This window comes from Xenopus tropicalis, chromosome 3, assembly GCF_000004195.4.
Source record: "Xenopus tropicalis strain Nigerian chromosome 3, UCB_Xtro_10.0, whole genome shotgun sequence".
NCBI lineage: Eukaryota > Metazoa > Chordata > Amphibia > Anura > Pipidae > Xenopus > Xenopus tropicalis.
Genome location: NC_030679.2, coordinates 105,607,111 through 105,678,106, shown reverse-complemented (window position 1 = coordinate 105,678,106; position 70,996 = coordinate 105,607,111). Strand labels below are relative to the sequence as shown.

The window sequence follows — 70,996 nt, the reverse complement described above, 5'->3', positions numbered from 1 at the left end:
GTGGCACAATGCTAGTGCAAAGAGCGCAATAGCACAAGATTTCCTTACGGGAGGGGATGGCGCATAATAATTACACCACTGATATTAACAATGTAAAACTGGCAAATATGAAATTGAAAAATTAAATAATAAGTGCTTAAAGGCCACTATGAGCAATTTTACATCATTTGGTATATGTCCCCTTTAATACCACAGTTTCAATTCACATTGGGATTTGCTGTTTCCTTTGCTGTTTTTATTTAAGGATGCTTTTTTCCTTAGAAATGAGAATTAACTTATCTCATGTTGTTACTTTATAAAAAAAACTCTTATTAATTAAAATAATAAACATTTTAAGCAAACTTAACCCACAAAGTGGAAAGAATTTTCCTGGCCCTCCAGACCTTGTAAATTGTGTGGCCTGCGTTTTGGCACGAGAGGAGAGATGTTGGGATGGAATGCACGAGAGTGAGAGTGGTGCGTCATTAGCTAGTGATAACACACGCTCGTGACACAATTAGCTATGGATGACATGTATCAGGCCTTCATTTTTGGTTAAAGAATCATTTGTTACAGTCAGTCATTATTAACAGTTGGGACCTAGCTAAAAATGCAGCTGCTTTATCAAATAGCATGTGGTAGCTCCAGTATCTGTAAAAAACTGCTTTGCAAATGTGTCCGGCTTTATAAACAATATAGGGCTCAGTAACAATGCCTCATACAGTGTTCAAAGTGCAGAAACAGATCACTATCAGCCATTTTTAATGCACTTTACCCACTGCATACTCAGTTGTGCAAATACCCACAGTCAGAGCTGTATTAGTAAGGGGTGGGGAGAGATTTTTGAATATAATAGGGCCAAATATACCCTATTCCATTTGCAGTTTTTAGGGTGCAATTATTGAGAGATTCTATTCATGTGGGGGACAGGTGGAATAAAGTGATCAGCTGCATGAAATAGATACGTGTGCCAATGTCTATAGAATGTGCTGCACCCCAGTCATAAGTTATTAAAACTCTATTGGTTTAAATGACAAAAATGATTGATGTTTTACACTCACATAGAGAAAATATTTGTATTATACACACCTCTAAGCCCCTGCATTGTTCACACTTATAAGTCCCTATATTGTTCGCACATGTAAGCCCCTGCATTGTTTACACCTTTAAGACCTTAGGCTCAGATTGTAGGCTCCCACTTTGTTCACCTGTTCACACCTCAGACTGTAGGAGCAGTGCTGGCATTGTGTCACTGAATGTACTGCAGTACAAACTGTTCATCTTAGAGCAGTCAAGAACAGTTACATAGACATGATAGGCTTTCCTGTCTTCTTCCCTACTCTGCCTATTCCATTCCACCCTGCCTGTGTGTGCCATATTCTGCCTGCCCTACCCTTCCTGTGTGTGCCATACTCTTCCTGCCCTACCCTGCCTGTGTGTGCCATACTCTGCCTGCCCTACCCTTCCTGTGTATGCCATACTCTTCCTGCCCTACCCTGCCTGTGTGTGCCATACTCTGCCTGCCCTACCCTGCCTGTGTGTGCCATCGGCACCCCTAGGCCACCCCTGTTGGTCGCCCCCCCGTGCGCGCATGCGCGAACGCGGAACCACCCCCCCTCGTGTGCGCATGCGTGAACGCGGAACCAACCCCCCCCCCCCCCACGTCTGTGAGCGGCTTCCATTATCGGCCCTCCACCATGTAGGCCAGAAAAATGTTGGCCTTCTGTACCACAGAAGTTAGATAGCACTGATGTAAATAATGAGATTCCAAATTGGCTGCTTATTTTAGTAATGATAGTAAGCCAGTCTGAACCTGGCAAAAGCTTTTCTTGATGAAAATTCCACTGCAAAGTTAATTCTCCAAAACTTGTTGAATTCTCCTTTTAGTAAATTGATGTTGAGGGGAATCTTCAGTTTGGTGAAACTGCTTCAAATTTTTGCTTCCACCCAAATGAAAAATGAGCTTCTCGTGGGTTCATATTGCCTTGAGGCAGAGTTTTACTATTATTATTATTACTATTATTTTTATTAACATGTATTTATAAAGTGCTGACATATTCTGCAGAGATGTACAATAAATGGGTTTAACATACAAAAATACTACCGATACAAAAAGTAAAGAGGGCCCTGCCCAGAAAAGCTGGCACTACTTTAATGTATACACAAGAAATGCAAATTTAGTGTACAGACAAACATATGCAGATAAATCTGTAGTGAAATACATACTGCCAAATAGTAAAAATTCTTTGCTGCTGAGAAAACTGCACAGACTGCAATTGATCCTATCCAATTTCCGCTTACAGATAAACAATGTGCACTTATAGCCTTCTCTGACAGGCAAAAGGGGCGCACAGTTGGAAATAGTCTAACAGTTGTGCAACAACAGGGCTCTAGATGCAGTGTGGAGTACAAGTGTTTGGCCCCGTGCCATCAGCTGAATGAGAACATCTACTTGTGGCCCTGTCTGTAGCTGTGGCCAAAGTAACAGTCCTGGCTTGATAGGGGGCTGGATATCACCAGTGACATTGCTTGCATTTCCCTCTCTGCCAGATAACTACTGTGCTTTCTTAGAGAATGGAACTTTTAAAGGACACCATTCAAACGATTTATGCCTGTACAATCCAAATATAGAGGAGAGCACCATAAAGCAGAATTTCAGACCAAAAAACACAACATGTTTCGGGCAATGTGACGCCCTTCATCAAGTTGCTCTCCTCTATATTTAGATTGTATTGTATGGCTCAGCGGTGTGCCTTGTGAGGATTGATGCATCAAGCCTGATCTAAGGGCTGTGCGGTTGAATACCTATTTGTTGATTTATGCCTGTAATATCTAAATACAGGTATGGAATCTAATTTGCTTGGGGCCAGTGGGGTTCATGATAAGTGTCAAGAAGTTCCATTCCCAAGGGTAGTAAAAACAACTAAATAAAATTATCCAAAAAAATTAAATATTAATATGACACAGTTGGAATGTTTTGCAAACAACATGGATTTGTGCACTTATTTACCATCAAGTATAAAGTACTTTTTTTATTATTACAGTGAATTAGGAAAATATGCTAAAATAAGAGGACTCTATTGAAATTTGCATTCCTGTATATTGGACATTTCTGCATAACAGGTTTCTGTGTTAGGGTTGGCTCTAGGTTGTTTTCCACCTGATGCAGCTGATCTAGTGCCTCCAAGATACATATTACTCCTGCCATCTCATTGATTTATTGACGCAATTGTGCTGCGTCCGATTTGCCAAAATACATACAACTGCCTGTGCACTTTATTGCAAATGTGGCCTATTCATTTGGTGCAACTGCACAGCAGAGAATAACATGAGGTGTGAAAGGAACAGTGGAGCTCCCGGCTGGCCTGGAGGTGGTGGTTACTCAAGGGTTACTCAGGTGCAGCAGCACCAGATTCAGAATATAAGGCAGGAAGGACTGTTATGCACAACTATATGGAATAAAATATATATAACAATATAATCTTTCATTGTAATCTGTTCCTTCAAAAAGTATGAATAAATACCATTTTAATATGCTGAAATCCAGCTGCAAAACAGTTCTTTTTCTGCATCATTTGAAATCCTGGCAGGGGAGGAGGGACTAAAACATTTGATGTTACAAATTGTAACAACTTCTCCACTACATAACGCACAATGCATTGCACTGTGATGTTCTTTTTCTTACTGACATCATGTAGGCTGGGAATTGTGGGATATTATTACATTATAAATCATGAAAAGGCTGCATATCTTTTAAATGATGTATATTGCAAAGTTGCTAAAAATTATGTTTACTTTTTAAAAAGTTAAGTTGTGTTTGGGTGAAGTTCCCCTTTAATAAAGTTATACATGCATACAAGCTAATTATTGGGTGGATACAGCGGCTTACTGCATGTGATTTTTCCCTTAGTCTTGGACAAAAAAAAGTATGGCACTTTACATTTTTTTAAGTTGTAACAACTGTTTTATTTCCAAGAACAATCCCTCTGCCTGGAAGCAGAAAAAGGTCAATATAATCAATCCAATGCTATTCTTCCACAGTACATGTTCATTTCAGTTACAAAGAAGCGTTTTTACTTTTTTTGTTTTGATTACATCATCCCTTTATTTGTCCACATCAATAACTTCAGACAAGGTTACGACTTAGTTGTATGCACACAGATTCTATAAATATAATAAAGTAATTTGGAAACCCAGATTATAAATAATTTGCAACAAACCAAGGTTGCCAAATCATTCCCATAGCCTTGTGCCCTGACTTTACATCAGTTTCTATTTTCAGATTGTTACTACTAACAGCTGACATCTTTTTTTTACCATAAACATTAACTCTTTCAGGTTTATCTTTCAGTTTCAGTACAATGCGAAATTTTGCAGTACACGTACATCTGCATACCGGGGTGAAAGATCGCCCCTTAGTGGAAACAAAAACAAGTGCTCTATTCTAAAATCCTTACTGTACCTGGTGTTCAGGAAATTATATATGTAATACCAGAATGCATGAAAATATATTTTGAATCTCTTCTTAGCTTTGGCTTGTTCCCTTTAGTTTCTGGCAGCAAAGCAGGCCAACTGCCCATGTGGTTTAGCACCTCTACACCCACACTTAAATATGTATTGATCTTTGAGATCAATTTATGTTAATGTTAGGATGCTATAGACCCTCTCATGTAACTTCTGTTGCAAATAGAAAAGGCTGCGATTCACTTTATTGCGGGTGGGAAGGCATTTCAGGGAGACTAGTTGCCCATGGTAGCGAGATTTAATTGTGGGGGAATAATCTCCCCATGAGATAGGAATGTAGAAGAAAGCATTTAATATATACAAGTTTGAGGGTTCAAGACCTATATTTATAATTACTACAAGTGAAACTGAGTAACTTATTGCATCCCAAGCAAAGGCTAACAATATTTTTTTAAGCATATCAAGCAAAATGTTAGGCACCCCCAAGTGACTTTAACCGCCTACCTTTTACCCCGGGCTGGTGCCCCTGTTCGGAGAGAACAGCACCAGCCCGGGGTAGCTGCAGCGCTTCCTCCTTTGTGATTCGCTGCGCGCAGTAGAGTGAAAAGCCGAACTTAAACATTAAAGTCGGCTTTTTCACTCTACTGTGCATGCCCGGCCACCGGCATTTTAGAAAGCGGAAGCCGGAAGGAGGAAGCGCTCCGCTCCAGGTGCCCCGGGCTGGTGCTGTTTTCTCCGAACAGGGGCACCAGCCCGGGGTACGAGGTAAGCGATTAAAGTTACTTGGGGGTGCCTAACATTTTGGCACCCCCAAGTGACTTTGCCTTTCCTTGCCCTTTAAATGTTTAAGCAAAGTTAATGTGAAGAAGGGCCCCCGTCCTGATTGAATACATCCTAGGGAGCTTAGAGAACTTAGTTTAGCTTTAGCCAGGTCACTTTTTCTGATTTTCTCCAATATTTCAAAATGGATTACAATCTCAGCCTGCCAATTACAGACCAGTAAGTCTGACATCTGTTGTTGTCAGTAATAATCAGCATGGCTTTATAAAGTATAGAAAATGTCAAACAAAATGTAAAAGATTTTTATAATGAGGTAAGTAGGAACTTAGACAGTGGTGTTGCAGTAGATCTGGACAAACTAGTAGACTGTGCACTGAAGTGGCAGATAAGATTTAATGTTGATGAATGTAATGTTATGCATTTAGGATACAAAAATATGCAAGTCACTTATACACTAATGGTAGGTTAGACACAACCTTGATGAAGAACGATCTAGGGATTCTTGTAGATAATAAATTTAGCTGTAGCAAGCAATGCCAGGAAGCAACAAGAAGGACCACCAAGTTATTATCCTGCATTAAAGGGGGTATTCATTCATGAGAACAGAGGCACTCCCTCTTTACAAAGCATTGCTAAGGCCCCATCTAGACTACTCAATTCAGTGTTGGTCTCCAAACCCTAGAAAAGATATTAATGAAATACAGAATCCAAAGAAGGGCTAATAAGCTGATTAAAGCCATGGAAGGTTATGAAAAAAGACTGACTAGGTTGGGGTTGTCTACACTGGAGAAGATGCACTTATATGATATGATAACTTTGTATCAATACACAAGGGGACCACATAATAAACTCTTGGACACTTTATTCCCCTTTAAATCCTTTCAGAAATCCCTGTAATGTGTGAATCCTAGTACTTTCATAATAGTTTTCTTTCCAGACTTAATGGCAATCTACAGCTTTCTTGTTATCAATCCTCCATTGGATTTAGACTGAAGCCCTTTGTATTATGTGGCTATAAGGGATCTGCAATATTTGCCTTGAGAGCTTTGCTGTTGTGTATGTTTTTATGGTAAAGGTTAAGGTCCTTTTTAATAGATTTATTATTTATTATTTTTTTTAGATTTATGGAAAATGGTTTTAAGAACTGCAGTTTTGTGCTACATAAAACATTGAGCTCATAGTGTCCCATGTACCATTTCTCTAAACCCATGAGCCACATTAAAATCTAAAAAAAGTGGAGAGCAAAACAAGCATAAAACGTGTACCTGGTGGTACCAAATAAAGGCCTGTGATTGGTTATTTGATAGCCCAATGTAGACTGGAAGACTACAGATGACTCTGTGTGGCAGTACACCTGGTTTTTATGCAAACAAAGCTTGCCCCTAAGCAAGAAATTAAAAAATGAGCGCCTTTTTTTGGCCACTAAGATGCAACATGTTGCTCCTGAGCCACTGGTTAGGACCACTGCTAAACCCAATAGTGGGGGTGGGAGAGGTTTGTTTCACTTTCTTTCCTCTCCCACCTAACCTTAACAAAACATGTTCCCTGGGTCCTCCAGGACTTTGTCTCTTACTTGCCCTGTCTCAATAATAACAGTGGATAACAAAACATTGAGTATGGACATTGGAAAGGTTTTCCTTGCTTTGCACACAGGTGATGGGCATGCTGCAATACAGAGAAGCTATGTACTGCTGCTTTTATATAATTTATAGTGCTGGTCAGTCGTCCTGGAAAAATGATTGGGTTTGGGGGTTTACAAAAATGTTGTTGTTGGCAACAGTGGTGTAAAATGTCATTTGGCTCTTACAAATGGTCTAATGCCACATTCACAAATATGTTAACACCATTTTAAAATAACTTATGCCTTATGCTGTAACAATTTTTTTTTTCTATTCCAAAAAAGTTGGCATTCTTGTGTTAATGACATTTTTCTAAATTCACTGTTCTTAACACATGGAAAAATGTGTTCCTTATGCCAGAATTGTTACACCACATCCAACTTGTCATTATTTGTTCTAGACGAAAGTTAAATACACCACCTTCCTGTTAGTCTCCTAATTTCTTACAGGGCTTTCTTGAGGGAAAAAGAAGTCTGTGGCATTTTTGTTTCCATATATATTAATGTGTCTGTAATTGTTGGACTGGTTTTATATATGCACAGCTTCAGTCTGTTTGGAGATGAAAACCTGTTTTTTGCATCTGGTGTCATTAGCAAGCAACAAGGTTAAATTATCACCATGAAATACATTAACATGTAAGTCTTCATCCCCCGTATAGTTGAATGCAAATGTTTGGGCACCCCTTGCTAAATGGCTTATTTATTTAATAAAGAGTAGTAAACAACTACTGCAGAGTCAGTGTGGTAAAAACAACAAAAACAACATATTGGCAAACATTAATGCAAATTTTATTTCACAAACTTAAAAACTGAGGAACAAAGAAAATAGTAATTGCAACATGTGCAAAAGTCTGGACCCTTCCATTTGTTCCGTGATAGACACTGTTTTTACAAGATCACTGTCCCTAATTACCTCATTGGGGGTGATGTAATAAAAGGCACTAAGTTTGTCCAGGTGCAGTAACCTATAGCAACCAATTAGCAGATAGAATTTACTGGTCACCTGTTTAGAAGCAAATATCTTATTGGTTGCTATAGGCTACTGCACCTGGGCAAACTTAGTACAATTTATTACATATGGTGGTTTAGGTCTTTATAGCTATTGGGAGTTGTCACTTGCTGCCAGGGTCAGAACTCCACGTCCAGACTGAAAAATAAACAAGTTGCTGGCAATCCAAGTACATAGAGGCCCAAACAGCACCCACAGGCCCAACAGATATCAACGGTCTATGACATCTTACAGCAGGCCCTCTGACATTTACCAACATGTATATATTGCCAGTGCGAAGCTTAATAGAATCTCTGACATCTCAAGCTTTGGGCTGTCACACACCAACCATGGGCAACTCTAAGCAACTGACGGATTATCTAAAAATGAACTGATACCTACAAAGCATGGGAAGGTTTTAAAGGAGAAGTCACTTTGGCATTTTACTGCCAATAGATTTGCAACATTAGTGCAATCTAGAATGCTCAATTTATTCTGCATACCTGAGTAAACAGCCCTAGATGCTCCCTCTGTTTGTTTAAGATTGCGGCTGCCATTTTAGCTTGGTCTCCTTAGCTTCCTGCTGCAGCTCTAGCCGTTGGTAGCATAGATCACACATTCTGACGGGAGGGAGATGAATTCTTATGGGAGGGGGGGAGCAGGAGAAGGGAGAGAGGAGAAAGCTGTGTAGACTCTGGCCCAGGAATGAAGGATTTTTCTCAAAGAGGAAGTCAGATACTAAAGTACATGATATACACAAAAGACAAGAAATCCTGTGCTTCTTTTGATAGAGGACTCAGTGCAGCTTTTCTGTGAGTGTTTATGGCTGTATTTACATAGACCTTTCCGATAAACTTACTTAGTTTTTACCTTTCCTTTTCCATTAAACAGAGTGCTTCTAGGGCTGTTTACTCAGGTACGGTAAAGCATTCTACAGAATAAATTTAGTGTTCTAGATTGCCCTTTGTGGCTAATCTATTGGGAAGGAACAACATCTGTAGCTTTTCTTTTCCTTTAACTCATTGATTTCTGTAGTAGTTGCTTTCTACCTTTTACTTACCAAATGAATTAAATATTAATTTGGCATTGGGTGCCCAGACTTGCATTCACTTGTATTCCCGTATTACAAGTTCCCACCCCGAGGCAGTAGTCCAAAACAATTTTCTTCTCCCACTATGTATGCAACTTAAATATGAAAAACTTATGAAACTATATGAAAAAGGCCTTAGGATGCAAGGCGAATAAATTATGAGGAGAATCTTTCAACCATGCGTCCCCTTTAAAATTGCAGTCATATGCACAGAAGACAGCATAGGCATTAAAAAACACTGGCTGAAAGCAGAGCCAAATGTACACCCTATATTCCTATATGTACACCCTATATTCCTATATGTACATCCTATTATTGCATTTAGAAAAATGGCAAGTTATTCTAAGGCTTGCCCAGTGTGATTACCATTGGTGTTAAAGGAGACATATCCTATAAAAATTAAGCATGTACCAGTGAATTATACTCCTCTAGATATAGAAGGAATGTTCTTAAAAAATTGTGTTTCTGACTGATTTATTGAGAAATTCCACCAAAACCCCACTAGTCCCGCCCATCTGTTCACTTCCTGCTGGCTGAATTCTCTGGATGAGCTGGGGAGCCAGCACACTGCACTGTAGGATAGGAACCAATCGGCAGCTAGGCTGACCTGATAGGAAACTGAAGCCTGTCTGTGTTTCTCTGCCTGCAGGGCTGTGATTGGCTCTCCCCCTCCTACTGTGCTTCAGGCAGGGACCGTTAGGACACGCCCACTCTTCATTTCTCACTGGGTGAGAAGTGAGAGGATCTATAGGGAGCTCCAATAAAGGGGCCATTGTTACAGAAAATATAATTTTTTATCCCAAAGGGAAACCAGCACCGTATATTATTCATAATTTCCTACAAAACTAGTGTTTTCCCCATTTATCCAATATGTCTCCTTTAAACACTTTTCTGACAAAGTCTGTTTAAATGGCAAATAGATATGTGTTTGTTTTTTTTCTTAAAATTTTATTTTTTAAAATGAGACATTATTATGATTACAATCTAAGACCCAACCACTCAGATTGTAAGCTCTACGGGACAGGGACCTCCTTCCCACTGTGTCTCATACCACATGGCACTTATTCCCTGTGCATTTATTTATATTTATTTATTATAACACTTGTCCTCCCTGTGTGTAATTTTGTATTCTGTAAGATTGTACAGCGCTGCGTACCCTTGTGGCGCTTTATAAATAAAGTTATACATACATACATAATACAAGCAGGGTCCTAGTATAGACTCTACTGGGCAGGAATGGGTATGGGGAATGTAAGGGTGCCACATTTTCTAGATAAAAATACCAGTACTGTACTTTTTGTTTTTCCCTTATTAATAACATTGGCATCAAGCTAACATATATCAAGGCTACAGAAATAAAGAGTAACAGTAATACTGCAAGTCAAATGTACACTATTCTCTGCTGCAGCGGAACACTATAGGAAATATATATGTGTATTCTCATTTATCAGGCACTACTTGTGCTGTACAGCAGAACAATTAATAGAACAAATAGAGCAAAGTGCAAGTTGACCCCCGGCTATAAGAATAACTGCACAGATATCTGATTAAGTGGCTGGAAGGAAGGGACAAGTATCCCCAGGGAATAACCATTTGTGCAGTGGTGGCAGTCCCGCCCAGAGCCGGGAGTGTGAGGCACCGCTAGCGCTTTATCCGCGGGTTCGCCGGCCCCGGGCCGCAGCGCCGTACGGGTTAAGTATCCTTCCACCTGTTGGTGCCTGACAGGCAGCTCTGTGTAGGGAACGCTCTCCGCCTCCCTCTGTGTAACATTCCCAGACTAGCGGGGGAAATATAAGGGGCTGCGCCTCTTACGCCGGCTTTTGGCCTTTCTACGGGACTCCCAGGGAAACTATGGCCACGTCTACCCCCAGCAGAGCCCGGGAACATGCCTCTGCAGCCCCGTCTCCCGGTAGCCCGACGCGCATCAGTCGGATGCAGGAGAAGGAGGACTTGCGGCACCTCAATGACCGGCTGGCCGCGTACATCGAGCGTGTGCGGTCTCTGGAGGCCGACAAGTCGCTGCTGAAGATCCAGCTGGAGGAGAAAGAAGAGGTTACCAGCCGGGAAGTGACCAACCTCAGGCTGCTCTATGAAACCGAGTTAGCCGATGCCCGCAAGCTGCTGGACCAAACGGCCAACGAGAGGGCACGGCTGCAGGTTGAACTGGGCAAGGTTCGGGAGGACTACCGGCAACTACAGGCCAGGTGTGAGCCGCTTCTCCCCCCACCCCCATAGATGGACTCTTCCGAGGCCTAAGCTTGGAATCCATATCTGTCCTTCCCCCACAAAGAAGTCTTTATTGTTACACCACGTGACCTTACTATAGGCATGGGGTAAAGCTGGGCTGGAGTAGGACCGCTGGGCTGAATGGCTGCCCTGTCTCTCACATTACAGCTATTTGCTGCTAGAAAAACAAAATCTCTGCAATTTAAATGCCATTCATAACTGTGTGTAGTGCGAGCCAATCGCTAGGCGGTGTTGTGCCTATATACCCTCCTCCCCTTCCCATGGCAGCTGTCAGCCCCTGCTGGCTCTGCAGCACTTCAACACTGCATATTGGCACAGTGCTACACTGTTTTGGGGGTGCTGTGCGTTACGCCATGTTCCTTTTGCCAAAGATCTAGTACCATTGTTCAGTGTGACACTGCATGCCTGCTGCCCAATACAAGCATTGCTTTGTGTCACTTGTGCGTTAGACTTCCGCTGTTTTGCCACATAGTGAAGAGCATTTGACTTGAATGACTCTTGTTAAAGAAGATTTTTCATACCTAAAGCAATGTTTGTATTTACATGAGAACAATGTTTTTTTTTTTTTTTTTTAAAAAAAAGGTGGTTACTTTTTCTAGTTGCATAAAGGCGTATACCCGGTATTTATTCTGCATAGCTATTCAAAGGATCCTAGGTCTCTGTATTGAGATAGTTGTGTATAGACAAAATTGAGGCTGTGATTCCTCCTGACATAGACCAAAACCATATTTACAGTAACTTCTGTGATTATACTTTAAAATTGATTTGTAGTAATGGCTGATACATGTTAATATTGATGACTTTTGGTTATTGCGCGCTCACACACACACACGCACACACACACACACACACACACGCACGCACGCACATATAAGACTCCAGGGCCAATTAAAGCAGTGAGAAAGTGTCCAAGTGCCCTACTGAGTTCCCAATGGCTAAAGCCAGATGAGTAACCCATTGAGTCTCTCTATTTCTATTGCACAATCATTAGACATGGTATGGGGCTTGCTTAGAAGCCCCCACCCTTCCCCCCCCCTACAATTACAACTTTTCCCCCTCAACAAATACAACTTTATCCCCCATAATCTCTTCAATGGAGATGTGGTTACACTAGGCTAATTCATCTTATGGCCTCTGCATAAAGTTTGATTGCAGCTCAAGCATGTGTTGTTTTTTTTGTACTATAAATGGATGGTTTTCTATTTGTATAGAATATACAAAGTGACTCTATGTGCTGGGTGTATGTGGCTTGAATAGGGAAACTCCAATCCTCTAGGTTTGTTTCTCCCTGGTTTATTTTAGTTAGGCCTAGGAAAGAAGGCACAAAGGAGCACAATGGGCTAAGTTAGCAAAGATGGGGTTAGCAGTTCACACTGGCAATCAAAACACCCCTGGTTACTTAATCCTTACACTGGGTAACTAAATACTGAGTTTAGCTTTAATTTCTCTTTACAAGTAATCTGGTAATATAGTAAATAGAGGCACAGGTGCAGTTGCTATAGTGTTGGTATCTTCCAAGCTAATACCTTTTACACCTGCTATCATTTATCAGAAGACCTCCAATTTTATAAATGCTGCTTCTTTTCTTTATTGGACTTGCAGCTATAATGTTAATGTATTTTGTGTAGTAGAGTAGATGGTACAAAATTTTAAGTATAAAAGAAAGGGCATATTTATTATGTTGTGTAATTTTTTTACACAGTTTTTCTTCCACTGGAACTTATGGGAAATAACGGCGTAATATCCCACGTTCAGACAGCGATCTTTTCCATTTATTTTACACAGCTTTTAACTCGGTTTTTTCGGCGAATTAGTTTTACAAAGCATAATAAATACGCCCCTAAGTGTGTATTTTATCTTTTGCAGAAATAGCAAAAAGGAAACAGACCTAAGTCTGGCCCAGAATCTGCTCAGGGACTTGGAAAGTAAACTAAACACCAAAGAAGCCGACCTTGCAACTGCATTGAGTGGCAAAAGAGGTTTAGAAGAGCAGCTTCAAGAGCAGAGAGCCCAGATCGCTGGTGTAAGTGCCTTAATCCTCGTCTCTGGTTAACCACTTCCCTGTGAGTGGTCTGTGGTTTATAGCGCATAGATTTGTCCTTAATTGAATTCATCAAGTTTGATTTTGTTTTACAAGCCATAGTTGCTTTAATGGGGAATGTAAATTTTAAGCACACCCTTCAGAGCACCTGACTGCCAAGGGTGATCAACAGTGAGCCAACATTGAATACATTAAAACAAATTAAGATAATGCCAATTTCACAGTTTTACTAATGGTGGTTTGTCACAATTATTCTTTAGCTTGAATCCTCTTTAAGGGATACAACCAAACAGCTTCATGATGAAATGCTATGGAGGGTCGACTTGGAGAATAAAATGCAGACTATTAAAGAACAGCTGGATTTCCAAAGGAATATTCATGAGCAGGTATGTAACAATAATGTGCTGTTGGTTGTTTGGGACACTGCTGATTGTACTGCTTAGTCTTTCCTGTAAAGCAGTTTTGATTGTTGCTATATTAAGGAGTACTCCTAAGCAATTTTCTGTATAATGTTTCCGAAAATCATGTCTGTTAAAACAACGGTTTTCCCATCTCTCTTGGCTGCAGGAGGTTAAAGAGATGAGGAAGCGCCATGATACAAGGATAGTAGAAATAGATTCGGGTCGGAGGATAGAATTTGAAAGCAAGCTAGCAGAGGCTCTTCAGGAACTAAGGAGAGACCACGAGCAGCAAATCTCTGACTACAAGGAACAACTGGAGAGGAATTTCAGTGCAAAGGTAAGACTAGATGTGGCTTTAAACCCACCTTTTGCCATTTTGGAACTGCTTTTCCTTCTTGCGGGGATGCCCTTTTTCTATAACAATAATTTTGCGTATTTTGCTTTGTGGCAACCATCTTAATTTCACCAAAAGAGACTATACTGGTGTTGGAGGTAGGTATAGCTGTATGCTCCATAATCATGTAGAGGCTGAACAAAGTTTTTACAATCTTACATGTTTTTTGTGGTGTGCTGTATACTGTATTTTGGATTCTAACAATGCCACTTGATATAACATAGATCCATCTTATAATGGCAATTTCGTTTTGTGGCATGATTTTGCAGCTTGGAGATATAAACCTTAGCAACATTCTGGAGGCAAATGATTTTCAGAATGTCTAATTTTTAATGCTGTTAATACAAGGAAATCGTATTCATTAAAGGAGACATATTGTGTGAAAACAAAATTGTTCCAAATAATTGTACTCTTCTAAATATAGAAGGAATATGCTTTAAAAAGTAGTTTCAGGCTGATTTATTAATTTTTTTTTTTTCCAAAAACCCCATTAGTTCCACCCATCTGTGCCACTTCCTGCTGCCTCCTTTCCCAGGCTGTGCAGGGGAATCAGTGGCACACCACTGTAGGATAGGAACTGATCAGCAGCTAGGCTGACCTGATAGGGAACTGAAGCTTGTGCTTTTGGCAGGGACCTGGCTATCCCCATCCTACTGTACTTCTGACAGGGACCATTAGAACACGCCCACCCCTCATTTGAATAAGGGACCGAGAGGCTCTATAGAGAGCTCCAATAAAATTGCTTTTTTTTTTTTTTTTTTTTTTTTTTTTTTTTTACAGATTGTATTAGTTTTTAGACCAAAATGAAATAAGCACCTTAGATTTATAATTGCCTACAAGATTGGAGCTTTTTTGTTTATCCTATGTTTCTCCTTTAATGGGTTTGGCAGAACCTTATGCCATCAACCAGTGGATGCAACTGGTTAATAACACTTTGCTTTATTAGAAGCTTTGTTATCTAGCAATCTATCTCCTTTCGACTGTACTATACTTCCAGCATTAGTGTGTTATGTATCATTTTGATCTATTTGAAATGATGGGGATCTCTCATCCATTAGCTCTCATCTGCTATACTTTCCTTCTTTGTCTTGCATCTTTGCTTCTCTGTAATCTCTGCCCTCATCTTTTTGTCCTCTCTTGAGGTTATTAAAGCAGTCAAGTTGTTGTCCTGAAATGGAGCATTTATAGTTCACTGAACTAATTTCTGTGCTACATAAGGGACAAGGAAAGCAACTCCACAATTATCGATTGCATTCATACACCTTAGCTCTCCTTAGTTGCTAACTTATTTGCCCTGCAATGTCGCTCCTTTGCTTTTACTTTTTCCACAGCACTATAATAGCCGCAGGCATTTTTTTAAATACACATTGTCAGTATGGCAAATGCCGCACAAAGTTGGTGCTTACTGAGAGAATGTTATGTGCATGCTACAGTCTCCTGTATGGTTAGATTGCACAGAATTGTGGTCTTGGTCTTGATAAAGACCAAGGCACTATGGGCTATTACTTTTAAAGGTGTCGGCATTTTTTATGGAACCTATTTATGCAGGACCCATATGAATGAGGTTTAAGGTAATTAAAGGGCCCAATACATTGTTTTTAATAGGCATTTCATATTGCATATAAAGTTGATTAAGCTTTACTTGTCCTTTATACCACTGCAACCCATCAGCAGGCTGCATTTACTGGTCTATTGGTTGAAAGCAAACATCTGGTTGTTATGGGTTAAAAGACCTGGAGTCTGTTATGACATAGCTTTTGTATATGTTATTCTCATTTAAGTACTCTGCTTTGTTCTGTTATTGCATTTATTTAGCTTTTTCTGTCTCTGGTTTTTCTTTAGGCAAGTGTGTATACAGGACTCAAGGAAGTAGGGTAATGAGCATGTTGCAGAAGGAACCTGGGTTCTGTGCTGCCTACAGGCTCATTATGCTCATCTGGAAAAAGAGAGAAAAAAAAGTATGACCTACAATGTTGTACCTCCCCCCCCCCTTTTGCCACATTGGAATGAATTCAATTTCTCAATTAAAACTTAACCTTTATTGGAATCCACAAATAAAATTAAAATACAAAGTGTTATGCAGCAAAAAATTAATAAATTGTACTTTAAAATTGATAGTCATCTTGCTGGGAAGAGGGGGAGGAGCAACATTGTAGGTCATATATTTTTTCTCTTTCTTTCTTTTTCCATTTGAGTGATTTGACCTTGCACACCCTCTTTGGGTTTCTCTTTGGTTAATGGTAAGTGCTCCCCATTTTTGCAATATTGTTTTCATGCTCATCTACCTCCTGTTTTTTAAATTTGTTGTAGAAACATTTTTCTTGATAAATACTTTGGAATAGAACTGGTAAACTGAATTCTTAGATATGCAGATCCAAAGTTTCCTGCTATTTATACCTACAGATACATTTTACTATGGAGACAATTGAGGTTTTAGAACAGCAAGGTGAGACTAAAGAACTAAAGAATTTAATAGAGTGTCAGATCCAAGAACAGGTAGATGCAATGGAGGAGCGAGACCAGGTACCAAAATAATGGCTTTGTTTTTAAGATGAAAAGTTTTTTCTAGAATAGTAAATCCCTAGGTTCATAAGTGTATACCAGGTATCCTCTGACTATAGTTGCACTAGGTCTAGCAACCTACAGCAACCAATCTGCAGATAGTACCAGCTGGTCTCCTGTTTGAAAGGATCTGATTGGCCATTATGGGATATTAGAGCTTGTGCTTTGTTTTTCTATAAGATTCTACACCATATTCGCATAGGTTAATCTGAAAAGACATGCCTTATGTCTGCAAATCTTTAATGACTAAATATGTGGGAGCGGCCATTACCCTTATTGAGGTAATATGTCTAAATTGGCCAAAATATCATGCAAATTGCAATAATGTTTGAGTTCATTGCTAATAACTCCTCTCTGATGGGCGAGATGTTCAGCTAACATATAATGTTTTGTGGATACATTATTCAGATATTTATTACTGTGACCAGCATACTGAACTAAAATGAGCATGTCCTAGAAATAAGATTCCCATAAGACTTTGGGAAGATGTCACAGTTTTACATCCCGTTTGCTGTGTTTCAGAGATGTAGGCATTTCATAACCGAGACTTTCAGTCTGTTGAATTTTGATAAAAAGTCTTTCATTTTTTTCTGCAGTTAGAGAATGCACAGCTTGCGGCTGCTAAGAACAGTGATTATGCCAGTGCAACCCGGGAAGAGATTATGGCCACCAAACTAAGGGTGGATACTTTATCATCTCAGCTGAGCCAGTATCAAAAACAGGTATGTTATTACCAGTCATGCACACTCGATTTATAGAGATTGTTCTACAAGTGAAATTGCTCTCTAATCAAACTGTGGGGGTTGCACTTTAGAATTCAGCGCTGGAGGCTAAAGTGCGAGAATTGCAGGACATGCTGGATCGTGCACATGACATGCACAGGAGGCAAATGACCGAAAAGGATCGAGAGGTGACAGAAATAAGGCAAACACTACAGGCCCAGCTGGAAGAATATGAACAGTTGCTGGATGTGAAGCTGGCCTTAGATATGGAGATAAATGCCTACAGGAAGATGCTAGAAGGAGAGGAGCAGAGGTAAGTCTAATCAAGTTCTTTGAAATTACTTTTTAGTGCATATTCAGCATGTTGATACAAATACAGTGCATTCAATAGGGCACTTTTCAGTCACAGATGCGTCATGCAAATGCCAACCGATGTAAACGTTTAAGGTGGCCACACATGTGGCGATTTGCAATCTTTTGTGGGCCATAGGTCGCACCTAAGATCTTTCCAAACCACCACTAACGTTCAGGGCTGAAACGGCAGATAAGCAGGTAGAAACAATAGGATTTCTACCTCCTTCTGCCGATTCAGCCATGAAGGCAGATTTTGCTCAGGCGCCTACTATGGCGCCCGATCAAAATCTTTGAACCTGCCCGATCGGCGAGTCGACCAATATCAGCAGCCTCCTGCAATATTGGTCGACACGCCGACTTGCCATACACGCACCGAATATCTTACGAAACGAGGTTTCGCACAATATTATCGGTGTGTATATGGCCAGCTTTAGTCCAGCACTGTTTCCACCAGAGGGCAGTGCCGGTCAAAATATATATATATTTATCCTATCTAAGTTTTTAACTGTTGTACAGTTATGCCTGCTTTTTTTTTTTTTCTTTTCATTTTTTTAGTAGTTCTCGCTAACTTATATACTTTGACTGTATAGGCTAAAGCTGTCACCAAGCCCATCTCAAAGAAGTACAGTTTCCCGAGCTTCTACAAGTCAATCAAGCCGCCTTTCACGTGGGAAAAAGAGAAAGTTAGAAGAGACTGGCAGATCAGTGACCAAAAGAGCCTACAAGGTTGTTCAGGAGGCCTCCTCCACAGGGCCAGTGTCTGTAGAAGATATTGACCCAGAAGGGAACTATGTCAGGCTGCTGAACAACACAGAAGAGGTAGTGTACTTTTAACAATCTTGCTTGATCCTGGATTTTGTTTTAGGTTATTTCCTGAGGCAGCAGTTTAGGATTTATAAGTCCATTTTACTGATATACAGACTTAAAGGGCACCTGTCACCCTTACATTGTTTCCCCCACCAAAGGTGCTGGCTAATAGAGCCCTCACTCCGGTTGGGGGAGACAATGTTTGTTTTTATTTTTAAAAGAATAACTCTCCCTGCCAGCGCTGGGCTACCTGCACCGGGAGCAGCCATGTTGGTGGGCATGCATAGTAAGCAACCTCCACTCTCTCTTACTATGTGCATGTGCCTGATGTATGAGCTGTGAATGTAAATCACCCTCCTACGTCACACACGTGCACATAATGAGTGAGTTGCGGCACGCTCATTATGTGCATGCGTGTGCACATAATGGCTACTCACACCAGGGCTCCTGGTAGGGGTAGCCCAGTGCTGGCAGGGGCAATTGCAGGGGCAATTTAAAAAAAAAAAAAAAACAAACAAAACCAAACAAACTTATTTTCCCTATCTGGATTGAAGCCCGCACCTCTAATGGGGGAAGCCCTATAGGGGTGATAGGTGCCCTTTAAAATGCTAATGCCTAAAAGAATGCAACTCTATTTTGTTTTTCCAAGATTAAACTGCACACCTTTATTTTAAGGTGCAAATTGAACATTTTGTTTCAGAAGAGCATTTCCCTTTACTAAAAGTCTTTCTGTCTCACTGTAGTAGGTAAGTGTGAGTATGGATGCATAGAGTTTGGCATTAATTAGGTCATCTTGTTTTTTCTCTGAAGGATCATTCTCTGCATGGATGGGTAGTTAGGAGAAAGCATGGAAGCCTTCCAGAAATTGCATATAAACTTCCATGTCGTTTTGTTCTGAAATCCGAACAACGTGTCACTGTAAGTCTTTTGAACAAGCTACATAGTTTGTTGTGATCTATCTATTCGAGCCAAGGTTCAGACTAAACTCTGCAATTATGGCAATTGTGTAGCAGATTTGCCAACAAAAAGGCATACATTTTAATTACATAATATTCTTTCTCGTAATAGGAGGGGTTGTGAGGCCAGGATAGAGATACTAGATAGTCAGCCTGCAGTGCTTTGCTGGGTGTACCTGTGCTTCTGTATAACATTTTTGCCCTTTGACATCACTTCAGATAGAAAAGCTTGTGTTTTTGACATGTTGGGCAGATCTCCAATTTACCCTATGCACTAAGAAATAAACATGCAAAGTTGACCCCAGCCATGTTCTGTCAAGTTAAATTTCCGTTTTCATAAATGCACCAGGTATGGTGCTTGTTTGTCCTAAAGCGTTTTAAAGTGGAAACCAGCTTGGCTTGTGCTGGTGCATCTTTGGGAGATAATAGGGTGCAATTTTGGGTATTATGTGAGCCAGAAAATAGGGCAGAATTCAAAAAAACATTTTGTCTACCCCGTGTGCCAGAGGGCTTAGGATTTGACCTAAGCCAGTATTTCTTATAACTGAGCGCTAAATGGCCTCTTGTGTATCAGCTAAGGAGGAGGGGTACACCTTTGTCCTTATCTTCCCCCCCCCCCCCCCAGCAAGGAAGAGAAGTACATTCATACTGAGATCTTTAACTGAGAGATGGGGCTATGGAAGGAATCATTTAAGGACTAATAAGCACAAGAAAGGAGCTGCAAGTTTAAGATTTGCTTTAAAAGATCGTTGATGCTTTACCTTTTGTTTTTGTGATAGATCTGGGCTGCAGGAGCTGGTGCTGTACACAGTCCTCCCACTGATTTGGTCTGGAAGTCTCATAAGAATTGGGGAACAGGAGATATTAAAATTATTCTCCTTGATTCCAGTGGTGAAGTAAGATGTAAAAGAAATGTGATGCCATTATAAGTGTTGGTTGCAGCTGGAAGGTCTTGTGACCAGTAGCATGCACAAGTTGATGCAAAATTTCCTTGGCTAAAATGCATTCCCTGTGAAGTATCTAGATAAAGCAAAAAATCATCATCCTATGAGATTATTTTCTGTACAGAATGTTTGAGGGTTATATTTACACTTATTACTGTATATTGTATTATAACAGAATTTGCATTCAGTTTTTATAAATTCTGTCATTTGCACCTACTTTCCATTTAAATGTAACCTACGAATGATTCCGCTTACTGGGTGTTAAAGTAACTGTCCCTGGAAACCAAATACAATAGAAAGACCTCTGCTTATCTTCTGATTGGTCATTTGCTGAGAACCAGATAACAGGTTCAATTTAAGTGGAGATATTAGAACAAGCAAACCTTTAATGAACTAAAACAGACTTATCATTTACATCAGCCCTGCAGCAATCAAGCTTGCAGTCTAAGCAGTATATTTATCATGCTGTGTAAAAAGTAGAGTGAAACATTACAGGTGATGTTGCTCATAGCAGCCAATCGGATGCTTAGCTTTGGTTTTCTAACTGTTGAAGTCTAATTGCTGATTGGTTGCCCTGGGCAACATCACCGGTAATGCTTCACTCCACTTTTTACACAGCATGATAAATAAATCCCTCAGTGTAATGTCCCACGGAGCGAGTTAGTCACCTGTGATAGAAATTCCCTTTCGACCAGCAACGATAAGAGTTGTCGGTGGAAAGGCCTACACATCGCTTCGGCTTTCTGAAGTTGCACCAAGTTGCCAGCAGACGTTAGCCTAAAGGTGGCCATACGTAGGCAGATTTAAGCTAATTTAAATCCTTCAGCAGCTTACTTGCAATAGTAGTTACGATAAAATTCGATTTAGTAATACAGTGGTGCAAGAAAGCAGTGCTATCCTCTAAGCCAGTGCTGTCCAACTGGCGGCCCGCGGGCCCCCCGCTGTGTGGCCCCCCACCTGTCTGGCTGCTTTGATGGCTTACCTTTGAGTAAGCATTAAATGGTATCAGTACTGAGATTAACTGGCCCCTGCATGGTTCTCACCTCAGATTCAGGCTGTAATCCCTCTGTATTGTTTAAAAATGTAATCCCCTGTGTTTTTCACACCTTTTAATCTCTGTATTGTCCACCCCCTGCAGTGTTCACACCTCAGGCTCAGACTGTAATCACTCCCATTGTTCACTTCTTCACACCTCAGGTACTGTAGGCAGAGTATGGCACATACAGCCAGCATAGGGCAGGTAGAGTATGGCACACACAGGCAGCATAGGTCAGGGAGGGTATGGCACACACAGGAAGGGTAGGGCAGGCAGAGTATGGCACACACAGGCAGGGTAGGGCAGGCAGAGTATGGCACACAGAGGCAGCATAGGGAAGGCAGAGTATGGCACACACAGGCAGGGTAGGACAGGCAGAGTGCTGCCTGTGTGTGCCATACTCTGCTTGCCCTATGCTGCTTGTGGGAGGTGAACCTAGCAGGGGTTTGTTGTGGGAGTTTGTTAGCAGTTGGAAATAGCCATTAAATGGTCCCTAAGGTGTGTAATTATGTACTGGGGGTTGTTCTGCTATCCACAGGGGAGGAGGAGCCATATGGAATTTAAGGGTATATCTTAATATGACATAATTCTTTCACATATGAATGATGGTTGATATCCCCACAGTAAGGACCAAGCATTTGGGATTTTGCTGTGCTACCACCATTGTGATAAAATAGGTGTGGTTTGAAGTGGGTGTGGTTTCAAAAAGGGGAGTGGTCAAAACTGGCTTCCATTAGCGGCCCTCCACCATGTATGCTAGAGAAATTCCGGCCCTCGGCACCGTAGAAGTTGGACAGCACTGCTCTAAGCCACCAAGCTGTAGATTGTCTTGAAACATCATTGTCTGTATCCTAGGAAAGGTTATCTTAAGAGTGAACATCACCCTACACTTGAGCTAGACATTCTGTGCACACCTTGCATATACAGAGGTTAACCTTAACCATTTCATTTTATAGTGATAAAACAAGTATTAAGTCTTGATTTAAGCTATTCCTGTGTGCTTAGTTAAGTGGATGGAGAATCCTTCTAGTGATAGCAGCCACTTTATTTAAAAGAAGCATTCTAATGTATGTATGTGTTTTAATGTACGATTCTCAGACTGGTTATGCAAGACACTCTTCACTGTCATAGTGAAAACCTTTTCATTAATAGTCGCACAATTCTGAAATCCAGTTTTGAAATGGTTGTTTTTAGGAATGTGCTGAACGAACCATTTATAGAGTCATCGGAGAAGAGGGTGAAACTGATGAAGATTTCGCAGAGGAAGAGGAATTAGAGCGTCAGTTCCGTTCCCAGGTATAACTTGTTGAGCAGTAGGTGTTAAATGAAGAGTTGCTCAGAATTCCTTTTTATTTATCTTTACACTTGTGCCATTTTTCTTTGGGAACTCAGACAAAAAGAAGAAAAAAGAAATGTTGTTCAGTTTCATAATGGCTTACTTGCATCAAAGTGTAGTAAGCTCCCGCAGGTGAGACCCCTGTTTTGGCTTGTGTTGTGCCTGCTACCTTACTAGAGTTTTTTTTTTTTTTTGCTTTTTGTAAACATGCATGGGTCTAACCATCTAATCACTCTATTTTGAACCTTTAATTCATTTAGTATATGCATGAAGTTGATTAAAAAGTGAAGTCCTGCTGGGATCCAATATTCTACAAGCCTGCCCTAACTATAGCAGTTAATGGTTACATCTCCAGTTTTTCCAATGTTAAACCTACATTGAAAAGAAAATTGCTTTTGGCCTTAAATTGCCATAAAGAAATTTGCAGTTGTAGATAATGTTCAATATATAATTCAAACCAAATTATATCGTTTCTAATGATCGATCAGTTGCACACTCATTCAAATATGGACAATTTGGCCAGCCACATTGTGCCGTTTCGAGCATACTTGAAGGGGGCAGCAGCTCTAGAATCTTGGATTATACCTTCTATATTAATCATTACATCTTATTCCCTTTAGATAGTAGGTAGATTTCCTGTGCATCCTTTGTGGTTTTTTTTTGTGCATGTGAGTACATGTATAGGCATAAATGGAAATTACTGCTCGTCAGTGACCAACACAAATATCCAGCGTTAACATTGAACATTTTTCTGCCCCATGTTTGTATATTGATCATCCCCCCCAAAATATTTTTGAAGTCTAGTATTTTCACACTCCTTCCTTTTTTTAAATTTCCCCTTTGTAAAACCCGGTTTCCAAAAAGTTATGTAAAATGTAAATAAAAACAGAATTAAATCATTTGCAAATCATTAAAATCCTATATTTAATTACAAAGACGGCATATCAGATGTTGAAACTGAGAAATGTTAGTTTTCTGAAAATTAGATGCTCATTTTAAATTCGATGCCAGCAAAAATTGGGACGGGTAAAAAGACTGAGAAAGTTGTGTAATGCTAAAAAGAGGAAATCTGTAGAAATCTCAGTACGCTAAAGACAAGGTTGAAACCCAGTATTCAACGGCCGTGTTGTCGGCCCTCGGGCAACATTAAAAACGGACACAATTCTGTAAATTCTGTAGTGGGAATCACTGCATGGGCTCAGTAATACTTCTGAATCCACGGTTTGCAGACACAGTTCCTTCTGCATCCACAAGTGCAAGTTACAACACGACCTTGCAAAGAAGCAACCATATATAAACGTGATCTGCCTTCTCTGAGCCCAAGCTCATTTAAGATAGAGACAAAGTGGAAAACTGTCCTGTGGTCTGACTGATCAAAATTTTAACTTATTTCTGGAAATTATGGATGCCCTGTTCTCCAAGCTTGAGAGGAGAAGAACCAAACCATAGTTGGTGATGCATTAGTGGGAAACATGCCCCTGTGCCAAATTTAAAAGAAAAAAAAAAGTGCTGCTATCATCAAATCCAAAATCCGTTTCAGCATTTGATATGTTGTCTTTGTACTATTTGCATGTAAATGAGTTAAATTATTTGCAAATGCACCCATATTTTACAGCATCTCATCTTTTTTGAAAACTGGGTTGTATTTGTTTAATGGAAGAGATGCAAATATCGAAACACATCCCTTTAAACCTACTGTAGCTCTGACATTTAATTGGACACGTGGCTAGTTTATAGACCACATACAAGGGGAAGCTTACAAATCACTGAATTTTAGCAAATGAACTACACAACCTAGCAGCAGAATGATTCCAACAATCCAAAGCTGCCATTTGTTGGAAATGTCCGCATTAGTTTGCAAACTGAGCAAATTCAGTTTGGATTAATTATGCCAATTTTAATGACAAAGGGGTGATGTTTATAAAGGCGATTGTTCAGTCAACAATTTATCCAATTTATTGTTTCAGAAATAAGAATCAGCAGTGCAAAGAATATAAACCAAACGACAAAATAAGATTGTAATGCTATTTACAAATAACTTTAGAAATGTATATAGGTAGAATGACCTAAAATAACATTTTCTTTTCATTATGCAAGCATCTGTTTTTAGGTGGGAGTTCCCCTGTAGGGTAGACACATGGAGCTAATAGTAGCAGCTACTAAATGCCAGAAAATATTCTGCCATAGACAATACTTAGAATTACCTCTGCTAAAACACACATAGAGACCATTGTCAGTAAATTATCCACTTTGTTTGTTTGTAGCTGCAACTAGTAGCTCTGTGTGTCTTCACCCTAAATAAAAATGGCTGTAGCTTGCAGTGGCAAGGGATTTATCTGGCTAACTTAACTAATGATATTGTTACTAATGATATAGTTAGCTGCTTAATTAGATACTAATAACTGGCATGACACTAGTCTTTTCCTAGAAGACTGATAATTACACAGCAGTTTTAGCTGATATTTTTCCCTTTGCTTCCATAGTCTCACCAATCGGTGGATCCCAGCTGTTCCATCATGTAATTTAGAGCTGGGAAAGTTGAAGGAAAATCTGGTGGAGTTTTTCTAAATCTCCCTATTCTGCTGGAATATTTGGAATGTGTTTGATGTTCTAACGTTTGATCTTCTTGCTGTTCACCTGAGAACATTTTGGTGGGCATTTCTTTCCCTTGGAGCCTGCGGACTTGAGAACTGACAAAGGAAATAACGTGCATTTCATTGCAAGACTGTAGAAACCCGTACAATGTGCACATACTTACAATTAATGTTTCTGTGAAAGCTACTGGCTTGGTGCTTCCCATGTGAATGGGGCAAAGAATATTTGTTTCTAAAACACAATGTAACTTCTGAAAATGCTCCCGCCCTTCATCCTTTTCCAGATATTGAACTACAACTTTCAAAACCCCCAACTGTGTTTAGACTTTGATTGGATGTTGGGAGTTGTAGATCAAGATCTGGCAGGCTGCTGGTTGCCCATGCATTGCTGTAGCTCTCTCTGGCCTTTCGCCTTTATGCAAATTCTCTGACTAGGGCTTATGCATATTAAATACATGCTGTCTGCCACTGTCAGCAGCCATTCAGCATGTGGCCTTAATGTGTGTGCTTGCCAGATGCATAACATGGCAACCCAGCTTCAAGCTTGAACAAGTGAATATTGCTGGTATTTCTACAAGTGTAAGAGCAATGTTTTGCCTGTGATCATGTGCCATGTTTAATACAGTCTTTAATGCAAGAGGGCTAAATGAAAGCTATCTGGACCCCTAACTTGCTATAAATCCTGATCATGTAGTCACATTGCATATTCTGTGAAGGCAAGGAAAGTTTACTGTATAGCTATAGATGTGACAAAGTTCTTTCCTTTAAGAACAGCTTTATTTAAGCTATAGCATACCTTCACCTCTGACACTGTTCAGGGCAGACCGAGCGGTGGCAAATGATCACATTATCAAGGCAACAAGTTTCTGCAGTTCCCAGCCAGGTCACTCAGGTCTGCCCTTAATCAAACTAGACCTGATAATGTCCCACAGCACTTCTGCCATCAGACCAGAGTTGTGCTGTGGTGTCTCTGTCATCCAGCTGTGCAACCCTCATTGTACACTATTTGATTCCATTCTTACACCCCTTGGGGTTAATACAAAGACCCATAGGTTTGCAGCACACTAATTCACTCCTCTCAATGTAAGCTTCTATTTTTAGATACATTTTCTGTTATTAACGATTTAAAAAGGAAAAGTAAACATTTATTTTATATACTTTGTAAGCTTATAAAAAACACACAACTTAATACTTTTGTAAACTACAGAGTGTGTTCCCACAGACTGTTGTGAGTGAGCTCACTGGCAGCTGTTGTTTGCCTTATAGTGTTCATGTAGCATGTGTTTGTGTTGCTGTGATCATTTCATGGTTTTATGTGCACTTAGTAAGAATTATTAGATACAAAAAGGGGCAATTCTAATGCCAGAGCCATGATTTGCATGTTGTGACTGAGCTATTAAATTGCACCCCAAAGCATTCCCTTATGGATATTGACTCTTATTGGTTCCTGAGCGTTGTAGTTTAGCAATAGCTGCAGAGCCAGTTCAAAGGTTAGTGTGAAAAAGTGGTATATTGAAGGAAAATATAGGTGGGTAAAAAGTTACCAATCTTGCGGTTTGTTATAAAAATAGGCATCCTCTTGCGATACCCTGACCTTTTGGTTTGGGTGTGGGGGTGGTACATAGTTGCTATAGTTTCAACCAGTGTTTGCAGTAGGTAAATTTTTTTTTTAGTTCTAAGCTGGAGGCTGTGCCAGTGCTAGAGTGGGAAGGGGGTTCTTATTTACTCCTTGGGGAAAATGGCTCCAATAAACAATTGCTAAGTTCAGTTTCCTTTGCCCCTAGCTGGACTGATTAAAGCTAAAGCCTGTAAGAATGATTGCCTTTTAATGGTTTTTATGGCATTTGTCTACTGTACCGATTCCCACAGCAGTCAGCCCTATGTATCTTAAAGACAGAGCATTCTAAACACCTTTACTTACTGTCCAGCTCAGCTCCTCCTATATTACTGGATTGCAGCTCTTGGGACAGTGCCTGCCCTGAACTACATAGTACTGGTATACTTTTGCTCTGTACATGCTGTGTTCACGGAAAGCACATTAACTGCTTAAAGTCCAGAAGCTGTAGGATGAGGGCCAAAAGCCAAAAAATCTATTACAACATATAAATAATATAATAATAATAAATATAACACAACTATCCAGGTTCCATCCTAACAAATTGCTTTCCCTAGAAGAGCATGGTGCTGGCCATTCCCTGCATGGCTAACCAGCAGTAACCTCTCCTGCGTGTGGTCCCTGTGCTCCAACATTTAGTTAAGGTTCTGTTCACAGGGCTTTTCCCCTCTACTGCAGATATCAACTGAAATCCTGGGGACTAGCCGGCTATAAGAATAATAAGCACATGGAGCACATATAACTGTATTGTTCAGTCATGACTTGGGGGGGTTACCATACAACTAGGATATCTAGCACACAGCCTCCAGCATATGGGTACAATGTCTAGCACAGTAGTAACTGGAAATATTTCTTGGTTCTATGCCCCAAAAAAAGCTGAATATAGTTTGACCATCTCCAGTGTAATGGTAAAATATCATAGGCCAAGCCCATATAAATGTGTTAGAAAAAGTCTTTTATTTATACTGTGAGTCAATGTTCTATATTAAGATGTGCACGGTAGCCACAACAGACCAATGTGAAGCCTATTTTGTTTGTTATTTTATATCTATGAATAAAGAGATTTTCTATAAAATAACCTTGTTTTGATATTGTCTTATAATGTTGAAATTGCAGCTATAATGAGTCCTTTGTTATCCAGCATGTAGCACTGCTAGCATAGACACTGCCACTTGTTTTAGTAAATATAATAGTAATAATAGTAAATATAATATTAATAGGTAATAAAGAGACAGATTCCCCCTTGCTCACTGAAGCAAACTTTCAGACCTTTATATTAGGTTGATATCCCACGGAGAGATTTGGTCACTCGTGATAGATCTCTGCTGCCGTGGGCGACTAACCTCTCCGAAATGCCTTTCCACCGACAACAATACCAGTTGCTGGTGGAAAGGCCTACGCGCCGTTTCGTTTTTTTCAAAGTAGCGTAAAGTTGCCTGCAGGAGGAAACTTCATGTGACTTGGGAAAACCAAAGAGCTGTTTAGGCCTTTCCACCAGCAATTCCCATTGTTGCCGGTTGAATGGCAGGTTGGAGATATTAGTTACCCACAGTAGCATTGATCTATCATGTATATCCTTAAGTGTGCAGTGCTGATGGTTATATTTAAGGAAGGTGCAGATTACATTGTTTTAACCCACTTCACATTTATCAGGTTTTCTTTACCTTCCCCTAAACTTAAGGGGGGAGGAGTTACTTTAGCAAAGATATTGAATTTGGGTCTACAACTGCAAGTGTTCGTTCTGGTAGATATAAAATATTCAGACCTAATTGGTGGCTTTGCTGCTTGGGTCGCCATTGAGTGTTTCTTCTCCCGATATGCCAACCTACAGGTGAGTGATATCTGGATAATTCGATCATCTGGCCCAAGGGCCGGGCCTTTAAACTGCCATTAAAAAGGGGATACATTGAGAAAAATATTCTTATAAATTAACATCCTGTTAACCATAGTTGTAAAAATCTAATATGAAGTAGTAAGAGATTAATGGAGCTGTATTTTGACTGCTGGGCTGCTGTGAAATACTGGTGACCAGCTTCAGATTTTTTGCTAGGCACAAGTTAACCTTTAGGGTTATCCAGAAGATTTGCTATTCACCATATTTGCCCCTGGGGTAGAGGTTAAAAGTTTCTCTTCCAACACAGACAACGGAGGTCTGATATACTGTATATAATGTATACAGTTTTTCCTTCGGCGCCTTCTTTTCAGTTCATCCCTCTAAATGTGTGGCTTGAGGCTCCTCAAGAAAAAAAAAAGCTAACACTCCTGCTTTTCCTTTATAAATCTGGCCACACTCACTCTCACTCTCTCTCTCTCTCTGTACCAATAACATCTTTGTATGATTTCCAGTAGGTGTATGCTGAGCAAACCGTCGTGACCAATAACTTTGAATAGGACAATAGAAGAGTTCCCATATAGTTTACAGCCACTTGTACAGTATTCCTGTGTATGGCCTGCTGGCTGATCAGTGGGATAATGAAGAGTATCTGAAATTGTGTCATCAGAGCTTCCTGCCCATCACTGGCTGAGCACATGCTGTTCTAGCAGAGGCCTTTCCCGATCCCTCTATTAATATCATACCAGCCCCTTTATAAGCATCTCAGGTTCTATTAACAGAAAACATAATAAAAAAAAGTTTTGACAATCAGCTTTTTATATTTATTAGATTTGGTCAGATAAACATAGTATTTTTTAATAAGACAGTTTACAATAACATAGCAACATTGTCTACTCTTGTTAACAAATATTGTGCAACACGTATTAGAATATTCACAGTTAAAAGGCAATAAACTAGCCCCTGCCAAAACTGATCTTTTGTATTTTGTGCTAGCCATGAGAGTAGCCTTCCTTTCACCCTGGGCAGTCTAATACTTTGAGAGGAGTATAAAACCTTGACTTTCAGTAAGGAACTGATACACACAGGATCGTATTACTTCTCAAACAAGGTAAGCAGGAGGTCTCCATAGAACAGTACGAACAAAAATAGATTTGTATTTTGATGTCAATGTATTCATAAAAATAAAATTAATACAAAATAAATACATATAAAAGAGATGACACATACTAAAGATCTGAAGTCACTCCAGTAGCAAGGCGTTCACAGAATGCCACATTCAAAATGTTTGCAAGTCCTTTTGTTTCGTTTTTTACAGGATGAAATTGTCTCTCAGTCCATGGTTCACTATGGAAGCGGAACCACCACTTCAACGTAGTTAATAGGGAAAAATCCTGATTCACCGTTGACCATACCTTCAAACCAGTTCTCATCAATTTGATTGGTTAAAGTAATGATGTCTCCTTCCTTAAATCCAAGTTCTCCTTCATTTTCTGGCTCAAAGTCATACAGTGCTCTGCAGCAAGGCTGGTCCAAGTTTCCAGAGGAACCTATAAAATGTACAGGAAGCAAACAGGCATCGATTAGCTGAAGCCTATTACTTTCGGCAGCAGTGAAGGCGCTACAGGAAGTGTATATGTAGACCAAACCAAAAAATTGGCTCTTTTATTTATTTTTTTATCAAATAACACTAAGGTGTATAGTTATATTCTGAAATTTCAATTTGCCACTGGTTGCCAGAGAAAAAATGTGAAACTCCCATACAAGTGAATAGCAAGCTGTCCATTCACCATTTAAAGAGGACATAAGCTCCCTACAACATGTATAGTTAGTTACATAGGGTTGAAAAAAGAGTCCATCAAGTTCAACCCATCCAAGTAAACCCAGCACACACAGCCTATACTTACCAATCTATACACTCACATACATAAACTATATATACAACCACTAATACTAACTGTAGATATTAGTATCACTGTAGCCTTGGATATTCTGCTTCTTCAAGGCAGGCCCCTCTTAAAGGCATTAACAGAATCTGCCATTACCACATCACTAGGAAGGGCATTCCCCAACCTCACTGCCCTAACCGTGAAAAACCCCCTACGCTGCTTCTAATCTAAAGGGGTGACCTCTGGTGCGTTGATCATTTTTACTGGAAAAAAGAACATCCCCCATCTGCCTATAATCCCCTCTAATGTACTTGTACAGAGTAATCATGTCCCCTGTAAAATTGCTCAAAGTGCTCTTCTGAGCACTTCTACATTATTAATTTGTTTCTTTTTGTATTCATGATATCAGCGCATTTGACAATGCTAATATCATAAATATGTATTACAAGGCCCCCTGCTGTTTTGCAAGTACAAAATGGCAAAAGCTTAAATTACATATGCCAGAAGTGTCTTCTGATTCTACTCGGTTCAGTTGCATCGCTCGTGATTTCCAACCTGGTTTATAGATAAATTTTTCAAAACATTGCAGTGGGTAAACAATATGGATCGAGGGAAACTGCACTTTGTTTTCTGTTGGAGAAGCCAAGACCCTGAAGAACCCGAGGAACTAGCCTAGCTAAACGCAATTTCTTCCACTGCCTATAAAGCTGGGTGTCCCAAAAAAGTTTTTTTTTCCCACTCATTCCAAAAACGACATTGCTCTAAATTATTGGTAAATAGTTGCAAGCTGGTTACACCTTTACCTGATGGCTTGATTGATGAGTTGCTGGGAATCCCATTGTGATGTAGCTTTTCATTTGACTCCAGGGTTGCAATTATTGATTTATGTTGTAATTCCCTCTTTGGTCGGCTGGAGGCTGTATTCATTCTGGGAACAGAACAAAACACTGCTGTCAGCAGCTGAATGCAAACAACAGGATTTCATCTCAAAGGAGCACATTCTCCCCCTGATTCAGTGCTGGCTGAGCTTGTAGTAACAATATTAGGCTGATGCCACACCAGGCGTAGGGCTGATTTTTTCGGCAAGCGTTTTTCCGCTTGCCGAAAAAAGGGCGAGAGAATGCAAAGTCTCGCGTTTTAATGCGTATATCAGCTACATGTGCCTGCACCCGAGCGTATCTCATTCATTCGGGTGCAGGCACAAGTAGCAGGCGTAGGGCTGAATTTTCGGCAAGCGTTTATCCGCTTGCCGAAAAAATCAGCCCTACGCCTGGTGTGACATCAGCCTAAGAGTATGGCCATTACTTAAGGTGCACTAGGTGGCAAATTTCGGTGATTGGGTAGAGTAAGAGGTTGTACGGGAAGCGTGCTTCCCATATGCACCTTGGCACCATGCTGATAACACAAATCTTGCCCAATTGCCTGCTCATGTAGGACCCAGTTAGGAGCTAATGAGGCTAAGATGAGCTAATGAGAAATAAGAGTTAAAGTTTTCATTTGTCATTATTTGTTTATGATTAAAGGGGCTGTTTACCTTAAAATACCTTTCAGTATATTTAGAGAGTGCTATTGTGAAACAATTTGCAATTGGTATTATTTGTTTTATTAGTGTGTTTTTTTAATTATTCAGCTTTTTAATCAGCAGCTATATGGTTGCAATCGTCCAAATTACCCTAGCAACCAGCTTTTGATTGAGAATCTGGAATATGAATAGGGGTGGGTCTGACTAGAAAAAGATAAGTAATAAAAAGTAACAATAATAATGAAACAGTAGCCTGAAAGAGCAATATTTTTTGCTGCCATGGTCAGTGACACCCTTTTCAAAGATGAAAAGAGACAGATCAGGAAATACATTTAAAAAACAATAAAGACCAACAGAAAAATTGCTAAGAACTGGCCATTTTATTACATACTAAAAGTTAACTCAAAAGTGAACTGCCCATTTAAATACTATAAAATATGGATCAAATGATTATTTCTTTGATAGAAACTGACAAATCCTATATAGAGAAGGGTCTGTAGCCTTGGAAGCTAATGCAAATTCCTACTCCAAATTGTGTCAGTTGTGTGCCAGTGCTTGTCAGATATCTGGAACAGTGTAGGGTGCATTTCCAGTATTGCCTCTGCAAGTCAGTGGAGGGCATTTTCAGGCACCTTGGCCCAGCTTTTCTGGGCTATTTAAAAATGGGAGACTCGCAGCAACCAGTAAGGATTTTAGTGTAAATTCGTAACAAAATATCTGATATGGTTAAATCCTCTCTTTCAGTGTGCACAATATTCGATGGCGCCACCATTGCTTAAAACCATTACCTGCCAGTGGCTCACCTATTGTGTAACCTGTTGTGTAGGTCCTCAAGAATCTGAGCAGACTGTCTGTGATAGTCTAAGGCAGCTTCTACAAATACAGACAGTTGGCTTACTTGTTCTATCTGTAATAAGAAGACAGCAGTTATTAGATGAACCTCAAACAAGCCACTCTAAGATGCATTTGTGATATTTTGGGGTAGGTTATATATCCCATACATGACATACTGGGGCTAATCTATAAACATTGGGCAAATTGGCACATGGGCAATAACCCATAGCAATGAATCAGTAAATCAGATGGAATAGGGGCTCCATGCAGACCTGTCGGGAGAGGAAAGCAACCATTTTCCTCCTGATCATATATATATCTTGTTTTGTCCTTATACATGGGCACATAAGCTGCCTACACAGTCAGGACTAATATAGGGGCAGCTTTTTCACAAAGGTGTTCCCCAACTGCACTTGCTTCGCTGTGCTGGGTTTTTCCTTTCATTTAGTTACAACGAGCAGGGTGCTGATCTGTACCACACTGAGCCCTAAAGCAGTTAAACTGGAGAGGCCAGAGTATGCTGGTGGGCTTCTCATTATTATTATTCATGTGGCTTTATTTCCTTTGCATCAAGGTTTACTAATTCTTCCATTCTCATCAGTTGAAGAAAGTACCACATGGCAGTATAGTAAGTGCAAATCAATCTTTTTACTTAAGAACAGTGGTTGCAAATGTCACCAAGATAGCATTAATTAAGCACACAAAACTGGGCAATAACATAATCATAATAGTCAGTTTTTTTCAGTCCCTATTTATCACACTATTGTTGAGCTTTTTTCTCCTGTTCAGACCTGTTGAAAAGATGAAATTTTATAACTAAATGACTATAGTTAATGTGTGGGTTAAGCACTGCATATACCAGTAACGTTATATAAATAAAGAGATATACATATACCTCATACATTTATGAAACAACACTGTAATTGAGAATCTAAGCTGCAGTTCTACATATTCCCACCAGATGGCGTAAAATGTCACAAAATATTCCTGGAACATCCTGATAAACACCATTAATTTTCTTGCATCATCTGCAATACACAGCTTTTTATATCAGCCTGTCCCTCAGAAAGGCATAATCAGCTCATACATTACATTATTTGTGATTTCATAATGCAAGTGGAATTGAAAGAAGAATTTGAATTGGGAAATAGGAGAATAAGGAAAATGAAGTGATGACCCTGCAAGATACATGACCAAGTCTTATACTGCTGCTACACAGTACAAATAAAGCTTTAATAAGATGCAGCTGCTTGGGCACCGCTGTATTTTAGAAAGATAAGTAATTTATTGAAATGCAGAGATTTAATCCCAGGTTGGATGGGTGTGATCTCAAATAACATATAATAATTCAATGAACTGGGATCAGTAAATATCTCTTTCTGACTTAATTATCTGTATTTAATAGTCAGTCCTTAGAAGACAGCTGGATTACTCTGTATACTTTTAGGCTAATGCCACACAAGGCTAATTCTTGGTCTGCTTTTCAGATGGCCCCCTGGCATTCTCTCCTTTTTTTTAGGTGCTGAACCATGTGAGTATGCATTTTTATGCTGAAATACGCTCTGTGTGCCTGCAGCCAGGCTGAAACATTGCCTCTGAGTGTAGACACAGGAGAGAGCGGATGCAAACGGAAGGGCTGTTTCTCGTCAGTGCTTATATGCAGGCTGAGTAACAGACCAATGTGGCACCAGCCTTATTGCTGTTGTTTATAAATATGTAATATACTACTCCTAAAATATTTTAATACCCCCTGTATCCCCCCCAAAATATTTTTAAAGCAGCTACTGAAATAGTAGATCTGCCAACAACCCTTACTGTACCCTCCCTCTGCTCGCGGCCACTGGGTCTGCTGTCTCTATAAGATCTGCTACCTCCCCTGAGGTTGTGTCACTGTTATTTATGTGCTGGGAGAATAATACACTGGCACCATAATTACTTGAGAGAAATGATTTACGGAAAAGAATAAAAGCCTATCATAGATGCAACACTTACCAACTCCATATTACTGGGAAAATGTGCTTGTAGCTGACAAGGTTATAATCATCATAAAATATATATCAATTGTGTTTTTATGTCATATAGAACATAACACTGTGTGAAAGTGTGTCGCCTACACTATTATTTGTTTGCTAGCAGAATCTCTACAGTAGACTTACATCATTTTCCAAGAAGTTAAACATGCTCCTTTCTGCTAGTTCCTTGGACTCTTCAAATTTCTCCACTGCTTGTCTGATTTCCTCATCCGGGATCTTCCCCTGGCGCCTCTTTTTATAGTCATAATCTAAACGACGCCCTTCCAGCCTTTTTAAATGGTACTGTAAAGCAGAAAATATCGAGAATGGCTGAGAGCAATCGTCACTTGTGTTAAATACAGATTTGATCCAGAAAGTAGGTTGGACTACAGGCACACTGGGGAATTCACAGAGAAACAGGAACCTGCTATTATACAGTCCATTCACTTAATCCCCTTGGCTAATACAGTTGCTACTCCACTTACCTCTTGGGCAGAGTCGGCACATCTATAATACATTTACAAGAACATGAACAGGTTGGAGGTAGAGTGGATTAAGAACTAAAAGCATAATGTCTCTAAGCCATCTTTACCCACAACACTTCTTGAAATTGTAACACTGTAGTTCATACATCTCACTGGCACCTACCCCAGGACACAATATTAAAAAATATTATTTTCATATCGAAGAGCCGTTCTTTTTAGCTTTTTGGTAAATACCTGCATTCTTGTCCAACGAATTGATATTACAGTTGGACTAGTTGAGAACCCACAAGAAGCTGTTCCTTATGGGTTGCCAAAGATCCATAAAAGTGTGGTAAATCCACTGTATCTGCCATTAATTTTGCTACTTATCCGCTGTCTCAGTTTATAGATATTCAGCTTAAAGACTTGGTTTATAATTTACCAAGCTATATACAAGACACACAATATTCCCAAGGAAATTTGGGAAGTGATCTTCCACAATCTAGGGGCACAGTTAGGTCTGGTGCCTAGGGTGGCACCGGGCGTAAATTCAGCACTGATAATATATCAGTCTCAGATGCTGAGATGTGGTAGGTTACAATCCATATTGGCTCATTATTTGTTATTCCTTGGGAACTGGGCATAAAAGCTGTCTTTTTTAGCTTTGAAAGACAGAACGGAATGGAGAGCCCTGTTGCACCAATAAATACCAACCTTGTGATTGGTTATATGGAAGAGAACAACATATTCTCTTCAGAGCTGGCATCTTTATGGAACACCATAATTTCTTATCTTAATATATTAGTTCCAAATATGGTGTTCAATATGGAATGTTACATAAAGGTAATGTGGCTTGTTAGAGAAAAGGTTTGGAAAACATTAGGGTTAAATGTCTAAATGACCTTACTGTTTGGAGGGAGGTTGGTGGTTTTATATTGTGCAACTTTGTTTGTATAATTGTGTTCCAAGAAAGGAACTTGTGCAGTTTTGAAATGTCAGCAAAGAAACAAAATGGTTTTTAACAAAAAGTTAAGTGCCCTGGTAAAGAAATCGGTTTCTTTAGAGCTGTTTTTGTCAGGTATCATAATTTATGTAGAGACTTCTCTAATAGGATAAACAATAGATAAGCTCTCTTCTTGTCTTATGTGGTTTATAATAATACTCTGACACAAAGATGCATGTAGAGAGACAGATTGCTGAAGTAATTCAGTACATTTCTTTTAAATATTGCACTTATAAACATCCCCTCCACTGGCACTCTGCAGCCCCCCTCCCCCACCACTGGCCTTCATTATTTTGCAGACATAATCAAACTCTAACATGCAAAACTGTTTCAGCACTGCTTTACTTTACATCACTTACCTTCCTGAAAATTATTGTTAAAAAGAAAATAAATATGAACTGCTTGGAATTGTTTTGGATTCCTCAGTTTGAATCTGAATGAATAAATTCTGAATGAATAAATTAAAGTAAATCTTAGGGATATTTACCAGAATTTCTTTAAGATCCTTGTCTTGTAAGGACTGTAGGGGGTCGATAAAGTTTTGTTTGACATTAATATCAAGTGAGTCCTTCACCTCTGCCATCTGTTTCATGCATTCTCCGGCATCTAGCAATGCACATCCTAGGATAAAGGAAGGAACTGGCTGATAAGCTGTTTGCAAACAATTAAAAGACAAGGCATGCTGTGCTTTAGCTATTGGCAAGATGGAAAATCTGGTATTATGCCTCCAAAATATCTCCACTACTGGGGAATAAAGATCCTTTATCTAGATTATTATCCATTAGTTATACATTGCTAACATATACATGGAAGGTATTGACCATGGTAATTCAACCAGTCAGTTTAGAAAAGCAGGGGTGAATAACTCATTATCGGTACACGGTCACATGAGAAGGGGTGACTAAGATACCTGTAATCAAAGATTGAGTTGAGGCCCTAGGTATTCCAGCACTTAAAATACATTAAATCAATATTCAAACTTTGGGTAGGTATTAGCATGTCCCTTTTACTTTAACAGGCCTTGGAGTTCTCCCACAATCCCCTCTGTTTGTGAATTTTAGTTACTCTACAGGTAGGCCAAATCTATGTGTGGCTAAAGCATCCCCAAACCTGCTATTTTAATGGTCATTTTATAAATTTAAATGTGTGTGTTTGTTTTGGAGATCCCTCGTAGAGCCCTCACTTCCACGCAATTCACAATTTGTGCCTTCCCATTAGGGTGGGTGCTGGGGAGCTCAGGGGAACGTATGCATTTGTTTTGATTATGAAATAAGAAACTTTCGAAGTAAAAATGCTCTCTCACCAAATTCTGATTCATCCCCTAATTCTCTCCCATGGCGAAGCATGCAGTCCCCCAGTAATCCTTCTGTCTGTGGGTACCCTGTAGTTTTGACTTGTCCTCGGATTTTGGACATGGTGTTCAACATTCCCAGCCGGGCTCTGTATGCTGAAAATATAAAATTCTTGCATCAACGTATTTGCATTGTGTCATTTCCAAAGCAGAGATTTTAGTGGAGCCAGAAATGCTGTTATTGTGTGATGTAAATCAAGTTAGTTGCATGGTAGATGCCACGTGTAAAGGGACCTTTGAAGTAACTTTGTGGCAACTCCAGAGCTCCCTTGTGCATGTTTGCTCTGTACTCTACCCTCATTTACCAAACATCAAATAACCAGTGTTAGGCTATAATATTATGAAAATATATTATATAAAGTGCAATATATATATTTTATTTATTTGCTTTTTTATTACTTGGTCATGCCCTGTACATGAATGTACATGTAATGAAAAAGGAAATAAAGAACATATTTACATAACCAACTACTTAAATGGATGGGCTTTGATAATTTAGGATTAGAGCAAAGAATTGTGACCAATCACCAGATTACTCACCGGATAATATATAATTAATATTTGCTTGAGCCTACAGTAATGCCATTTTTGTTATATATTAACCAATATTTTAAAAAGGTTAGCATCACTTAGCACATACCGTAATAGAGTCACCTTAATAATTATGGGCTAAAGTCAATAACAATAGTCACTGTATGGCAATGTCTAGTACCTTGGACCTATCCACTCTTCTCTGGCAGTTGTGACCAGGGACACACTACTTCTAAGTGAAACACTGCTCATATTAACTGCCCTACACATGTCAAACACTCCTATTATGGGCTAGCCTTACACAATCTAGTCTAGTCTAGGGTCACGTGTGACTTCCATTGTGGGGTTCTCCTTACCTTTTTTTTACAGAATTTTTCTGCCTATGTCTTCCTGCAATCTTCTACCCCCTCCAAGGAGGGCTAAAACCAATATGTCTTTCTTTTTATACACAAGAACTATTCATAATTTCCCAAAGAGACTTTAAGAAGATTAACCTTACTGTCCTACAGTACAATGCTTTGCTATGTGTGCCTTTATATTACCTGGGTTGGGCTGCAGGTACTCTGTAGTTTTTGAGAGAAGCTCTGCAACAACTTTGTTAGTGATGTCAATTTTCTAAAAGAGAAAAAGACACGGGGAAACAAATATACAGTATTGGTCTGTAATCACAACATAGTGTGAAACTGCACAGAAAAGCATATTCATCTGGCAGGAATATAAATGGATTTTCTCTTACTCTTTCCATCTCCTGAAAGTCATCATCGAGTTTTGTTCCTTCTGCTCCACTGATTTTTTCACTGAACAGCTGCAAGAAAACAAAAAGTGATGTTAATAATTGCTTGCAGCCGTGTGAGGAACTATAGGTGTAACCAACTATACAACAGCACCCCAGGGCCCTTTGGAATCACAACATTCCAGAATTACATAATTCTGTCCTTAAAGGGCTAAACAAAAGCTCAAGTTTTCTTACTTTGCAATATAGGCTATTTCTACACGGAATACATTGCTAAGTTCTGGGGCTGCCAACTCCCCATCCCAGGGGCTCAAAGCAATGGAGGACAAACATATACATAACATAAACATATAGATTAAAGTCAATATTCAAGCTATACACTGAAAATTAAAATATGGTTCATTAATAAGGGTTATTTCTCGGCTGAAGTTGTATCAAAAGGGCATTTGAGAACCTCCTTCCTGTTTTTTACATAAAAGCTAATGGCCCTCATTTCCTAACAGCAGGATCAGCAGTAGCCTAATGTCAAAATGTAAAAATTTGGGTGTGCAAAATTGTCATACATAACAGCATCTGCACTCTTGCACCCAGTACCAATTAGTACTTAACGTGACTGAGGTGCATGCATGTACAATGGTGACCTGTACTTTATACTTGCCATTAACCAGGAGGTAAGTACATCATGTCCAACTGTGCGCAGTTGCAGGGAAATTACGTATTGTTTAAAAAGGTGCACTTTTTAATTCCCATATTGAACCAAAGCTTGTGCCTAGAACCGCGTTTTAATCTGGGAATTGTATTGTAGAGCAAAAAGCATGCAAAACTGAAATGATTTTCTGTACTGTGCATTTAGCACCAGTAGTAAATGGCACCCTATCCATAATATGTAATAAACAGTTAAGATGCTTAACCACCAGTGGAGAAAGGATTGTGTCTTGTTGTTTACTGCTATTGTGCAGTGAATATAATAAAACATCTTGCTGAAAACGCAGTTATTTTGTAACAAAAAAAACATGCCACTTTAGCAGGTACTAAAAATGCACAATGCTCAATTGAAATTTGCAATGCAACAGTGTCACCAATTGTGTCTTAAAAAAACATCAATATCAAGTTGGCTGCACCGGCACAATCGCTGCATGTAGTCAGGGTGGCAGCCGGGTACATGAGAGATCACTTGTGTGCCACACTGAAGCACAAGAGCCAAGTACACTTTGGGCACGGGACCTTTGTGTGATAGTCCCTGCTTGTGTTGACATCACATTTCTCCCTATAAAAGACTCAGACTTGCAGTGATTTAGATTTTCAGTTGAACAGAAGCATCATGCACATAATGCATGCTCTTTGTTTATATGTCCACTATTGCTCATAAAAATACATTACTGCCATTATTTCTCATATAAAAAAGATACTAAAATGGGAAAGAATGCCAACTAAAAGGGATGATTAAGTCATAGCCTTTTTTCCCCACTAATTTCACTAAGTGACTATAGCTTGATTATGTGCCTAATCATTTAGCAGCTCAATTACAAAAATTATAGCTTTCAGATATCCCCGCTCACCTTCATGGTGTCCTATGCTCCTGTCCCCTGCATTCTGGGGCAACTAGTGGATTAGGTTGCCATAAAGCAGTGGTGACCAGATTATTCAGATAAGGGGTCAATGTTTAATGATGCAATCCCATCAAGATCTTCCACTGACTGCTACAGTATTGTAAGGTGCTCAGTTAATGATTCTTGGGCACTTCATTGCATTTATTAGCAGACCTTAGCAGACCTTAGTACCAAGGGTGGTGAGTGAGGGGCATTAGTGGAACTTTAGTCTGATACATCAGGCCGGCATTCTGCCTGCTGTCATAACAGCATATCTATATAAACAGCAGTTTTAGTTTATTTGATGTCTCTGCAATACATGCCTAACATCCAAAGTAGTGACCTTAAATCAGTGATTCTGGGAACCCACAACCAATATCTGATACAGGTATCGGACCCCTTATCCGGAAACCCGTTATCCAGAAAGCTCTGAATTACGGAAAGCCCATCTCCCATAGACTCCATTGTAATCAAATAATTCAGAATTTTAAAACTGATTTCCTTTTTCTCTGTAATAATAAAACAGTACCTTGTACTTGATCCCAACTAAGATATAAATAATCCTTATTGGATGCAAAACAATCCTATTGGGTTTAAGTAATGTTTTATTGTTTTTTTAGTAGACTTAAGGAATTGAGATCCAAATTACGGAAAGACCCCTTATCCGGAATAACCTTGGTCCCGAGCATTCTGGATAATGGGTCCTATACCTGTATAACTCTTTTTGGCCTAGGGCAAGCCACATGTCTGTGAGCCGCAGGGTACAAACTCAGAATGTAAGTGGTAATTGGAAAGGCATAAATGTCTTGTGTTGTAATTAAGAATACAATACCATGAATACAATTCATGATGAGAGCTATATATATATACATATATGAACAAACCTGAGGGGAAAACCAACACAAGCATGTTTTAATCTTACCGGTTGTGTCTGACCTACTAAATTTAACAGACCATTGAATTGGCAGCAAGGCACAGCTTTCTCTGCAGGAAAGTATGGAATCTATTATACAAATGCCCAACAATGAATGCTTTCACTCCAGACTCCAGTACAGCAAACATCAATAGCTGGAAGTTCTAAGTGATATTTACAGGAATCTGACACTTACAGAGTACCCCCTGGAGTTAAAGAATGGGTTGGGAAGGGAGGATTGGCCATTTCTATAACCACGAGCCTTGGCAGCTGGCAGCTTCTATAGATACACAGAAGCGGCTTCATTCCATTTCTGGTGTTGTAGCATTACATAGACTTTACTTCAGACAAAACATATATTTACAGTTATAGGCAGTAGAATTTATTTTCCTATTAAATGGCATGCATTTTTATACAACAAGTAAGGTATCATTTTAATTTATGTAGCCTTAAACCTTATGTAACAATGTTTTCGGGGGGGGAGGAGCAATAATCTCACTTAGGGTGGCCCACATTGACAAGCTCTTTTCTAGTGGTTCTTAAAAACACTAACTGCTTTATTGCTGGGACTGGATCCACTTTAGTTCACACAGATCTCTTACTGATGGAGGGGACACTGTAGCAATCAAAGTTAATGGGAAACCCACCTATATCCCATATTCAATATACATTTCAAGTACACATTTACCCATTTCATAGCTTCCTTCCTGCACCATATTTGGATAATGGTGCCCCAGAAACATATACCAGAGCTACTAGCAATGCCCTGGAAAGGCAAGTAAGGCTTATGGCAGCACACTATGGAACCTGCAATGTGCATATATTATATATACACTTGAAAATGATACACAAGTAACCAAGTATAAGGGAAGGCATGGATACTGGAAAAAATGGCATTAGAGATGAGATAGTTAACCTTCGGAACTCCAGCTGTTCCCCACAAACATCCAGCCTCGATGATGAGGGTGTATTGGGAGTTATAACTCTCCAGCAACAAGAGAATGATTTTGAGCATGATTTTGTTCATTTGATATGCTTCCCACTTACAGTTTCATCTGGGCATCAATCACTAGAGGACACCACAAAAATGTTGTATTTACCCATTATTTCTAATTTTAAAAGATTTTAAAAGCCTACAGTCATACTGATGTGCTTGTAAGAGCCTATGGAAGTGTCCCTGCACTGCTAGAAATCATCATACAGTCACTTTATTTTCTAATATTTCTGTATTCTGGAGGGGGAATCCAGATTTGTCTCTCCTCTGCTGTGTTACCTCTGCTATCTGCCGCAGTGTTCCTGATAGTAACTGCAGTGTAATTTGTCTGTATGCACCCTGGGGCCTGGGACACTTCCTCTAACATTCCTGGATGAACTGAACAATATCCTGAATCTTTTCATACATCTACAGCAATTGTACTTATTATCAGTACATACTTCCTTGCCTGAGCTATAAATATATTGCAAGGAAACACTGCTTACTTGGCCTTTATTTTTATTTCTAATGAGTGGGGAGGAAGTATCAAGAGTAAATATTAACTAATCTGGTATATGTGCTAGAGTTATTGTCTCTGCTCCCATGAAATGTGTATTGAAATGTATATTGAAATGTATACCCCCAAAACGAGTTATATTCAGAACTCTGCATTTGCACTTTTAATAGTAAATGAGCCCTGACATCTTCTTTGGTATGTATTAATTAACTACATGAAAATATTTAGAGAATAGCAGTGAAGGGAATCCCTTTCCCTCTCCCTCCTACAGTATTATACTCTTGATCCTTCCTTAACCATATACGTATGGAACCTGTTATACAGAAAGCTTGGGACAGGGGTTTTCTGGATAAGGGGTCTCCATACCCTACGTATACTAAACGATAATTTAAACATTAAATAAACCCAATAGGATTGTTTTGCCTCCAATAAGGATTAATTATATTTTAGTTAGGATCAAGTACAAGCTTCTGTTTTATTATTACAGCAAAAAAGGAAATCATTTTAAAAAATCTGAATTACATTATTTAATTAAAATGGGGTCTATGGCCTTCCTGTAATTGGAAGCTTTCTTTCTAGATAACGGATTTTTGGATAAGGGATCCCACACCTGTACCACCTTACTGGTAGGGTTGCTACCTATCCCTGCCGCTAACTCCTTGGTGTCATATTTATGCCTTTCCCCCATAGATTCCCACATTTTGTTTTAACCACTTCTGCCCCTCTGCCTATAATTTGTCTCCCAGTCCAAGCCCTGCCCTTTGCATCTGTTCTCCCTGTCCTATTTCCTGTTTTGCCCACCTTCTGTATCCTGACCCCTGCTATCTACTCACTACCGCTTCCTGCTTTATATGCCTTTCCTTCCATAACCCCCTGCTGTTTTGTTACGTTTGCAACTTTTATTTAAGGCAGTCTCTGTCTGACATACTAAGTCCCCTGACTTTTTCAGTAGTGGAGGAAATTAAATGACTGTATAAGATCCTTGAGAAGAGACACTCCATGAAGCAGCGGGTGAGCCACTGGCACCAGGCAGAGATGCACCCGCATTCTACATTTCTAATACAACTTTTCTGCTGAGCAAATTGTATGTAACAAAAGAGCTCAGTATTCACAGGCCAAGGATACATTCCTAACAATAAATACTTTGTTCCCAGAGCTGACTTCTTCATACATTGTAATTTTCTGTATGGTAATGACTCTTGCAGAAATTTTGCTTGTGACTATCAAATATTTGTGCTGCTGTTCTGCCACACATTGCAAAAAACCTTGCCGGCGCGTGTCATCATATTCTGTTTTTCCTGCTATTAACTTGTCATCACAGGTCAGAGCAAAGGAAAAAGCACATATCTGCAATAGCATCTGAGCTAGGTAAAAACAGAGTCAAGTGGGAGCTATGATAAACTGATAGCCATGAATACTATTTGCACTGTAGAGAATTAGCAGGCTAGTATATTAATATGAGCGTTAAAGGCTAAAGGCTTTGCTAGAAGGTAACAGCAGCAGTACTACTTGCAATAAGAGAAATGAAAAGCACAGTTGGAGGAAATACAAGCGCATCTAGAAGTTCCTTGTGATATGGAAAGTAATTTAAATGTGAGAAATTAGTGGGTAAACCAAAACTGCATGAAAATAACTAACTAAAAATTAACAGGAGCTAGGGCCAAATTATATATCCATTAGTTTGGACAGGCTTTCAAAATATGTCCTTTTATAGATTTTTAACTTTATATACTATAAGGCCCAGTGTATCTGCTAAGGAGTATTCCTAAACAATATTTAACCCACATCTCACATTCATTTCTAACAGTATTTATCAAATATTACAGTTTTGGCTGTCCTAGGCAGGGTTGGACTGGGCTGGCAGGACAACAGGAAAAACCCATAGGGCCCATCCCCTGTGGGCCCCACTGACCCAGATCTGATCCCCACCTGCAATACTGTCATTCCCCTGGTGCCTTAACTCCCCCAATCACGGTGAAGTAAATAAAAAAAGAGCCTTATCTTGTACTCTTTTTCTTGTAGCTTTACCTTTATCTAGGTACAGATGCCATACAGATGCTAATGGGTCACAACTCAACAAGCACCCGCAATTATGCTGGAATTCTAGGTAAAGACTCTGTGTTATAATTAAAAACATTGTGACTTGTGTCCAATATTTGCAATTTGCACCATGTGCCCCTTAAATTAAATCAGACTTTGCAGCCTTTTAGAAAATCTGAATTTGTCATATATTTATAAATACCTTTTTTAACATTCCTTGAAACATATTATATACTGCCCAAAAGATCAACTTCATATACAAAAATGTACTAGTGAGGCTTTTCCCATTGAGTGACTGCAGCAGTCTTCATCACCAGCTAAAAAGCAGCTTGAATTAACAGTCAGTAGCTGACTAAGTTGGAGTGGTCCAGGCTGAAAATCTCTTTAAAACAAGCAGCTTGTATAACATATATTGGAAAATACTAGTCCTAGGAGGTAGCAGACAGTCTAAGTAATTGATGGCACTTGTCCTCAGTACTTTCAGACCAAAGAATGAAGGCAAAGCTGATAATATATTCAGGCAAAGGCTGCCCTTGGCACTCCAGCTGTTTTGGAGCTACAGCAGTTCTGTGGACAGAGAGAGATGCTAGAAACTGGGAGTTCTCCAACAGCTGTAGAGCCCTCAGGGTCCCATCCTATTAAGTGTCATTAGCACAGCTCTGTGTAAGCATCAACCACAGGTCTCAAATCTCTGTTAACCAACCAGAAATCTGAACAGTGCTCAGCTTTAATCTGCAATAGTCCCTGTATTCATGTACCACTGCCAATGCCACTAAATCGGTGCCTCTATGCTGTTAAATCCCACTTAAAAACCATTTCTTAGTAAGTGTCTCTGTAAGCACAGATCTCTCTGTTTTGATACACTCAGCAATCTGATAAAGTACCTTTGCAATAATGTTCTTTAGCAGGAAACAAATTGACACTCAAAGAAATGGATTTGTTTAATATAGGAAACTAAAGCCCTGTTTAAAAGAGGACTAAAGACTAACTAAAGAAGCAGGCTAAAAATGTTGTACATTATATTATCGGGGTTCTGTACCAGCCCAAGGCACCCACAGCCCTTTGGCAGAGAAGATCTGTGCCCCCAAAGATGCCCCAGTAGCTCCCCATCTTCTTTTCTGCTGATTCCCTGCACATGCTCTGTGCTGCTGTCACTTACTGAGCTTAGGGACCCACTCACACTATATCGTATATATAGAATATAAATGTCACAATACAAGGATGATTAGTAATTTATTTAGATTCTCATTACACTGCAGCTTAGAAACCAGTGAAATTATCATCAGAATTTAATAATGAGCCCTGTAGCATCAGCTTTTATGGTGATCATCACCTTCTGCTTGATAATCTGTGACGACCGCTAAGCCTGGCTTTTCAACAACTGCCCAGAGCAAACTGAGCATGTGCAGTGTCACTGATACTCCTAATCAAGATGGTGGCCCCCTGTGCACAACTTTAAAGTCCTAGATCATTACTGTTATAGAAACTTTAGCCTTGTGCAGTAAGTTCAGTATATAAGACATGGTATTTCTAGCCACATTTATTTTTAGGGTTTAGCTTTTATCTGGGCACCAGTTATGGTTACTCCAAAAAACTTACAGGCAGGGTAATTGGCTCCTGATAAAAAAAAATGGCTTGAATGTGTGTGAATGTGGTAAGGACTTTAGTTTGTAAGCTGGGCAGGGATAGATATGAGCTCACATTGTCTGGCAAGCTCTGTGGCTCCATGACTGTTTAACCTTGCTGCCATTATTATTATTAATATGAATGTATATTCCACAGTGCTGTACAATAAATAGGTATATACACTGAACATACAGATTTATTTACAAAAGCAGCCAATAACTGATACAACAGGTAAAGTGAGTCCAAAAGAACTTACAATCGAACATGCCATCTTTATTAGCACTTTTCAGCCATCCCACATAAATTCCCTAACAAAGATAACTCCAGTGAAAAGAATCTGTCGAGAATTCTCAGATTTACTAATGGTAAGCAATATTGCAACTCCCACTCATCTGTATAAATGTAAGTAGAAAGGATGGGAGTACAGAGAGCACCACTGGCTGATAATGCGTTATACATCATACTGTAGCAAAGGTGCACCATTATGCTAAACAAGTGCTGCCCAACTTCTGTTTTGACCACTCCCCCATGTTAACATAAACATTAATTCAAAAAAGTTCATTAAGTCATATTAAACCATACCCTTAAATACATATGGCTCCTTCTCCCCTGTGGATAGCACAGCAGGGGAAGGACCCCCTAACAACAATTTCCAAATGCTAACAAACTACCAGAACAAATCCAGGTTCACTTCTCCTACAGGCAGCATAGGGTAGGCAGAATAGGGCACACACAGGCCGTATAGAGCAGGCATAGTATGGGACACAGGGGGCATAGGGCAGGCAGAGTATGGCACACACAGGCAGGGTAGGACAGGCAGAGTATGGCACACACAGGCAGGGCAGAGCAGGCAGAGTATGGCACACACAGGCAGGGCAGGCAGAGTATGGCACACACAGGCAGGGTAGGGCAGGCAGAGTATAGCACAAACAGGGGGCATAGGGCAAGCAGAGTATGACACACACAGAGGGCACAGATCTGAGGCGTGAACGATACAGGGGCTTACAGGTATAAACAATGCAAAGACTTACAGCCTGAATCTGAAATGTAAACAATGTAGGGGGAACAGTTAATCTCAGTACTAATTAACACCTTTTAAACTTACACAAAAGTAAGCAGTCACAGCAGCCAGACAGGTGGGGCCACACAGAGGGGGGGGGGGCGGGTTGGGGCTGGACAGCACTGTGCCAAACTGTGCTCTGCTATTACTGCTACGGCACATGTCTTAATAACACCAAGACTCTACTCAAAAATAAGAAATACACATCAGAAATACACATGAGGAAGTAAGTGTGGACTGCATTAATTATAGGGCTGTAAGATTTCACATTCCGCAGCTTATTATTATTACTGACAGCTACATATCCATGAATCATGTTAATGATGCTGACTTAGTGATGGGATCACCGCTCATCTAACACAACATAAATATATTTAAGGAAGGAGAGGATTGATAGGACAACCAAAAATGTAAATTGCCACGTGTTTGATATGTGGGCCATAGAGAAACATGTCAGGAATTTGAAGTTATGAATGTACAGAAAGTAGGCAAAATAATGACAGCAACATTCTATGGGTATGGGTAAAGGAATGGAGAAAATGGACCTAAGACATACCAGAGATTGAAACAGGTTAAAGCACCTTCCTGACCCTGTGTTAGTGTACATTTACAGGAACTAGGTAGGAACTCTAAGGCCACATATATTTTGGATCCTTTAAAAAGATACCCAGCCCAGTAATAATCTTTTAGTTTTGGTTTATGTCTCTACAATTAATAAAATTTCAACATAATGAATAAGGCTATATTTCATTTATATTAGTTTTCCTGTCAACCCTTAGGGCCACGGTACATGTAGCCTTCTCAGTCTGGTGCAGTTTGGCCGGCTGAAAAATGCCACAAACCAGCTTCTATGACAATTTCCTTGAACATCCAGTGCATGTGATTTTGTGCTGAAGAGCTCCTATATTGGAGGGTTAAGGTGTTTCATATTAAAATGAATGTGAGCTGCCACAGCCATTTTTAGTGGTTTTTGGCCAGCTGAAATGTGCCAGACCAAAAAACACCAAGGGTGCCATCAACCTTAAAGGAGACATATAGCATAAAATAAACACCCCCCTCTGAACTTTGTAGGCAATATTGAATAATATATGGTGCCAGTTTCACTCTGGGCTAAAAATGATTATTATCTTTAAAAAATGCCCCTTTCTTGAAGCTCCTTATGATCTACTCTGGTCCCTGTCTGTGTTTTAAATGAGGGGTGGGTGTATTCTAATGGCACCTGCAGAAGCACAGTGGGAGAGGGATAACCAATCAGAGCCCTGCAGTCATACAAGCAAAGGCATGCTTCAGTTCCCTATCAGGTCTACCTAGCTGCCTATTCAGTGTAGGCTCTGGAATTCCAAATAAACAATGGTCCAACCAGCCCTCCCACAGGCCCAATAAATAGTGACTGTCTATGGCATCTTACAGTAGCTCTTCTGGCATTTGCCAGAATCCACAGATTGCCAGTCCAGGCCTAGTTTCTGAATATTTTCTATTCTCCACATGGAACCTGTGAGGGCCATTCTTTTAGGTCAGAGAAGTATATGGTTGCTTTCCCTTTGTGTCTATGAACATTCTCTCTAGAACACCTCTATTATAATCATTCTAGAGTTTTTGAATGTGATGGGATAATAAACCATGTTCTATTTGCGACTTTTAGGAGACAAAGGTGTTGACAATCTACTTCATGCAATGAGGTGAATTGGGACTCCTGTGCCCACCACTACTTAGGCTCCACACCCGACACCAGCACTAGATGTGTTGAGAATCGGGGCTGAGTGGTACAGGGAGGCATGGAAGGTACATGGGGGCATGGGCACTGATTATGGTAGTTGGGTTTCTCCACTAGTTATCACACTAACTTCATAATCTATGTTCCAGAAGTTTCCAGTGCTTAAAGATTAGATTAATGGGAGGCCATGAAAAGTGGTGGAGAACATATTTGTATTCAAGGAATAAACTATAGTTGAATTGTGCACTGGGGCATAAACTGACTTCACTGTAGGTTTACCTGATTACTTAAAGGAGACATATTGGATAAATAGAAAAAAACCCTAATTTTGTAGGCAAGTATGAATAATATATGGTGCTGGTTTCACTTCCTATCTGTAAAAATGGCCCCTTTATTGGAGCTCCCTATAGATCCTATCAGTTTTCTGTCTGTGTTTCAAATGAAGGGTGGGTGTGTCCTAACGGTCCCTGCAAAAAGCACATCAGGAGGGGGAGAGCCAATCACAGCCTTGCAGTCACACAAGCACAGACAGGCTACAGTTCCCTATCAGGTCAGCTTACCTGCTGATTGGTTCCTATCCTACAGTGCAGTGTTACTGAGTGCAGCCGGTTCCCCTGCACAGTCTGGGAAAGGAGCCAGCAGGAAGTGGAACAGATGGGTGGGACTAGTGGGGTTTTAGTGGAATTTCTCAATAAATCAGTGCAAAACACATAATTTTTTATATGATATTCTTTTAAAATTGTTTCAGGTGTCATAATTCTTGACAAACTAATAACTGGTTTAAGTCACTCAGAAAATGTCCTGTATAATAACATATTCCTTCACTGTGTTGATGGGCACAGAGGACGTAGGTTCCAATATATTTGAATAATATATTGCATAAGTGCATTGAGATCCAGGTAAGAAAGAGTAAAATACATCCTTCCACTGCTCAATTGCCAGACAGGCCAGATTATGGGTTTTTGCTCACTGGCAGTGAAAAATAGTTTCTAAACAGCAATTTTACCAGGAAAATGAAGGCTCATTGAGGTGATGCACTAAAATGCATACCTGTGCCTATACCCACTCCCTAATATCTTGCACCAAGCAGAAATGTACCTGTTTAGCCTGCTCTGATTAAGTTTATGTTAGTACAAAGTATCGAGCCCAGTCAATGGGTCAAGTGAATTGGACACTTATGCCATTATTAATTCCACGTGCATCGGCACACAGGTAGTCACATCACCCTGGCTAAGAAAGGCTTGAACCACAAACTGTGCACATATTTAAAATGGATTTATTAAGTGGGCTTCTACAATGACCCTGGAATTGTAGGGGGTAATTCTGTACTTTTGGTTAGAAATGATGTTGAATTCTGTTTGAATTTTGCTCTGGTAAAGGAGCCTTATTGGCATGATGTTGCCCACTGCGCAGTTTTTCCTGAGACTGGTTAACATTCAGTTTGAATATAACATTCCAGGATGGTTTTAACTATCATCTCGGTAGTGTCCATCAGTTTTCCTTGCTTGCCCTCAATCTTAACCCTTGTGAAGTTTTGACTTATCGCTTACTTAGGGCCGGGCCAAGTAAGATGGGCAGCATGTGCACATCCCCGCCCCCCTCCTGTGTGTGAGCGTATATGTGCAGGGAGAGTGCAGGAGATCACTGAAAGTGGCTGCATTTTAGCTCCTTCAGGGCCTGAAATAGGGGAGCAGACAGAAGAGGTACATACCCAGCACCCCCCACTTTTGCACCCTAGGCACGTGCCTCTTCTGCCTTTCCCTAGTTCCACCCTGCTCTTACAGTACACTGTTGAAGGCAAACAGAAACATTTCTTCTTAGTGGTAATTACTTATGTAATTGATATGAACCAGTGAAACATTATGTTTAAACGTGTAACTAGCTAGTGTCATTGCTTCATTTGTGAACAGGAACTAGGATTACCCAACCTGGCACATTCAGTAGGTTTTCTTATACATATAAAAGAATGGTAACTCTGCCCGGCATTGCACTTTACATACTGAACTTGCATTTGTTAATGAGCCCTTATATGTATTTTAAAGGGGACACCAGCCAGAGGTCTATGTCTAGACCAATCGCTAGACTTGCACATGTGAAGAAGAAGAGAAAAATGTAATGATTTTACACTGCATGTGTGCAAGTCTAATTCTTTTCAAGGGGTGCCTGGCAGAGACCCTTAAGATGATGGCATCAAGCTGCTTTATAAAGTTGCTGGCTAGAAGCATTGGCCTGGGGAAAACCCTTAGCAGTTTTATTCACTGGGGAGTGCCTAACATTTTGACCCCCCCCCCCACAGTAAATGAGGATTTCGTTGTCCTTTAAAAATAATAACTTTATTCAAGCTCCTGTCTGACTCTGACCTGTAATGAGCAGTTGGCAGGTCCTCACCCAGAGTCACAATAGGATGTGGGCAGTCAATCACTGTTCTGAATTCACACAGGGAAAAAAATTAATTGCAATTCCCTGTCAGGTCTGCCTAATTGCTAGCAAGCTGCCCACCAGATAGGAATTGGTGTACATTCAGCAGTTCAAAATGCTACTTGTTCTCCTGGAAAGCCTAGGAAAGCAGATGGCTGGTACTAGCAAAGTTTTTGGATGGAATAGTTCCAGGGTTCCTTGCTGTATATGCATTTACATTTGTGCTATTTCCCAGAGCAGGCTGGACAGCGCCCCCAACAAGTAACCTCAAGTTGCTAAGAGCACTTCAGTATGGATGCACGTAACTTATGTAAAAAATTTCAATGAACACTCAACCTTGAGTCCAAACTAGTGATGTGCACTTGTGTAAAACCCAAACAAGTATTTTGGTTATCTCACATGTGAACTGAATTTTACAGCAAACCTACTAGCAAATCTATTGAATAAGGTACCTCATTTGTGCTATGGGTTAATTAAGGCCCATGGCACATAGTCTGTTTAAATACCTAGTAGTAGATCACTATCCACATTCTTCACTATGTAACAGTTATTGAAAGCAGTATTTGGTTATCCTTATCTGTTCTCTGCTCTCACTCCTGGTTCTTACTCTTGAAACAATGTAGCAGAAGTCAGTTCCCTTCCAGGTCCTATGATCGCTTGTCTTCTGCAATACTGATTCATGAGTTAGAACTAGGAGTGCGTAAGAAATACAGTCATACAGATATTGCATTAAATAACAACAATATCTACACATAACAGCAAACAGAATGTCCTTCAAAACAGATTGATGCATTTTGTTAGCTCTATTGGATGTTATAACTAGGAACCAATTACTCCCGTTTTCTCTGTCGTATCCATCCCAGCTTCTCTTTTAGCACAGTAAAAACAGTAAGTAGGCCATATTCCCCCTGATGGTTCACATTGGCAAGTGTCTATTCATGTTTCAGATTCACAGCTGTTCCATGACATGTTGCAAGACACAAGAGTGAAATCAGAACACATAAACAGAGGAGAATTCCCTAGGCCTGCCACTTATTCAGGGATACAAACACATGCAGAAGAGTAAATAGCATTTGCACAAGAGGAGGCAAAGCACTAGAGAGAAAATGGTGCCAATAGAAAAATGCTTATTGCTGTTGGGGAAACCAATGTCCAGCTTGTAACAATTTAAAGATATAAAAATGTACCTTATATATATTGAGAAGGTGAATCTTCTATAAATTATAAGAGGCCATTACTTACAATGTGATTATTTCTTTGCATAATTGCATTTATACAGAACTGGTGTTGTTCCTCAGTACAAGGGAACTCCAATGTCTCCGAAGCAGCCATCCCACCCTTTTTCTGATAATTTAGCCATTTAGATATGTTCCTGTTCCTATTGGCTGCTGGTCTTGATAATGAATAAATATCATTATGCAGCTAAATAAGGCTCCCCCTTAACTTGCATTGCATTTAATAAAATTAAGAACCAGGTAGGGTGTTAAAGCTCAGTGCTTAGCTAGGTGGGGTGTGGGGAGCTCATTGTGTGGAGAACTGACTGCAGGGGCCGTAGGCTGGTAGTGGCAAGGAAGAGGACGTACACAGTGGTGGGGGAAGTACACGTTGGAGGTGGTACGCTAGTAAGATGTGCATTGGGGTTTGTAATAGGAGTGGGGGCCTCTGTAGCTGGTTTGCTGTTCTCAACAGGTGGCAGCCCCGGTGCTGTCAGACAATCTATAAGAACCTGCAGCATTATATCATTGTTGTTTGTGCTGTATGGGTACTGTGCAAGCCCTCTGGGCCTGAATCCTGTAAAGAAACACTTGGAAGTGACTTACGAATCAGGTTTAAGAGAGTCCGCGCTGCTGATTAAAAGGGTACTTACTGAAAGAGCATTGCAGGCACTGTGCATCGTATGGCAGATTGTACACTGCTCAACGTAAATGATGGCAAAAGTGCCTACCTATTGATTTATACAAGTCCTTCCCCTGGAGTACAGCCAATGCCCAACAAAGTACAATAAACCAAATGCCTTCTGATGCTTTATTGATGAAACCACGAAGGAGCAAATTAGTTTTTTAAATTTACTGAGTAACATTTCTTCCAGGAACACAAATTCACATGGCTTTTCATTCTGCTTTGTCTCTTGGGAGGATTTTTTTTTCATTTGGCAGAATCATATAAGATAGTCTCCTGCCCACACTGATACACACACGCAGAATATTGGGTGCTAAGTGCATACTCAGCTCAGGACCCAATATAAAAGAAATCCCCCACAACAGTAGCGCTGTGATCTCTAATTATCATCCCAACTGACATAAACAGAAGATACACCAAAAATAACAGCTTCATTTCTTGAAGGAGGCGCCTGGTATTATAGAAACACTGTTCCACTCCTACATCCCTCGCACATCAGCTCGTGCAATTACTGTCATCTGTCTGACAGCTTCGTACAATGAGAGTGTATTATTGATGCGCTATTGATTCTGCTGTGAGCAGGGCCAGCCAGCAACAGTGTTATTCTAAACAGCCGCCATAAACTGGGGATGTCCAACCTGAGCTCTTTCAACTGTTGCAGAACTATAGCTCCCAGCATCCCCTGACAGCAACAGGTTGGACACCCCTAATCAATCAAGGTATTGATTGTGCTGTGACCCAACCCAGGCAGCAGTATCATTAATATCACTCACGGTGACAGTGAATAAAGAGAAGGTTTCAATGTACTAGGATCAAAGAGGGGTAATATAGATTTCAAGGCTGGTAAATATATATATATATATATATATATATATATTCGGTGACGTTACATGTGTTACTGTGGAAAGGATGATTGGTATTCTGTACATGGCAGGCAGAAGTACAATGCAATATTGTGAGATAAAGCTGAGATAATAAAGGGGGCAGCCCCTTAGAGCATAATAGGGATTCCAAGCAGCGCTACTACTAGGGGCATGCAGTACAACTGGGGGGTACAGGCTAACCCCTAACATATTTATGGTATTGGGTATACTGTAGATATTAAACTACTGATAAACATTCTAGCAACCTCTTTGTATTTTATTGTATCCTTTCCTAATAAAAGGGGCCCTTATGTTGGGGCAGCAAGGAATTCTCTCCCCTAAAACCTGCCCGGTAGATTGTAAGGCTGGCAGTGTATCCCCCCGGGGCAGATAGATTGCCCCATCAACTGGTGTTGTAGCATGGCAGGGGGTGGGATCAGATGGCAGGATGGTGGAATACTATCTGTGCCCCACTGTAGTGCCAGGCTCATCCCTTACCTGACTGGCTTTATGGAACTGCTTCTTCAGTCCTGCCACTGACATCCTCACATCGGCGTGGCACAGCCCGGGCCGGCTTTCTGGAGACGGTAAAGAAACTAGGGGTATAAGGGGCTAGCGGCAAAGCCAAAGCAGGAGAGCCCTGAGCCTGCAACAATTGCCCACAGCCCCGGGCCGTTCGCTCCCAGCTGCTCCCACATCCAGCACAGACAGGCGGCAGCAACACCGACAGCCAACACTTGCATGGCGAAAACACGCCCCGTCGTGTGATTGGCCCAGGGCTTGATATGCACATGAGCAGGGAGGGGTTATACTCAGCAGCCTGTTTATAGTTTAGAGTAGCCCTTCCTTACTATGTTCACCTTATACATTTGGGTGCCAGTGTTATTAGGGGCCCCTACTATGATTTATTCGGCGTTTAGCATGGGCGCAGAAAGCAACATTGTAAGTCTTCACAGCAGCATACATAATAACCATTTCCTTAAAATACATTTGCCATCTAGTGGCCACACCAGTCTCCTTTCAGTATTGATACCAAATCCGCGCAATGTTTTTATAACAAATATAGAAAATATAATTTATCAGTAGAACTTATAGTTTGATTATAATAATCCTTTCCTTTCCAGTATAGAGTTTGGAGTATTGCTATAGGAAGGGCCACCACCCAGGCCTGGACTGGCAACATGTGGATTTGGGCAAATGCCAGAGGGGCTGCTGTAAGGTGCCATAGACAGTCACTATATTGGGCTTGTGGGGGGCTGTTTGGGGCCTATTTATATCCCAGTCCAGAGCTGTCACCACCCCCTGTCAGTAAGAGAGGGAAGCGTTACAGGAACATAGAACTATTGAAGACTTTAAATTTACTGACTGAGAAATGAAATGGCATCTGAGATATGAGACCACTTCCATACCTACCAACATTTGAAAAATGAAAAGAGGGACAAAAAGTTTGGCGCACGCAGCGCAGCAATTTTTTGACCACGCCCACCTTTGTGGCCACGCCCCAATTAACACACCCCATTTTTTTTCTAAAAATACTCCTTTTATATAGTTGAAATGGTGAGATCAGACGCAAATGCGCTATACCCTCATACTGTACTACCTACGGAAAACAATATAGCAACTCCTACATATAAAATACAAATATAGAGAGAAGGCAGTCAGTTATAAGTGAGTTATAACTATGTACCAGATTTGCCCCCCCTACACAGTGCCCCCAATGGCCCAATAGACAGTACCCCCCATACAGAGAGCCCCCAATACACAGTACCCTTCATACACAGTGCCCCCATACACAGTGCCCCCCAATACACAGTATCCTTCATACACAGTGCCCCCCAATACACAGTGTCCTTCATACACAGTACCTCCAATACACAGTGCCCCCAATACACAGTACCCTTCATACACAGTACCCTTCATACACAGTGCCTCTCAATACACAGTACTCCCCAATACACAGTGCCCCCATACACAGTACCCCCCATACACAGTACCCCCCATACACAGAGCCCCCCAACACATCCTCCTACTTCTTCAGCGGTTCCTCTCCTTATGCGGCTCCATGTGCGGTTGTGCCAGGCCCTTTTATAAGGTTGCGCCCCGTGTGTATGTGTGACGTCAGTACGCACAGGGCGCAACCTTATAAAAGGGCCTGGCACCGCCAGAGAAGAAGCCACATAAGGAGAGAAGCCGCGCAAGGAGCAGGAGTACTCAGCTTCAGCCGGCGGATCCCGCTATCACGGATCGTTCCATGAATGTTACGGAAATTCATGGAACGATCCGGGACAGCGGGATGCACTATAAAAAGCGGGACTGTCCCGTGCAAAGCGGGACAATTGGGGGGTATGCACTTCTAAAGCTGGCCATACACGCTAAGATCTCCCAATATCCCCACCTACGGGTGGGCGATATTGGGCGAACTCAGGTTAATTCGGTCGTTTGGCCCTGGGGTCAAAATGATCTAATTAGAACAACGGTAATAGGCAAAGTCTGTTCGGGGACTGCATCAACGAGCCGATGTGTTCCCCAATCCGACTAAATTTTTAAACCTGCTTGACCAATATCTGCCCGATTTCGGTCGGGCAGGCCTGTTGTTGGTGCCCCTACATGGGCCAATAAGCTGCCAAATCGGTCTAAGGGACTGATATCGGCAGCTAGAATCGGCCCTTGTATGGCCACCTTAAGATATTGCATATAGATCAGGTAGGCTACGTATCAAAATCTCAGAGTTAGTAGAAGGCATGGTTAGAACAAACAAAACTGATGTACATTTGGCAAAATTTGGAATTCAATATAAACCAGTTACCCCAGTATTTTACACTCTTCCCAGAATTCACAAGAGGAGTCCTGTTGTGGCAGAATTAAGATCAGTGTTTACACCAAAAGCACAGTTCGTAGATACAATAATGGGACTCTATGTGAACCTGTATTCAACCTCCATCTCACATGATTCACCCATCTTGGCCATGATACTGGTCTACGTGGCTCTCAAAAAACTTTGTGTTAAACTGTTTGGAGTTGATATGGAATTATTTATCTTATCAGCATGATTTCTACTTGCAGTGCTGAGGAACAGAAATGGGGTCAGATGCAGTCCTGTCCTATGCTAACTGTTTATGGGGCAATTTGATTTGTGTTCCCCAAAAAGTTTTAAAAAACTTTTTAAAAGGTTCATCAACAATGTATTTTTGATATGGTTTAACCTTTAAATGAGCCATACAGCTTTAAATTTACGTCAACATTTATTTTAATATTTTGTTTTTATAAAGATGGAGATGGTTTTAAAGTCTGACCTTTTCCTAAAAAAATAATGGTACAACACATTGCTCCATTTTGAATTATTGCACATCTTGAAAAGAGAAAAAAAATTCTAAAAACTCAGTTGTGTGAGGGAGGTGGGATCAGATGAAAAGAAAGGGATGGGGCAGAAATAGAGAAAAAATCTTTGGCTAAACAGTATCCACTTGCGTTCGTAATACAACAGCCACTAGATGGCACCAGATACAAATGTATTTAAAGGAAATGGTTCTAATGTGGGATTTGCTTGACAAAGAGCTGTGAAGGCTTGAAATGTGGAAGAATAATGGCATTTTAAACAATTTCTGGAGTGCAGTCAGTCTGTCCCTGATTGAGAATTAAAATGCCTGCTGCTAGGAGGGGTTTGTGAGACAAAGGTAATTCATTGTATTTCTAATTAGCAAAATACCAATAGTTCATTTTTTGCACCATTAGCACAAATCAAGGATGAAGATGTATCAAGCATTGTTCTATCAGCTATTCAGCCATAGTTCCAAGAGTATCTAGAAATCAACTTCTAATTAATTCCAAATCTCAAGCTAAATAACTTTAGGCTAGGTTTCTTGAGATATCTATTTGAGCCAGTGGGAATCCTCCTCAACTCTCACCCTACATGGCTTTCAGGCCGGGCCCCCCTCACTGCTGTGGAGCCACTGCTTCTTGGTCTAATGTCATGGCTGTACACAGAGCAAAAGGTAAAGCTATTTGATGTCCAAGGTTTTAAATATTGAACAACATTTTACATAGAGGTGATGCTACATGGCAACAAAGCCCAGGTCACCACATTTTTTTTTCAAACGCTTAGGTTGAACCAGCTCCTCCGTAATCAGCCCATCCTGAAAATGTACTATTGTAACACTGTTATTAACCCATTTGGCACTTGGACAGTCACTCATAGTGGTATGGGGAGAGAGAGGGTACCAGATGCAATAATATTGTGCCTCCACATAGTGGGAATTGGGATTACATTTACAGATGGCCTAAGTGACCTAATTATCAAATAATCACACATGGTAAGCCCTAGGCATTGGACATGGAATGTTATTTTTATGTAACAGGTCTGCACTTACATAGTAATCCCTGCAAAATGGTTTACAATTTGTTGACTAATCCCATTAATATTATTCTGAATATGAGGCCCCCAAATTGTAAATAATACTGGAGTGATCTGAATCATAGCATACCCTATAAACCATTGTTCCTGCACTGGCCCAGTTCTACTTTGACTTTTCAGAAGGCTAGTTAATATTTTGGGCGAAGGATTATTTTCTGTCCTGGATATTCTATGAGATATTAAAAGTGTGTTGATTGCTGACTAGCTGACTGACAGGGCAATTCTGCTATAAGGCACAGAATCACCAATGGAAGTTCAACCACTGCCTTAAGCTGCAGAAACTGTTGAATATTGCACTTTGTTTTTAGGAGTAACAAAATATAAAGGGATAGGACCAAATTTTTACTGAACCACAGCTATTATTGAAGGCAATGCCCACTTTAACATCATCATGACCAGAAGGGTAAATTTAAAGAAAGGGTGAAAATGATCCCCATTTAAGGCCAATTGCTGAAAAACTGGGATATTTAAACTTCACTACAGTGAATTGGGGGGGCAATTCTACCGTTTAGAAATGCTATGCTTTTGGGCTGTGATATTGTGGTATTGTGGTAAAGTATACTTTTTTTTGTCACGCTACTGCGTTTCTTTAGAAAGAGCATTCCCTTCCAGAAATCATTCTTTAAATCCAGCAGGTCCTCTAATTAAACTAAAACATGTATTTACACAACTCTGGATATTCACTCTGACCTTAAAGTGATGAAACCAAGGATTAAGGATATGAATGTGCTGTATATGCTCCCTGGCATCACAGCTATAATGAGTAGAGAAGGTTCCAACAAACAAAACAAGCGGAGCAGCATTTTTCCTCTAGGAATAACAGATGTTTACAGACTTTGGCATTCATGCTATACAAGCAAATGATGAACCATATTTAATCACATAAAAGACCTGACAGTCTTGCCTGCTCATTAAATACGTTATTATCACCATTGCCTTATATTTTCCCAATAAATTCTTAAAATCATTCTGTAGCTGCAGAGCTACAGAAAACATATTAAGGTACAATTAACTGCTCCATGGTTTGAGAAGAGATAAGGGAACTGCAAGAAAAAGAAAAGAATAAGAGGGAAAGAAGCAAAAGGCTTATGCCTTTTTAGAGTTTAGAAATCCTCAGTTAAGTAAATGTGGGTTTTGGTTATCAGTAGTCACACAGGGTCAGTTTGTGTGGCCAAAATTCCAGAAAGCTGGGTCATTTTGTTCTGCAGGGATACTGTCATGACTATGAATAATTAATTTTACCATTTAAAATGTTATTCTTGAACCTACAAATGTATTTTTTTAGTTGTAATATTGGTGCATAGGCACCATTTCAGTGCATTGTGTCTGAGTCTGAGCTTTCAAAAAAGTGCCAGCTACACACTAGAACTGCTTTCAGGTAACCTATTGTTTCTCCTACTCCCATGAAACTGTACTGTTGGTACTGTGTTGAGGGGGTCCCCTCTCCTTATACAGCTCTCCTTCTCTTTCTCTGTCATGTCCACACACAGTGTATGAGCTTCTCTCAAGCCGTCTCACTACAGCTCCACTAGGTTTACACTAAGCTAGTCTACACACTCCAGTTCACTAACTGGCACACCATTGCCTTGGGACTCTTCCCCCAATATTCACTTTTTGTTGGGACACAGACCATCCTTGCTGGCTACCCTGAATATCTCTTACTCCTAAAGCAAGCTGATACCAGTATCCTCTTTCTATCTAACCCTGACAAGATGCAGCTTCCTACCTGGTCTGGATACCAGGCCCTTGTCTGTCTCTTCGTTGATGTTCTTAGGCCAAAGAGAATGTACCTAGCTCTCCCTTATGTAGGGATCCCAAGATTTGGGCCCCTTAGGATGGGTTCCCCTTTAGACAGGCACTAGAGGGTGGCCTCATGGGATTTGGACACCTAAAGGTGGTCCTAGATGTTTATGTACTAAGAGGGAGTTTCCCTGCAGTTCAGGCAGAAGTCACTGGGTGGTGTGTTGGGATATAAAAGGGGATGACTCCCATGTTCAACAGGTTTTAGTCCTGAGACCTCCCCTCTGTTAAGAGGTGTTTAACAGGCTTGTGCTCTAGTTAGGAGATAATTGTAATAGGTCGCTCTAGGAGTGACAGGCAGGGTATTTAGATGGGAAGAGATCGTCCCACCAGGAGTAAGAGGGATTAAGACCCCCCAGCACTCATGGCTGGAGTATAGGGCACGTAGTGGCTAGTTAAGTGACCATACCGGGAGATTCCTAATCAAGGGTACCTAGGCGTGAGTACTGGGGTGAGTCCTTGTGGAGGGTCCGCCTGGCGTGAATACCGGGGAGAGCCCTAAGAGAGGGTCTTCTGGCGAGAGTACCGGGGGGAGCTCCTAGATAGGATCACTTGACGTGGGTAGCCCTTTGAGAGAGATTCTCTAAGAGAGTAGTTAAAGGAGTAGTGTGACCGTAACTATTCATGCACTGTAACCTGGAAGTCCTGCCTGCTCACAATAAAGCAAGTTTATATGGTTCACCATCATAACCAGTGTCTTGGCTCTTCATACCCAGAGGATCCTCAACTTTCTGGTAAGCAGCTACCTCAAGGGAGGAGCAAGGTACCGGGAGTTGCAGGGAGTCCCTGTCCAAGGAGGACATTACAGAGTTTCCCAGGGAGGGGAGTTATAGTTCTACCTATACCTACCCTGGGTGGAGGCACGCCATTCAGTAATATTGTACCTGTTCCCCCATAGTAAGTGGGGGCTCAGGACTCCTGTAGCGCTAAAAGTAAGCCATTGGATGGCACTAGTAGCAGCACCATTATAAAGTGGGCTACACTTACATAGGCCATAGTCCATCTTAAGGGACAACCTTCTGGACAAACGTAATATAACCTAACTATATACACTTTGAAAAAAAATTTATTCCACCTCCTTATAGGCCTTCATCTTTATTGTTACTTGAGTATGTAGCAGAATCCAGCTGATTAAGAGACTTGTGAAGAAGCATACAAAGCATTGTGGGAACTGAATTCTTGGCTGGAGGTGAATTGGCTTACTTTCTAAAATCAAAACCAGGGACAGACAAATACTGCTTTTACAGTTACATTTACTGCAATCACAGTTAAATTTACAAATAGAGAGAGAGAGAACAGAGTGGAGCACACCTGTCACCAAAATAACAGCCCTGGGTGCAGGTAAAAAAATAGACATATAGAGAAAGTTTACCACACACTCCGTTATGCCAAAAGCAGTAAATCAAACAAACACTGCCATTTGTGTGCTGTTCACTTATGCAGATGCTGATTTGTGTGGTATAACTGTAATTCTGGGGGGGGGGGGGGCACTGCATTGTGGGTAAAAGACATGAAGATTTGTATTTAAATTTTGCACATTGTTTGAAGCACCACTTTGGTAAATTATCCCTAATATATATATATATAGAGAGAGAGTGGACAGAGTGGAGCATGCCTGTCACCAAAATAACAGCCCTGGGTGCAGGTCAAAAAATAGACATATAAAGAAAGTGTACCGCACACTCAGGGACTTGGTGCAAAAGAAAAGAAGTTTTTAAAAGAAACTCCAACGTTTCGAGTACAAACAGTACTCTTCTTCAGGGACAAACTACTGTTTGCACTCAAAACGTTGGAGTTTTTTCAATAAACTTTTTTTCTGAGTGTTCGGTACTCAACTTCTTTCTTTCTTTCTTTCTTTCTTTCTTTCTTTCTTTCTCTCTCTCTCTCTCTCTCTCTCTATATATATATATATATATTTCTGGCTAAATAGCAGTACATATAATGCTACATAACTGTAATGCTTTAGAGAATGAAAATGCTTTCAGCCTTAATGGCACCAGCACCCCTTGCATCTATTATGGCCCAGATCTGTCAAGCTCTAAATCCTCCCATGGACCAGTCACATGACTTTATTTTGATTCGATTTCTGTACTTACATAAGTCTTACAGTTTCAAATTAAAACCTCTTCACAGTGAAACACACATAAAGCACACCATTAATGAAATGAAATTAATCATTTTTGGATGTGGCTATATATTAACTATTGACTAACTTGTTTCACTGGAAAAAAGGTTATATCTAGCTGTTCAGTACTTTAAAGGACAAGGACTGATCTAAACATATCACTGTCCCTGCACCCCTGCCTGGTGATTCTGTTTATAGTGATTCTACTTACAGTGTAGAATATTCCATATTTTATTCCACGTTTTGTGCCATCCTACTGACCTCTTTCAGTATAGGAACCAAGCTTCACCCAGTAATAGTGGGTGAAGGGCGGCAAAGGTGGGTGGGCAAAGGTGCATACCTCACTCTGCACTTGGTAACACGAGGAAGTGCACATGTCCCATGCCAATGGAAAAAGAATCTGCGGCTGACATCACCCTACTCAGAAGGAGAGAGTACATTCCTACTAAGTGGTTGCCAATTACCAGTGAAATTTGCATGCTAATTATCATGTGCATGATTTATTCATTTGGTCCTTTGTGCTGCACCTGGCTCTTAAATTGGCATTTTCTTGTCCATTAAAGTCACATGACTAGCGTTTGGACTGCTTTGACTAAGCATTAATCTGAATTCTGCAAAACGTACTGAGATTTACCCAAATCCTGAATGAATTCTGAATTTGGTGGATCCCTACATTTAGGGGCTTGAAAAATTAAAAAAAAAATTAATGGAGTAATATTAACGAAAGAATAGTGTTAAGTATAACAGTGAGTGAAGTAATATTGTTTTAGCCCCTCAGAAACAGATCACTTAAGGAGCCCAATGAGAGTTGCTGGTCAGTGGCCACATATTGCATTCATGACCCAATGCAGCCTTTGGCCAAAGGGATTTACGTCTTGCCTAAGCAATATGAACAAAAAGTGGATCATTTTAGTCCCACACACTTGCTATTTGTCAGCCAATTTATTCACGAGTGGCAGCTAGTGGATATGCTCCCTAAATCTTAACATACCCCTTTACTGGGTACCGTTTCTATGTTTCTGACATTTAACAAGCAATAAATTATAGACAGAGAAAGACACTAGTGCCTACATCTCACTGCTAAGTCCTGAATATGAATACATGCAATTAACAAATTAGCAGTGAAATATGCAAACATTAATTACAAAAATTCAAAAAGAAAACCATACTATACCAAATGACATAAAGGTGCATCCCAGTGCCACATGGTCCCCATACTCTGCCCTCCTTACACGTTTCGCACCATTGTGAATATGGCAGCAGCTTTAGGGAAGGAGCCCTTGGATACCTATATAGGTAAAAGAGAAGCTTTAAAAAAGATCCCCCCCATCCTGCCGCTGGGGGGATGCAGCTAAATCAGTTGAGCTGAGGTGGCAGAGGGCAACCCTCTCTCCTGCAATTGAGGCGTGCATAAAGGCTGTCCCTAGTGTGTGCCAATTGGGAATGGCCAGATTATTAAATAAAATGACAATGAGGTCATAAGCAATGCAAGCCTCCAGTTGGCCAGGCCTGCTGTAGGTCTCTGAACCATTTAAAAATGTTACCTTATTACTACCACCCATCCCCAAAATCTGTGCAACACACACCTAATTAAGATGGTTAAGAATAATGAGTCACAGTGTTAAAGCCAAACATAGAAAATAATTTTTGGCTACCAACTTGGCAATTAAATGTTTTAGGGCCTCCTGTTAGCCAGGTGTATCATGCACTGTCCCCACTGGGGCATTACATCAGGACCATTATAATTGTACACAACATTGAATTCAGAAACACAAGTAGGATTATGGTTATAAAGGGGTTGGTGAAAAATGACGACTCTACTGGTGGATAATTACTTTTAAACACATCTATTGTTTAAAAAATGCTATCTGGTTGTTGGGGCACTGACAAAGCTACCAAAAAATAGCATAAAACCTCAATTGCATCATTATATTTATTTGTTAATGATTATATTCCTGTTCCTCTCTCTCTCTACTATTCATCTGCCTACTTCCTACTTGCTTAAAGATTAAGACCGCAAAAAAGGCTTAGAAAAAAAAATATATCTTTATTAATAACATTAAAAAATCACACCCTATGTATGCAGCCTACAGGGGTATGATTTTTTAATGTTATTAATAAAGATACTGTATATATTTTTTTCTAAGCCTTTTTTGTGGACTTAATCTTTAAATATTGTGCTTTTCCCTCTTTTGGCCACTGGAGGGCTTAGTCTGCAAATAACTTACAATTCAATTTTGACTTGTTTTGATAGAGTTTTTTCTTCTAATATGGCTAACTCTGTAATACTTCCTACTTGCTACCTGGCTGCTAAGGCAAACCCTAGCTTTCAGATAAAAATGTTCTTTTTAAGGCATAGATACAAATATCATATTGTTACCATGCAGTAAGAAGTTCAACCAAAAGATGGCAGTAGAATGCTATAAAAACTTAAATATACAATTCATTTTCTTGTAAAGGTTTCAATAAAGACTATAAAAACCTTTAAATAATTGATTTTCACCATGGTAACTTTTGCATTGTAATCTGCAATAAAGAACCAAGAACAGAAAGTTTACCCATCACTCATTCCAAAGTATATTTAATTATCAAAATTAACTTTGAAGGCAAATGACAGTGTGCTTATCTAATGTTTGTCTCAGAATAATTTCCTTATAGCTAACTGTCATGCATTAGAGGTTCTGTAAAGATCTAAAGATTCATATTCTGCGCCTATAATGTACAATGAAAACTATGTTATTTTAAAAACATAAATCACAAATAACTGTGTGCTGTTGGCGTGATTAAAAGCAGGGCTGCAATCAAAGGGTTCTGCAGTCAGGGGTAGTGATGGGCGAAATGTTTCGCCAGGCATGGATTCGCGGCGCATGTCCAAAAATTGTCGCCGGCGTCAAAAAAGAATAGTCGCGGGCGTCAAAATAATAGCCACACGACGAAATAATAGCCACGCGATGAAATAATAGCCACGCGACAAAATAATAGCCGCAGACAATGAAATAATAGCCACGCGACAAAATAATAGCCGCAGGCGACGAAATAATAGCCGCGCGACGAAATAATAGCCACAGGCCACAATTTTTTTTGCTGCATGACATTTTCGCCTTTTCGCGAATTTTTCACCGTTTCACGGATCTTTTGAAAGATTCGCGAATTGTTTGGTGAAGCGAAACGGAACAGATTCGCTCATCACTAGTCAGGGGTCCTGTAGCAGAGGGGGTCTTGAGCTGGAAAAATGAAATTTGTGAAAGGGGCAGGGCTTTCATGCAAATAGGTATTGGGGGTGAATATAATTGGCAAGTGGATGTGGCAAATAGACTTTGTGGTCGTGCATGCGCCAGTGGATCCTTACAGTCACATGTCCCAATCACATTGACACACATTAGGGTAACTATTATTGGGAAACAATTAACATGCCTGTGTGTGTTTGGAATATGCAAATATCTTTTTTTTATAGTGAAGTTAAACATTACAAATAGAGTTTGGAATCGATTTGACAGCCATGTGACTTTAAAGCTCAGGAAAACTAACTGTGGCAATATTTTGTTCACAGAAGCAATTTTTTTTTTTATTTTAGAAACAGAATCAAATATTGTTCAAGAAGGAAAAATAGAGTAAAATTCTGAGAGCTGGGTAAAAAGTTGCCATTGCCAGGCATTGTGAGTGTGGCCTATTATAAGGCAGAGAGGGTGATTATAATGAAGCTGCCCGTGGGTTTGTCATGTGAAAGAGCAGCTGAAGCACTGGGGGTGCCATGTTCCTTTGATGAGATTCTCGAGTTGTCGGAATGTGCTAAGAAGTAAGCCTTCCGTTATTTCAGCTGCATGGCTTTTCTTCTTCCTAAACCTTCAAAACCATTAATGAGCAGAAATATACATTAGGTGTGCGCTAGGCTAAGTGATCTGACAGTTCCATCACTGTGGCAGGAGTCAGTAGGAATAGGAGCATGTAGGGAAATACAGCAACCGCAGCACCAAAAGGCAGAGGAAAGCTCTGTGTACTGCATGTCATCCATCAATAAAAGGATTAGCCCCAAACAGCACAGAAACTACTAATTATAAATGTGCGTACCTTATCTGACCCTACGGCATCTTGTTCTGGGTTCATTTTTGTCTCTGTATCGCAGGCATTTTTTTCTTTACCATATATTGACTAGAATGTATGCTTGATCACAAGGCAGGGTTTTGTCATTGTTTAGGGAATTCTATATCATACTCATGTTATGCAAAAAGTTACTGTGCTGCAATTACCTTTTTGTGTGATCCATGGTTCATCCAGAAAGAGCTGGGCATTGCTGGAATGGCTAGGTGATATTATTGAGTGCTTGGGGTGCTAAGGGTCATGGTATTGTGACCCTTAGTGCTTCTGGAGTTGCCCCTAGCCTTTCATAACCATTGTTATTTTGTAAATCATTTTCTACTGTAGGAAGAAATGTACCTGTGTTAAATGGGATCAGGGAGACCCACTCTGAACTGCACAGGAACCTATTTTTGGGTCTACAGCAGGGGTCTTCAACCTTTTATGCCTGTGAGAAAATTCTAATGCAAAATGTTTTGGGGAGCCAGACAAACATGAAGTAAGGGGCTGTGATTGCCTATTTGGTAGCCCTAACTAGACTGCAGGAGAATGTGTTTGGAGCAAACCTACTGTATATCTTTATGCATTTTAAACTTTGTGGCAAATTAGGAACAGCTTCAAAGGCAGTGGTGCTTGTGAGACTCTGGTTGGGGATCACATGTAAAAAGCTCACTTTGAGCAATCTCCTGACAAATCCCCTCACCTCCAAATCTAGCACTCACAGACTGTCAGATTAAACGGAAACCAAAGATGCTACCAGAACCAGCACATATACTGTATGGATTGCCATTATTCCACTGTTTGCCCCCCTTATTTATATTATATTATATTAAACTAACTAAACAGCTAAATATTGCTTTTTGGGGACACGGGAAGAGATGGGTCATTTTCAGCTATACCCTATTGTTGCAATTCTTTAGAGAGCCTAAACTTTCATGCAGTATTTAAGCACCTTGTAAAAATCTTGGGTACGGACTTGCACTTTCAGGCAACTTGGCAGACCTCAGCTAAATGCAATCATCAGTTCATCATTTTCGGTGCTGTGGTGGCAGAGTCTAATTTCTTCATCAGTTATACTGTATGGCCATATATACTGTCAATCCACTCAAATAAATCCAGTAATAAAAGTTGGCTGCTGATACTGTGGGCTTTTATCTAGATAAATTGGTCCCATTCATCATCATTCTTTATAGGTGTATATGTGTAGTAATGCTTGCATGTGCTACCCATAATTGGTATTGCTTTTTATATAAAATTGAGTCACCTTATAAATGATAAACAATAAAATGAAAGAGCATGGAAAATCATCTACCCTTATGTTTTTGCTCTAATTCTGATCTTACTGAAACCACCGATCAGAAAGTGTATATCAAACCATGCCGAGCCGTCCAAGGCTGAACCTAAGCCAGCTCATGTGAATTTCAGGTCAACCGATGACTAAAAGCATCTCCACAGGGATTATAGGCATTGCCTGCTAGTAAAGTGAGCAGCCACAATTGGAAAGTCACTCATCCATTGAGCGCACACGCTGAACATTTACTCAGGAATGATTTTAGTCAATATATAGGATTTCAGGTAGAGAACATCTATTGGGCTGTTTTAACCTAAAGCGATGTTCATGTTTCTATGCTTAGCAATGCCCCCAGAAAGCTCATGCCTCAGGAATCTAAGCCACTGATTTGTAGAAGTCACTTTAATGTGTTTAGCTTGACTGACTGTAATCTGGAGAGTGTTTCCAATGAAAAATACAATAGTGAAATAAACTGAAAAGCTACAAAACAAGACTTGTCGTAACTTATTCTATCTGTTAGTGCATGATGTAGTATAAATGAATAAAGAGAAATTACACTTTCCACCTGATGTTATATAGTTATAGTTTACTGTTCTGTGCTGCACCTTTAATTAGGCCTTGGATAGTCATATTCTCCTAAAGTAACCTGATGTTACTTGAGAATTCCTGTATTGGGTTCATTTGGCCCAGCTAAAATGTAATTCTTCAAGTGGCACCTTGCTTTTACCAACGCTTATACATAGTGAAAAATGTGGTGGTCCTGACAAAAACCTCTATAAATGTTGTTGAAAAGATAAGAAAACGTATTTGCCTTCCTGTGGATCAGCCCAAACTGTAAATTACAAACACTGAGCTTGATGAAGCTATTCTTGTTCATCCTTACTTATGCAAAGGGGCAAAGTGCTATTTTATGCCCACAGTTCACGTTGCTGCTCCAAATTGTGCCCATCTCTTTATGCAGTGCTGGCAACTGTTACTCCCCTGAGTGTTTAGGCAGGTGTCATTTGCTGTTGGTAGAGGTGCAAGTGATTTGTGTATGGAGTTTAAAGTGCTAAAGGTCCACAGTAGTAATTCTTAATACTGTAAGCTTTTATTGGAGCATTCAAAAAATACTATGGGAGTTTGATTATTCACATCTTCCCTTTGCCATTGTTTGTTGAAGTAACATGATCCTATTCTCCATTCCTATATTATTGCTCAGTAAACTAAAACGTCCCTTGGGATTTTAGTGTAATCTTTATTTTGGAAAAATCTTTCCTCCCCTGAGTTCTTGCTCACCCTGCTTATTTACTGTCTTTCTTCAGTTTTCTTCTCTCATTAACCTAAATGTTGGCACACTAAAACCCATACATAATTAATATAAAAAACGCAATTATACCTCCCTTGGGATGTCCCCCTTATAACAACTTTAATAGCAGGGATACATCCTAAACAGGTGTATATACAGTATAACTGCTTTCTACTTCTCCCCACATTTTCAGATTCCCTCAAAATTATTGTTCCTTCCAATTCAAAGAGTCAAAGAACTGTATTCATTGATTTAATAACTGCCCTAATGTGAAGGGGTTGTTCACCTTTGAGTTAACTTTCAGTATGATGCAGAGAGTGATATTCTGAGACAATTTACAACTGGTATTCATTTTTTATTATTTGTAGTTTTTTTTTAATTATTTCACTTTTTGTTCAGCAGCTCTCCAGATTTGGAATTTCAGTACCTATCTGATTGCTATGGACAAAATTACCTTAGCAACCAAAGAGTGGATTGAATGAGAAGACTGATATATGAATACGAGAGGATGTGAGAGGTTATAAAAGTAACAATAAAAAGTAAAATATAAAAAGTAACAATAACAATAAAATTGTAGCTCCACAGAGCAATAGTTTTTTTTTGCTGCCGGGGTCAGTGATCCCCATTTGCAAGAGTCAGAAGAAGAGAGCAAATAGTTCAGAAACTATTAAAAAATAAATAATGAAGACCAGTTAAAAAAGTTGCTTAGAATTGGTCATTCTATAACATACTAAAAGAACCACCCCTTTAACCTTGTTTACACTCACATAGATACCTGTTTGCTTATTAGTTTTAAAAAGCATAATTTGCTGGCATGCAGTGGGTAAGTACTAAATCAGTGGGCTCATCACTGACATAGTGGCTCACCATGCTAAGTGTCGCAGGTGCCCAGTCATATCATATTTTCAGTCAGTCTAGCAGTTTGTTGCACATATGCACTCTGACAGGGAGATGGAAATCAGCCAAGGATCACTTTACCTGCTTCACTTTACTGCAGCTTCACGGCTTCTAAACAAGCTCAGAATGCCCAGTACTGAGTGGTACTTTATATGTGCCCCAGGACATTGGCGTCAGAGTGTATCAGTTCTATTGCCAGGCCATGCGGGATTGGTATGACATTTCAAACTAGCCAGTTGTACAGCAGTTTACACTTCAAGTGTTTTCCTGATACTGAACTCTGTAAGAAAAATGTCACCGGGGCCAAATCTTTTAAATCTTCAGCTGCTGAATCTCAGCATGTCACATTGAATTAAAGTCCGAGCCCTGCACTCAACTGACACACAGAAATATCTGCTAT

At 40.1% G+C, this 70,996-nt stretch overlaps 2 protein-coding genes across 3 annotated transcripts; one reads left to right on the top strand and one right to left on the bottom strand.

Annotated features, from left to right (window-relative positions):
• The first annotated feature begins 10,511 nt into the window (after nucleotides 1-10,511).
• lmnb3 (lamin B3) lies at nucleotides 10,512-28,006 on the top strand. Of its 2 annotated transcripts, NM_001083354.2 has the most exons (12): nucleotides 10,713-11,123; nucleotides 13,033-13,189; nucleotides 13,468-13,593; nucleotides 13,775-13,945; nucleotides 17,161-17,286; nucleotides 17,379-17,599; nucleotides 18,231-18,459; nucleotides 19,258-19,365; nucleotides 20,183-20,299; nucleotides 22,578-22,679; nucleotides 22,776-22,851; nucleotides 25,203-28,003. In NM_001083354.2, exons 1-11 carry the CDS (start codon nucleotides 10,771-10,773, stop codon nucleotides 22,812-22,814), a joined length of 1,749 nt encoding a protein of 582 aa, NP_001076823.1. In that variant the 5' UTR covers nucleotides 10,713-10,770; the 3' UTR covers nucleotides 22,815-22,851; nucleotides 25,203-28,003. The 2 variants fall into 2 exon arrangements, with proteins under 2 accessions (XP_012814613.1, NP_001076823.1); XM_012959159.3 differs by lacking the exon at nucleotides 22,776-22,851 and having other exon boundaries at nucleotides 10,512-11,123; nucleotides 25,203-28,006.
• A 1,554-nt stretch (nucleotides 28,007-29,560) lies between these two features.
• Nucleotides 29,561-55,455, bottom strand: sh3gl3 (SH3-domain GRB2-like 3). Its single transcript, XM_002940099.5, has 9 exons — nucleotides 55,209-55,455; nucleotides 39,102-39,170; nucleotides 38,908-38,980; nucleotides 37,787-37,930; nucleotides 36,971-37,104; nucleotides 35,161-35,319; nucleotides 32,974-33,077; nucleotides 31,452-31,576; nucleotides 29,561-30,309 (listed from the first exon to the last, which is right to left on the bottom strand). The coding sequence occupies exons 1-9, from the start codon at nucleotides 55,251-55,253 to the stop codon at nucleotides 30,107-30,109; spliced, it is 1,056 nt and encodes a 351-aa protein (XP_002940145.1). The 5' UTR covers nucleotides 55,254-55,455; the 3' UTR covers nucleotides 29,561-30,106.
• Nucleotides 55,456-70,996: the final 15,541 nt, after the last annotated feature.

What these genes read in the sequence shown, in the direction of transcription:
- sh3gl3 (XM_002940099.5), bottom strand. Translation starts at nt 55,253, where the DNA reads ATGTCAGTGGCAGGACTGAAGAAGCAGTTCCATAAAGCCAGTCAG. An exon ending in AGGGGATGAATCAGAATTTG is followed by an intron (nt 37,105 to 37,786) that starts GTGAGAGAGCAT and finishes CCTTTATCCTAG; the next exon opens with GATGTGCATTGCTAGATGCC. An exon ending in CTCATCAATCAAGCCATCAG is followed by an intron (nt 30,310 to 31,451) that starts GTAAAGGTGTAA and finishes TACATTTTATAG; the next exon opens with GTTCCTCTGGAAACTTGGAC.
- lmnb3 (XM_012959159.3), top strand. Translation starts at nt 10,771, where the DNA reads ATGGCCACGTCTACCCCCAGCAGAGCCCGGGAACATGCCTCTGCAGCC. An exon ending in AGAGAGCCCAGATCGCTGGT is followed by an intron (nt 13,190 to 13,467) that starts GTAAGTGCCTTA and finishes ATTATTCTTTAG; the next exon opens with CTTGAATCCTCTTTAAGGGA. An exon ending in CTAGAAGGAGAGGAGCAGAG is followed by an intron (nt 17,600 to 18,230) that starts GTAAGTCTAATC and finishes TTGACTGTATAG; the next exon opens with GCTAAAGCTGTCACCAAGCC.